This window comes from Chenopodium album, chromosome 24, assembly GCF_948465745.1.
Source record: "Chenopodium album chromosome 24, dcCheAlbu1.1, whole genome shotgun sequence".
NCBI lineage: Eukaryota > Viridiplantae > Streptophyta > Magnoliopsida > Caryophyllales > Amaranthaceae > Chenopodium > Chenopodium album.
The window spans coordinates 19,446,753-19,518,841 of record NC_137857.1 but is presented as its reverse complement, the minus strand read 5'-3'; positions in this window follow the sequence as shown (position 1 = coordinate 19,518,841).

The following is a 72,089-nucleotide window of genomic DNA, read 5'->3' as shown; positions in this document are numbered from 1 at the left end:
TTTTGAATCAAATGAAAGTCAATTGCATTCCACAATGCTAATTGAGTCAAATGAATGTCAAACACATTCAACAAAGCTAATTGGGTCAAATGAAAGTCAAAAACATTCAAACAAAGCTTTTTGAATCAAATAAAAGTCAAATGCATTCAACAAAGCTAATTGAGTCAAATGAAAGTCAAACACTTTAAACAAAGCTTTTAGAATTAAATTAAAGTCAAATACATTCAAACAAAGCTTTTTGAATCAAATGAAAGTCAATTGCATTCCACAATGGTAATTGAGTTGAATGAAAGTCAAACACATTCAAACAAAGCATTTTGAATCAAATGAAAGTCGAATGCATTCAATAAAGCAAATTGAGTTAAATGAAAGCCAAACACTCTCAACAAAGCTTTTAGAACCAAATGAAAGTCAAATACATTCAAACAAAGGTTTTTGAATCAAATGAAAGTCAAATGCATTCAACAAAGCTAATTGAGTCAAATGAAAGTCAAACATTTTTAACAAAGATTTGAGAATCAAATGAAAGTCAAATACATTCAAACAAAGCCTTTTGAATTAAATGAAAGTCAATTGCAATCCACAATGGTAAATGAGTCAAATGAAAGTCAAACATATTCAACAAAGCTAATTGAGTCAAATGAAAGTCAAACACATTCAAAAAAAGCTTTTTGAGTCAAATAAAAGTCAAATGCATTTAACAAAGCTAATTTAGTCAAATGAACGTCTAACACTTTCAACAAACCTTTTAGAATCAAATGGAAGTAAAATACATTCAAACAAAGCTTATTGAATCAAATGAAAGTCAATTGCATTCCACAATGCTAATTGAGTCAAATGACAGTTAAACACATTCAACAAAGCTAATTGAGTCAAATGAAAGTCAAACACATTCAAACAAAGCTCTTAGAATCAAATGAAAGTTAAATGCATTCAACAAAGCTAATTGAGTCAAATGAAAGTCTAACACTTTCAACAAAGCTTTTAGAATCAAATGAAATTCATATACATTCAAACAAAGCTTTTTGAATCAAATGAAAGTCAATTGCATTCAATAATGCTAATTGAGTCAAATGAAAGTCAAACACATTCAACAAAGCTAATTAAGTCAAATGAAAGTCAAACACATTCAAACAAAGCTTTTTGAATCAAATGAAAGTCAAATGCATTCAACAAAGCTAATTGAGTCAAATGAAAGTCAAACACTTTCAACAAAGCTTTTAAAAGCAAATGAAAGTCAAATACATTCAAACAAAGCTTTTTAAATCAAATGAAAGTCAATTGCATTCGACAATGCTAATTGAGTTAAATGAAAGTCAAACACATTCAACAAAGCTAATTGAGTCAAATGAAAGTCAATCGCATTCCACAATGTTAATTGAGTCAAATTAAAGTCAAACACATTCAACAAAGCTAATTAAGTCAAATGAAAGTCAAACACATTCAAACAATGCTTTTGGAATCTAATAAAAGTCAAACACATTCAACAAAGCTAATTGAGTCAAATAAAAGTTTAACACATTCAAACAAAGCTTTTTGAATCAATTGAAAGTCAAATGCATTCAACAAAGCTAATTGAGTCAAATGAAAGATAAACACTTTCAACAAAGCTTTTAGAATCAAATTAAAGTCAAATACATTCAAACAAAGCTTTTTGAATTAAATGAAAGTCAATTGCATTCCACAATGCTAATTGAGTCAAATGAAAGTCAAACACATTCAACAATGCTAATTGAGTCAAATGAAAGTCAAACACATTCAAACAAAGCTTTTTGAATCAAATGAAAGTCAAATGCATTCAACAAAGCTAATTGAGTCAAATGAAAGTCAAACACATTCAACAAAGCTTTTAGTATCAAATAAAAGTCAAATACATTCAAACAAAGGTTTTTGAATCAAATGAAAGTCAATTGCATTCCAAAATGCTAATTGAGTCAAATGAAAACCAAACACTCTCAACAAAGCTTTTAGGATCAAATGAAAGTCAAAGAAATTCAAACAAAGGTTTTTGAATCAAATGAAAGTCAAATGCATTCAACAAAGCTAATTGAGTCAAATGAAAGTCAAACTTTTTTAACAAAGATTTTAGAATCAAATGAAAGTCAAATACATTCAAACAAGGCTTTTTGAATTAAATGAAAGTCAATTGCATTCCACAAAGCTAAATGAGTCAAATGAAAGTCAAACACATTCAACAAAGCTAATTGAGTCAAATGAAAGTCAAACACATTCAAAAAAAGCTTTTTGAGTCAAATAAAAGTCAAATGCATTTAACAAAGCTAATTTAGTCAAATGAACGTCTAACACTTTCAACAAACCTTTTAGAATCAAATGGAAGTAAAATACATTCAAACAAAGCTTTTTGAATCAAATGAAAGTCAATTGCATTCCACAATGCTAATTGAGTTAAATGACAGTTAAACACATTCAACAAAGCTAATTGAGTCAAATGAAAGTCAAACACATTCAAACAAAGCTCTTAGAATCAAATGAAAGTTAAATGCATTCAATAAAGCTAATTGAGTCAAATGAAAGTCTAACACTTTCAACAAAGCTTTTAGAATCAAATGAAATTCATATACATTCAAACAAAGCTTTTTGAATTAAATAAAAGTCAATTGCATTCCACAATGCTAATTGAGTCAAATGAAAGTCAGACACATTAAACAAAGCTAATTGAGTCAAATGAAAGTCAAACAAATTCAAATAAAGCTTTTTGAATCAAATGAAAATCAAATGCATTCAATAAAGCTAATTGATTCAAATGAAAGTCAAACACTTTCAACAAAGCTTTTAGAATCAAATGAAAGTCAAATACATTCAAACAAAGCTTTTTGAATAAAATAAAAGTTAATTTGCATTCCACAATGCTAATTGATTCAAATGAAAGTCAGACACATTCAACAAAGCTAATTGAGTCAAATGAAAGTCAAACACATTCAAACAAAGCTTTTTGAATAAAATGAAAGTCAAATGCATTCAACAAAGCCAATTGAGTCAAATGAAAGTCAAACCCTTTCAACAAAGCTTTTAGAATCAAATGAAAGTCAAATACATTCAAACAAAGCTTTTTGATTCAAATGAAAGTCAATTGCATTCCACAATGCTAATTGAGTTAGATGAACGTCAAACACATTCAACAAAGCTAATTGAGTGAAATTACAGTCAAACACATTCAAACAAAGCTTTTTGAATCAAATGAAACTTAAATGCATTCAATAAAGCTAATTGAGTTAAATGAAAGCCAAACACTCTCAACAAAGCTTTTAGAACCAAATGAAGGTCAGACACATTCAACAAAGCTAATTGAGTCAAATGAAAGTCAAATACATTCAAACAAAGCTAATTGAGTCAAATGAAAGTCAAACACATTCAAACAATGCTTTTGGAATCTAATAAAAGTCAAACACATTCAACAAAGCTAATTGAGTCAAATAAAAGTTTAACACATTCAAACAAAGCTTTTTGAATCAATTGAAAGTCAAATGCATTCAACAAAGCTAATTGAGTCAAATGAAAGATAAACACTTTCAATAAAGCTTTTAGAATCAAATTAAAGTCAAATACATTCAAACAAAGCTTTTTGAATTAAATGAAAGTCAATTGCATTCCACAATGCTAATTGAGTCAAATGAAAGTCAAACACATTCAACAATGCTAATTGAGTCAAATGAAAGTCAAACACATTCAAACAAAGCTTTTTGAATCAAATGAAAGTCAAATGCATTCAACAAAGCTAATTGAGTCAAATGAAAGTCAAACACATTCAACAAAGCTTTTAGAATCAAATAAAAGTCAAATACATTCAAACAAAGGTTTTTGAATCAAATGAAAGTCAATTGCATTCCAAAATGCTAATTGAGTCAAATGAAAACCAAACACTCTCAACAAAGCTTTTAGAATCAAATGAAAGTCAAAGAAATTCAAACAAAGGTTTTTGAATCAAATGAAAGTCAAATGCATTCAACAAAGCTAATTGAGTCAAATGAAAGTCAAACTTTTTTAACAAAGATTTTAGAATCAAATGAAAGTCAAATACATTCAAACAAGGGTTTTTGAATTAAATGAAAGTCAATTGCATTCCACAAAGCTAAATGAGTCAAATGAAAGTCAAACACATTCAACAAAGCTAATTGAGTCAAATGAAAGTCAAACACATTCAAAAAAAGCTTTTTGAGTCAAATAAAAGTCAAATGCATTTAACAAAACTAATTTAGTCAAATGAACGTCTAACACTTTCAACAAACCTTTTAGAATCAAATGGAAGTAAAATACATTCAAACAAAGCTTTTTGAATCAAATGAAAGTCAATTGCATTCCACAATGCTAATTGAGTCAAATGACAGTTAAACACATTCAACAAAGCTAATTGAGTCAAATGAAAGTCAAACACATTCAAACAAAGCTCTTAGAATCAAATGAAAGTTAAATGCATTCAACAAAGCTAATTGAGTCAAATGAAAGTCTAACACTTTCAACAAAGCTTTTAGAATCAAATGAAATTCATATACATTCAAACAAAGCTTTTTGAATCAAATAAAAGTCAATTGCATTCCACAATGCTAATTGAGTCAAATGAAAGTCAGACACATTAAACAAAGCTAATTGAGTCAAATGAAAGTCAAACAAATTCAAATAAAGCTTTTTGAATCAAATGAAAATCAAATGCATTCAATAAAGCTAATGGATTCAAATGAAAGTCAAACACTTTCAACAAAGCTTTTAGAATCAAATGAAAGTCAAATACATTCAAACAAAGCTTTTTGAATAAAATGAAAGTTAATTTGCATTCCACAATACTAATTGATTCAAATGAAAGTCAGACACATTCAACAAAGCTAATTGAGTCAAATGAAAGTCAAACACATTCAAACAAAGCTTTTTGAATAAAATGAAAGTCAAATGTATTCAACAAAGCCAATTGAGTCAAATGAAAGTCAAACCCTTTCAACAAAGCTTTTAGAATCAAATGAAAGTCAAATACATTCAAACAAAGCTTTTAGATTCAAATGAAAGTCAATTGCATTCCACAATGCTAATTGAGTTAGATGAACGTCAAACACATTCAACAAAGCTAATTGAGTGAAATTACAGTCAAACACATTCAAACAAAGCTTTTTGAATCAAATGAAACTTAAATGCATTCAATAAAGCTAATTGAGTTAAATGAAAGCCAAACACTCTCAACAAAGCTTTTAGAACCAAATGAAGGTCAGACACATTCAACAAAGCTAATTGAGTCAAATGAAAGTCAAATACATTCAAACAAAGCTTTTTGAATCAAATGAAAGTCAAATGCATTCAACAAAGCTAATTGAGTCAAATGAAAGTCAAACTTTTTCAACAAAGATTTTAGAATAAAATGAATGTCAAATACATTCAAACAAAGCTTTTTGAATTAAATGAAAGTCAATTGCATTCCACAAAGCTAAATGAGTCAAATGAAAGTCAAACACATTCAACAAAGATAATTGAGTCAAATGAAAGTCAAACACATTCAAACAAAGCTTTTTGAATCAAATGAAAGTCAAATGCATTCAACAAAACTAATTGAGTCAAATGAAAATCAAACACTTTCAACAAAGCTTTTAGAATCAAATGAAAGTCAATTTCATTCCACAATGCTGATTGAGTCAAATGAAAGTCAAACACTTCAAACAAAGCTTTTTGAATCAAATGAAAGTCAAATGCATTCAACAAAGCTAATTGAGTCATATGAAAGTCAAACATTTTCAACAAAGCTTTAAAAATCAAATGAATGTGAAATACATTCAAACAAAGCTTTTTGAATCAAATGAAAGTAAATTTCATTCCACAATTTTAAATGAGTCAAATAAAAGTCAAACACATTCAATAAAGCTAATTGAGTCAAATGAAAGTCAAACACATTCAAACAAAGCTTTTTGAATCAAATGAAAGTCAAATGCATTAAACAAAGCTAATTGAGTCAAATGTAAGTCAAACACTTTCAACAAAGCTTTTAGAATCAAATGAAAGTCAAATACATTCAAAAAAGCTTTTTGAATCAAATGAAAGTCAATTTCATTCCACAATGCTAATTGAGTCAAACACATTCAACAAAGCAAATTGAGTCAACTGAAAGGTAAACACATTCAAACAACACTTTTTGAATCAAATGAAAGTCAAATGCATTCAACAAAGCTAATTGAGTCAAATGAAAGTCATGCACTTTCAACAAAGCTTTTAGAATCAAATGAAAGTCAAATACATTCAAACAAAGCTTTTAGAATCAAATGAAAGTCAATTGCATTCCACAATGGTAATTGAGTCAAATGAAAGTCAAACACATTCAACGAAGCTAATTGGGTCAAATGAAAGTCAAATACTTTCAACAAAGCTTTTAGAATCAAATGAAAGTCAAATATATTTTAACAAAGCTATTTGAATAAAATGATAGTCAATTGCATTCCACAATGCTGATAGAGTTAAATGAAAGACAAACACATTCAACAAAGCTAATTAAGTCAAATGAAAGTCAAATACATTCAAACAAAGCTTTTTGAATCAAATAAAAGTCAAATGAATTCAACAAAGCCAATTGAGACAAATGAAAGTCAAACAATTACAACAAAGCTTTTAGAATCAAATGAAAGTCAAATACATTCAAACAAAGCTTTTTGAATCATATGAAAGTTAATTGCATTCCACAATGCTAATTAAGTCAAATGAAAGTCAAACACATTCAACAAAGCAAATTGAGTGAAATGAAAGTCAAACCCATTTAAACAAAGCTTATTGAATCAAATGAAAATTAAATGCATTCAACAAAGTTAATTAAGACAAAAGAAAGTCAAACACTTTCAACAAAGCTTATAGAATCAAATGAAAGTCAAATACATTCAAACAAAGCTTTCTGAATCAAATAAAAGTCAATTGCTTTCCACACTGCTAAATGAGTCAAATGAAAGTCAAATACATTTAACAAAGCTAATTGAGTCCAATGAAAGTCAAACACATTTAAACAAAGCTTTTTGAATCAAAAAAAAGTCAAATACATTCAACAAAGCAAATTGAGCCAAATGAAAGTCAAACACTTTCAACAAAGCTTACAGAATCAAATGAAAATCAAATACATTCAAACAAAGCTTCTTGAATCAAATTAAAGTCAATTGCATTCCACAATGCTAATTGAGTCAAATGAACGTCAAACACATTTCAAAAAAGCTAATTGAATCAAATTAAAGTCAAACACATTCAAACAAACCTTTTTGAATCAAATGAAACTCAAATGCATTCAACAAAGCTAATTGAGTCAAATGAAAGTCAAACACTCTCAACAAAGCTTTTAGAATTAAATGAAAGTCAAATACATTCAAACAAAGGTTTTTTGAATCAAATGAAAGTCAATTGCATTCCACAATGCTAATTGAGTCAAATGAAAGTCAAACACATACAAACAAAGCTTTTTTAATCAAATGAAAGTCAATTGCATTCCACAATGCTAAATGAGTCAAATGAAAGTCAAACACATTCAACAAAGCTAATTGAGTCAACTGAAAGGTAAACACATTCAAACAAAGCTAATTGAGTCAAATGAAAGTCAAACACATTCAAACAAAGATTTTTGAATCAAATGAAAGTTAAATGCATTCATCAAAGCTAAATGAGTCAAATTAAAGTCAAACACTTTCAACAAAGTTTTTAGAATCAATTGAAAGTCAAATACATTCAAACAAAGCTTTTTGAATCAAATGAAAGTCAATTGCATTCCACAATGCTAATTGAGTCAAATGAAAGTCAAACACATTCAAACAAAGCTTTTTGAATCAAATGAAAGTAAAATGCATTCAACAAAGCTAATTGAGTAATATGAAAGTCAAACATTTTCAACAAAGCTTTAAGAATCAAATGAAAGTCAAATAAATTCAAACAAAGCTTTTTGAATTAAATGAAAGTCAATTACATTCCACAATAATAAATGAGTCAAGTTACAGTTAAACATATTCAACAAAGCTAATTAAGTCAGATGAAAGTCAAACACATTCAAACAAAGCTTTTTGAATCAAATGAAAGTCAATTGCTTTCAACAAAGCTATTTGAGTCAAATGAAAGTCGAACACTTTCAACGAAGCTTTTAGAATCTAATGAAAGTCAAATACATTCAAACAAAGCTTTTTGAATCAAATGAAAATCAAATGCATTCAACAAAGCTAATTGAGTCAAATGAAAGTCAAACACTTTCAACAAAGCTTTTAGAATTAAATGAAAGTCAAATAAATTCAAACAAAGCTTTTTGAACCAAATGAAAGTCAATTGCATTCCACTATGCTAATTGAGTCAAATGAAAGTCAAACACATTCAACAAAGCTAATTGAGTCAAATGAAAGTCAATCACATTCAAACAATGGTTTTTAAATCAAATGAAAGTCAAATGCATTCAACAAAGCTAATTGAGTCAAATGAAAGTCAAACACTTTCAACAAAGCTTTTAGAATCAAATGAAAGTCAAATACATTCCAACATAGCTTTTTGAATTAAATGAAAGTCAATTGCATTCAACAATGCTAATAGAGTCAAATGAAAGTCAAACACATTCAAACAAAGCTTTTTGAATCAAATAAAAGTCAATTGCATTCCACAGTGCTTATTGAGTCCAATGAAAGTCAAACACATTCAACAAAGCTTTTACAATCAAATGAAAGTCAAATACATTCAAACAAAGGTTTTTGAATCAAATGAAAGTCAATTGCATTCCACAATGCTAATTGAGTCAAATGAAAATCAAACACATTCAACAAAGCTAAATAGGTCAAAGGAAAGTCAAACACATTCAAACAAAGATTTTTGAATCAAATGAAAGTCAAATGCATTCAACAAAGCTAATTGAGTCAAATGAAAGTCAAACACTTTCAACAAAGTTTTTAGAATCAAATGAAAGTCAAACACATTCAAACAAAGCTTTTTGAATCAAATGAAAGTTAAATGCATTCAACAAAGCTAATTGAGTCAAATGAAAGTCAAACACATTCAAACAAAGCTTTTTGAACCAAATGAAAGTCGAATGCATTCAACAAAGCTAATTGAGTCAAATGAAAGTCAAACACATTCAAACAATTATTTTTTGAATCAAATGAAAGTCAAATGCATTCAACAATGCTAATTGAGTCAAATGAAAGTCAAACACTTTCAACAAAATTTTTAGAATCAAATGAAAGTCAAATACATTCAAACAAAGCTTTTTGAATCAAAAGAAAGTCAATTGCATTCCACAATGCTAATGAGTCAAATGAAAGTCAAACACATTCAAACAAAGCTTTTGAATCAAATGAAAGTAAAATACATTCAACAAAGCTAATTGAGTAATATGAAAGTCAAACATTTTCAACAAAGCTTTAAGAATCAAATGAAAGTCAAACAAATTCAAACAAAGGTTTTTGAATTAAATGAAAGTCAATTGCATTCCACAATAATAAATAAGTCAAATTACAGTCAAACATATTCAACAAAGCTAATTGAGTTAAATGAAAGTCAAACACATTCAAACATTGCTTTTTGAATCAAATGAAAGTTAATTGCTTTCAACAAAGCTATTTGAGTCAAATGACAGTCGAACACTTTCAACGAAGCTTTTAGAATCTAATGAAAGTCAAATACATTTAAACAAAGCTTTTTGAATAAAATGAAAGTCCAATGCGTTCAACAAAGCTAATTGAGTCAAATGAAAGTCAAACACTTTCAACAAAGCTTTTAGAATTATATGAAAGTCAAATACATTCAAACAAAGCTTTTTGAACCAAATGAAAGTCAATTGCATTCCACTTTGCTAATTGAGTCAAATCAAAGTCAAACACATTCAACAAAGCTAATTTAGTTAAATGAAAGTCAATCACATTCAAACAATTCTTTTTAAATCAAATGAAAGTCAAATGCATTCAACTAAGCTAATTGAGTCAAATGAAAGTCAAACACATTCAAACAAAGCTTTTTGAATCAAATGAAAGTCAAATGCATTCAACAATGCTAATTGAGTCAAATGAAAGTCAAACACATTCAAACAAAGCTTTTTGAATCAAATGAAAGTCAAATGCATTCATCAAAGCTAATTGAGCCAAATGAAAGTCAAACACTTTCAACAAAGCTTTTAGAATCAAATGAAAGTCAAATACATTCAAACAAATTTTTTTTAATCAAATGAAAGTCAATTGCATTCCACAATGCTAATTGAGTCAAATGAAAGTCAAACACATTCAACAAATCTAATTGATTTAAATGAAAGTCAATCACATTCAAACAATGCTTTTTAGATCAAATGAAAGTCAAATGCATTTAAAAAAGCTAATTGAGTCAAATGAAATTCAAACACTTTCAACAAAGCTTTTAGAATCAAAAGAAAGTCAAATACATTCAAACATAGCTTTTTGAATCAAATGAAAGTCAATTGCATTCAACAATACTAATTGAGTCAAATGAAAGTCAAACACATTCAAACAAAGCTAATTGAATTAAATGAAAGTCAAATACATTTAAACAAAGCTATTTGAATCCAACAAAAGTCAAACACTTTCAACAAAGCTATTAGAATCAAATGAAAGTCAAATACATTCAAATAAAGCTTTTTGAATCAAATAAAAGTCAATTGCATTCCACAATGCTAATTGAGTCAAATGAAAGTCAAACACATTCAACAAAGCTAATCGAGTCAAATGAAAGTCAAACACATTCAAACAAATCTTTTTGAATCAAAATAAATTCAAATGCATTCCACAAAGCTTATTGAATCAAATGAATGTCAAAATCTTTCAACAAAGCTTTTAGAATCAAATGAAAGTCAAATACATTCAAACAAAGCTTTTTGAATCAAATGAAAGTCAATTGCATTCCACAATGCTAATTGAGTCAAATGAATGTCAAACACATTCAACTAAGCTAATTGAGTCAAATGAAAGTCAAACACATTAAAAAAAAACTTTTTGAATCAAATGAAAGTCAAATGCATTTAACAAAGCTAATTGAGTCAAATGAAAGTCAAACACTTTCAACAAAGCTTTTAGAATCAAATGAAAATCAAATACATTCTAACAAAGCTTTTTGAATCTAATGAAAGTCAATTGCATTCCACAATGCTAATTGAGTCAAATGAAAGTCAAACACATTCAACTAAGCTAATTGAGTCAAATGAAAGTTAAACACAATAAAACAAAGCTTTTTGAATCAAATGAAAATCAATTGCATTCCACAAAGCTAATTTAGTCAAATGAAAATCAAACACTTTCAACAAAACTTGTAGAATCAAATGAAAGTCAAATACATTGAAACAAAGCTGTTTGAATCAAATGAAAGTCAAATGCATTCAACAAAGCTATTTGAGTCAAAGAAAATCAAACACTTTTAACAAAGCTTTTAGAATCAAATGGAAGTCTAATACATTCATACAAACCTTTTTGAATCAAATACATTCAACAAAGCTAATTGAGTTAAATGAAAGTCAAACACCTTCAACAAAGCTTTTAGAATCTAATGAAAGTCAAATACATTCAAACAACGCTTTTTGAATCAAATTAAAGTCTACTACATTCCACAATGCTAATTGAGTCAAAAGAAAGTCAAACACATTCAACAAAGCTAATAGAGTCAAATGAAAGTAAAACACATTCAAACAAAGCTTTTTGAATAAAATGAAAATCAATTGCATTCCACAATGCTAATTGAATCAAATGAAAGTCAAACACATTCAACAAAGCTATTTGAGTCAAATGAAAGTCAAACACATTCAAACAAAGCTTTTTGAATCAAATGAAAGTCAAATGCATTCAACAAAGCTAATTGAATCAAATGAAAGTCAAACACTTTGAACAAAGTTTTTAGAATCAAATGAAAGTCAAAGACATTCAAACAAAGCTTTTTGAATCAAATGAAAGTCAATTGCATTCCACAATGCTAATTGAGTCAAATGAAAGTCATACACCTTCAACAAAGCTAATTGAGTCAAATGAAAGTCAAACACATTCAAACAAACCTTTTTGAATCTAATGAAAGTCAATTGCATTCCACAATGCTAATTGACTCAAATGAAAGTCATACACCTTCAAACAAAGCTTTTTGAATCAAATGAAAGTCAAACACATTCAACAAAGCTAATTGAGTCTAATGAAAGTCAAACACATTCAAACAAAGCTTTTTGAATCAAATGAATGTCAAATGCATTCAAACAAGCTAATTGAGTCAAATGAAAGTCAAACACATTCAACAAAGCTTTTAGAATCAAATGAAAGTCAAATACATTCAATTAAAGCTATTTGAAGCCAACAAAAGTCAAACACTTTCAACAAAGCTATTAGAATCAAATGAAAGTCAAATACATTCAAATAAAGCTTTTTGAATCAAATGAAAGTCAATTGCATTCCACAATGCTAATTGAGTCAAATGAAAGTCAAACACATTCAACAAAGCTAATTGAGTCAAATGAAAGTCAAACACATTCAAACAAATCTTTTTGAATCAAAATAAATTCAAATGCATTCCACAAAGCTTATTGAATCAAATGAATGTCAAAATCTTTCAACAAAGCTTTTAGAATCAAATGAAAGTCAAATACATTCAAACAAAGCTTTTTGAATCAAATGAAAGTCAATTGCATTCCACAATGCTAATTGAGTCAAATGAATGTCAAACACATTCAACTAAGCTAATTGAGTCAAATGAAAGTAAAACACATTAAAAAATAACTTTTTGAATCAAATGAAAGTCAAATGCATTTAACAAAGCTAATTGAGTCAAATGAAAGTCATACACTTTCAACAAAGCTTTTAGAATCAAATGAAAGTCAAATACATTCTAACAAAGCTTTTTGAATCTAATGAAAGTCAATTGCATTCCACAATGCTAATTGCGTCAAATGAAAGTCAAACACATTCAACTAAGCTAATTGAGTCAAATGAAAGTTAAACACAATAAAACAAAGCTTTTTGAATCTAATGAAAATCAATTGCATTCCACAAAGCTAATTTAGTCAAATGAAAGTCAAACACTTTCAACAAAACTTGTAGAATCAAATGAAAGTCAAATACATTGAAACAAAGCTGTTTGAATCAAATGAAAGTCAAATGCATTCAACAAAGCTATTTGAGTCAAAGAAAATCAAACACTTTTAACAAAGCTTTTAGAATCAAATAAAAGTCTAATACATTCATACAAACCTTTTTGAATCAAATACATTCAACAAAGCTAATTGAGTTAAATGAAAGTCAAACACCTTCAACAAAGCTTTTAGAATCTAATGAAAGTCAAATACATTCAAACAAAGCTTTTTGAATCAAATTAAAGTCTACTACATTCCACAATGCTAATTGAGTCAAAAGAAAGTCAAACACATTCAACAAAGCTAATAGAGTCAAATGAAAGTAAAACACATTCAAACAAAGCTTTTTGAATAAAATGAAAATCAATTGCATTCCACAATGCTAATTGAATCAAATGAAAGTCAAACACTTTCAACAAAGCTATTAGAATCAAATGAAAGTCAAATACATTCAAATAAAGCTTTTTGAATCAAATAAAAGTCAATTGCATTCCACATTGCTAATTGAGTCAAATGAAAGTCAAACACATTCAACAAAGCTAATTGAGTCAAATGAAAGTCAAACACATTCAAACAAATCTTTTTGAATCAAAATAAATTCAAATGCATTCCACAAAGCTTATTGAATCAAATGAATGTCAAAATCTTTCAACAAAGCTTTTAGAATCAAATGAAAGTCAAATACATTCAAACAAAGCTTTTTGAATCAAATGAAAGTCAATTGCATTCTACAAAGCTTATTGAATCAAATGAATGTCAAAATCTTTCAACAAAGCTTTTAGAATCAAATGAAAGTCAAATACATTCAAACAAAGCTTTTTGAATCAAATGAAAGTCAATTGCATTCCACAATGCTAATTGAGTCAAATGAATGTCAAACACATTCAACTAAGCTAATTGAGTCAAATGAAAGTCAAACACATTAAAAAAAAACTTTTTGAATCAAATGAAAGTCAAATGCATTTAACAAAGCTAATTGAGTCAAATGAAAGTCAAACACATTCAAACAAAGCTTTTTGATTCAAATGAAAGTCAAATTCATTCAACAAAGCTAATTGAGTCAAATGAAAGTCAAACACATGCAAACAAAGCTTTTTGAGTAAAATGTATTCAACAAAGGTAATTGAGTCAAAAGAAAGTCAAACACTTTCATCAAAGCTAATTGAGTCAAATGAAAGTCAAATACATTCAAACAAAGCTTTTAGAATCAAATGAAAGTCAATCGCATTCAAAAAAGCTAATTGAGTCAAATGAAAGTCAAACACATTCAACAAAGCTAATCGAGTCAAATGAAAGTCAAACACATTCAAACAAATCTTTTTGAATCAAAATAAATTCAAATGCATTCCACAAAGCTTATTGAATCAAATGAATGTCAAAATCTTTCAACAAAGCTTTTAGAATCAAATGAAAGTCAAATACATTCAAACAAAGCTTTTTGAATCAAATGAAAGTCAATTGCATTCCACAATGCTAATTGAGTCAAATGAATGTCAAACACATTCAACTAAGCTAATTGAGTCAAATGAAAGTCAAACACATTAAAAAAAAACTTTTTGAATCAAATGAAAGTCAAATGCATTTAACAAAGCTAATTGAGTCAAATGAAAGTCAAACACTTTCAACAAAGCTAATTGAGTCAAATGAAAGTCAAACACATTCAAACAAAGCTTTTTGAATCAAATGAAATTCAATTGCATTCCACACTGGTAATTGAGTCAAATAAAAGTCAAAAACATTCAACAAATCTAATTGAGTCAAATGAAAGTCAAACACATTCAAACAAAGCTTTTTCAATCTAATGAAAGTCAATTATATTGCACAATGCTAATTGAGTCAAATGAAAGTCAAACACATTCAACAAAGCTAATTGAGTCAAATGATAGTCAAACACATTAAAATAAAGGTTTTTGAATCAAATGAAAGTCAAATGCATTCAACAAAGCTAATTGTGTCAAATGAAAGTGAAACAATATCAACAAACCTTTTCGAATCAAATGAAAGTCAAATACATTCAAACAAAGCTTTTTGAATCAAATGAAAGTCAATTGCATTCCACAATGCTAATTAAGTTAAATGAAAGTCAAACACATTCAACAAAGCTAATTGAGTCAAATGAAAGTCAAACACATTCAAACAAAGCTTTTTGATTCAAATGAAAGTCAAATTCATTCAACAAAGCTAATTGAGTCAAATGAAAGTCAAACACATGCAAACAAAGCTTTTTGAGTAAAATGTATTCAACAAAGGTAATTGAGTCAAAAGAAAGTCAAACACTTTCATCAAAGCTAATTGATTCAAATGAAAGTCAAATACATTCAAACAAAGCTTTTAGAATCAAATGAAAGTCAAATGCATTCAAAAAAGCTAATTGAGTCTAATGAAAGTCAAACACATTCAAACAAAGCTTTTTATATCAGATGAAAGTTAAATGCATTCAACAAAGCTAATTGAGTCAAATGAAAGTCAAAATCTTTCAATAAAGCTTTTAGAATCAAATGAAAGTCAAATACATTCAAACAAAGCTTTTAAAATCAAATGCAAGTCAATTGCATACCACAATGCTAATTGAGTCAAATAAAAGTCAATCACGTTCAACAAAGCTAATTGAGTCAAATGAAAGTCAAACAAATTCAAACAAAGCTTTTTGAATCTAATGAAAGTCAATTGCATTACACAATGCTAATTGAGTCAAATGAAATCAAACACATTCAACAAAGCTAATTGAGTCAAATGATAGTCAAACACATTAAAACAAAGGTTTTTGAATCAAATGAAAGTCAAATGCATTCAACAAAGCTAATTGAGACAAATGAAAGTCAAACACTTCCAACAAAGCTTTTCGAATCAAATGAAAGTCAAATACATTCAAACAAAGCTTTTTGAATCAAATGAAAGTCAATTGCATTCCACAATGCTAATTGATTCAAATGAAAGTCAAACACATTCATCAAAGCTAATTGAGTCAAATGAAAGTCAAACACATTCAAACAAAGCTTTTTGAATAAAATGAAATTCAATTGCATTCCACAATGCTAATTGAATCAAATAAAAGTCAAAAACATTCAACAAAGCTAATTGTGTCAAATGAAAGTCAAACACATTCAAACTAAGCTTTTTCAATCTAATGAAAGTCAATTGCATTCAAACAAAACTAATTGAGTCAAATGAAAGTCAAACACATTCAAACAAAGCTTTTTGATTCAAATGAAAGTCAAATGCATTCAACGAAGCTAATTGAGTCAAATGAAAGTCAAACACTTTCAACAAAGCTTTTCGAATCAAATGAAAGTCAAACACATTCAAACAAAGATTTTTGAATCAAAAAAAAGTCAAATGCATTCCACAAAAGCTAATTGAGTCAAATAAAAGTCAAAATCTTTCAACAATGCTAATTGAGTCAAATGAAAGTCAAACACATTCAAACAAAGCTTTTTGAATCTAATGAAAGTCAATTGCATTCCACAATGTTAATTGACTCATATAAAAGTCAAAAACATTCGACAAAGCTAATTGAGTCAAATGAAAGTCAAACACATTCAAACAAACCTTTTTCAATCTAATGAAAGTCAATTGCATTGCACAATGCTAATTGAGTCACATGAAAGTCAAACACATTCATAAGCTAATTGAGTCAAATGATAGTCAAACACATTAAAACAAAGGTTTTTGAATCAATTGAAAGTCAAATGGATTCAACAAAGCTAATTGAGTCAAATGAAAGTAAAACACTTTCAACAAAGCTTTTAGAATTAAATGAAAGTCAAATACATTCAAACAAAGCTTTTTGAATAATAATGAAAGTCAATTGCATTCCACAATGCTAATTGAGTCAAATGAAAGTCAAACACATTCAACAAAGCTAATTGAGTCAAATGAAAGTCAAACACATTCAAACAAAGCTTTTTGATTCAAATGAAAGTCAAATTCATTCAACAAAGCTTATTGAGTCAAATGAAAGTCAAACACATTCAAACAAAACTTTTTCAATCAAAGGAAAGACAAATGCATTCAACAAAGCTAATTGAGTCAAATGAAAGTCAAACACTTTCATCAAAGCTAATTGAGTCAGATGAAAGTCAAATACATTCAAACAAAGCTTTTTGAATCAAATTAAAGTCAATTGCATTCCACAATGGTAATTGAGTCAAATGAAAGTCAAACACTTTCAACAAAGCTAATTGAGTCTAATGAAAGTCAAACACATTTAAACAAAGCTTTTTGAATCAAATGAAAGTCAAATGCATTCAAAAAAGCTAATTGCGTCAAATGAAAGTCAAACACATTCAACAAAGCTTTAGAATCAAATGAAAGTCAAATCCTTTCAAATAAAGCTATTTGAATCCAACGAAAGTCAAATACTTTCAACAAAGCTTTTAGAATAAAATGAAAGTCAAATGGATTCAAACAAAGCTTTTTGAATCGAATTAAAGTCAATTGCATTCCACAATGTTAATTGAGTCAAATGAAAGTCAAACACATTCTACAAAGCTAATTGACTCAAATGAAAGTCAAACACATTCAAACAAAGATTTTTGAATAAAAAAAAAGTCAAATGCATTCAACAAAAGCTAATTGAGTCAAATAAAAGTCAAAATCTTTCAACAATGCTAATTGAGTCAAATGAAAGTCAAACACATTCAAACAAAGCTTTTTGAATCTAATGAAAGTCAATTGCATTCCACAATGTTAATTGACTCATATAAAAGTCAAAAACATTCGACAAAGCTTATTGAGTCAAATGAAAGTCAAACACATTTAAACAAACCTTTTTCAATCTAATGAAAGTCAATTGCATTGCACAATGCTAATTGAGTCACATGAAAGTCAAACACATTCATAAGCTAATTGAGTCAAATGATGGTCAAACACATTAAAACAAAGGTTTTTGAATCAATTGAAAGTCAAATGGATTCAACAAAGCTAATTGAGTCAAATGAAAGTAAAACACTTTCAACAAAGCTTTTAGAATTAAATGAAAGTCAAATACATTCAAACAAAGCTTTTTGAATAATAATGAAAGTCAATTGCATTCCACAATGCTAATTGAGTCAAATGAATGTCAAACACATTCAACAAAGCTAATTGAGTCAAATGAAAGTCAAATACATTCAAACAAAGCTTTTAGAATCAAATGAAAGTCAATCGCATTCAAAAAAGCTAATTGAGTCAAATGAAAGTCAAACACATTCAACAAAGCTAATCGAGTCAAATGAAAGTCAAACACATTCAAACAAATCTTTTTGAATCAAAATAAATTCAAATGCATTCCACAAAGCTTATTGAATCAAATGAATGTCAAAATCTTTCAACAAAGCTTTTAGAATCAAATGAAAGTCAAATACATTCAAACAAAGCTTTTTGAATCAAATGAAAGTCAATTGCATTCCACAATGCTAATTGAGTCAAATGAATGTCAAACACATTCAACTAAGCTAATTGAGTCAAATGAAAGTCAAACACATTAAAAAAAAACTTTTTGAATCAAATGAAAGTCAAATGCATTTAACAAAGCTAATTGAGTCAAATGAAAGTCAAACACTTTCAACAAAGCTAATTGAGTCAAATGAAAGTCAATTGCATTACACAATGCTAATTGAGTCAAATGAAATCAAACACATTCAACAAAGCTAATTGAGTCAAATGATAGTCAAACACATTAAAACAAAGGTTTTTGAATCAAATGAAAGTCAAATGCATTCAACAAAGCTAATTGAGACAAATGAAAGTCAAACACTTCCAACAAAGCTTTTCGAATCAAATGAAAGTCAAATACATTCAAACAAAGCTTTTTGAATCAAATGAAAGTCAATTGCATTCCACAATGCTAATTGATTCAAATGAAAGTCAAACACATTCATCAAAGCTAATTGAGTCAAATGAAAGTCAAACACATTCAAACAAAGCTTTTTGAATAAAATGAAATTCAATTGCATTCCACAATGCTAATTGAATCAAATAAAAGTCAAAAACATTCAACAAAGCTAATTGTGTCAAATGAAAGTCAAACACATTCAAACTAAGCTTTTTCAATCTAATGAAAGTCAATTGCATTCAAACAAAACTAATTGAGTCAAATGAAAGTCAAACACATTCAAACAAAGCTTTTTGATTCAAATGAAAGTCAAATGCATTCAACGAAGCCAATTGAGTCAAATGAAAGTCAAACACTTTCAACAAAGCTTTTCGAATCAAATGAAAGTCAAACACATTCAAACAAAGATTTTTGAATCAAAAAAAAGTCAAATGCATTCAACAAAAGCTAATTGAGTCAAATAAAAGTCAAAATCTTTCAACAATGCTAATTGAGTCAAATGAAAGTCAAACACATTCAAACAAAGCTTTTTGAATCTAATGAAAGTCAATTGCATTCCACAATGTTAATTGACTCATATAAAAGTCAAAAACATTCGACAAAGCTAATTGAGTCAAATGAAAGTCAAACACATTCAAACAAACCTTTTTCAATCTAATGAAAGTCAATTGCATTGCACAATGCTAATTGAGTCACATGAAAGTCAAACACATTCATAAGCTAATTGAGTCAAATGATAGTCAAACACATTAAAACAAAGGTTTTTGAATCAATTGAAAGTCAAATGGATTCAACAAAGCTAATTGAGTCAAATGAAAGTAAAACACTTTCAACAAAGCTTTTAGAATTAAATGAAAGTCAAATACATTCAAACAAAGCTTTTTGAATAATAATGAAAGTCAATTGCATTCCACAATGCTAATTGAGTCAAATGAAAGTCAAACACATTCAACAAAGCTAATTGAGTCAAATGAAAGTCAAACACATTCAAACAAAGCTTTTTGATTCAAATGAAAGTCAAATTCATTCAACAAAGCTTATTGAGTCAAATGAAAGTCAAACACATTCAAACAAAACTTTTTCAATCAAAGGAAAGACAAATGCATTCAACAAAGCTAATTGAGTCAAATGAAAGTCAAACACTTTCATCAAAGCTAATTGAGTCAGATGAAAGTCAAATACATTCAAACAAAGCTTTTTAAATCAAATTAAAGTCAATTGCGTTCCACAATGGTAATTGAGTCAAATGAAAGTCAAACACTTTCAACAAAGCTAATTGAGTCTAATGAAAGTCAAACACATTTAAACAAAGCTTTTTGAATCAAATGAAAGTCAAATGCATTCAAAAAAGCTAATTGCGTCAAATGAAAGTCAAACACATTCAACAAAGCTTTAGAATCAAATGAAAGTCAAATCCTTTCAAATAAAGCTATTTGAATCCAACGAAAGTCAAATACTTTCAACAAAGCTTTTAGAATAAAATGAAAGTCAAATGCATTAAAACAAAGCTTTTTGAATCGAATTAAAGTCAATTGCATTCCACAATGTTAATTGAGTCAAATGAAAGTCAAACACATTCTACAAAGCTAATTGAGTCAAATGAAAGTCAAACACATTCAAACAAAGATTTTTGAATAAAAAAAAGTCAAATGCATTCAACAAAAGCTAATTGAGTCAAATAAAAGTCAAAATCTATCAACAATGCTAATTGAGTCAAATGAAAGTCAAACACATTCAAACAAAGCTTTTTGAATCTAATGAAAGTCAATTGCATTCCACAATGTTAATTGACTCATAAAAGTCAAAAACATTCGACAAAGCTAATTGAGTCAAATGAAAGTCAAACACATTTAAACAAACCTTTTTCAATCTAATGAAAGTCAATTGCATTGCACAATGCTAATTGAGTCACATGAAAGTCAAACACATTCATAAGCTAATTGAGTCAAATGATAGTCAAACACATTAAAACAAAGGTTTTTGAATCAATTGAAAGTCAAATGGATTCAACAAAGCTAATTGAGTCAAATGAAAGTAAAACACTTTCAACAAAGCTTTTAGAATTAAATGAAAGTCAAATACATTCAAACAAAGCTTTTTGAATAATAATGAAAGTCAATTGCATTCCACAATGCTAATTGAGTCAAATGAAAGTCAAACACATTCAACAAAGCTAATTGAGTCAAATGAAAGTCAAACACATTCAAACAAAGCTTTTTGATTCAAATGAAAGTCAAATTCATTCAACAAACCTAATTGAGTCAAATGAAAGTCAAATACATTCAAACAAAGCTTTTTAAGTCAAATTAAAGTCAATTGCATTCCACAATGGTAATTGAGTCAAATGAAAGTCAAACACTTTCAACAAAGCTAATTGAGTCTAATGAAAGTCAAACACATTTAAACAAAGCTTTTTGAATCAAATGAAAGTCAAATGCATTCAAAAAAGCTAATTGCGTCAAATGAAAGTCAAACACATTCAACAAAGCTTTAGAATCAAATGAAAGTCAAATCCTTTCAAATAAAGCTATTTGAATCCAACGAAAGGCAAATACTTTCAACAAAGCTTTTAGAATAAAATGAAAGTCAAATGCATTCAAACAAAGCTTTTTGAATCGAATGAAAGTCAATTGCATTCCACAATGCTAATTGAGTCAAATGAAAGTCAAACACATTCTACAAAGCTAATTGAGTCAAATGAAAGTCAAACACATTCAAACAAAGATTTTTGAATCAAAAAAAAGTCAAATGCATTCAACAAAAGCTAATTGAGTCAAATAAAAGTCAAAATCTTTCAACAATGCTAATTGAGTCAAATGAAAGTCAAACACATTCAAACAAAGCTTTTTGAATCTAATGAAAGTCAATTGCATTCCACAATGTTAATTGACTCATATAAAAGTCAAAAACATTCGACAAAGCTAATTGAGTCAAATGAAAGTCAAACACATTCAAACAAACCTTTTTCAATCTAATGAAAGTCAATTGCATTGCACAATGCTAATTGAGTCACATGAAAGTCAAACACATTCATAAGCTAATTGAGTCAAATGATAGTCAAACACATTAAAACAAAGGTTTTTGAATCAAATGAAAGTCAAATGCATTCAACAAAGCTAATTGAGTCAAATGAAAGTAAAACACTTTCAACAAAGCTTTTAGAATTAAATGAAAGTCAAATACATTCAAACAAAGCTTTTTGAATAATAATGAAAGTCAATTGCATTCCACAATGCTAATTGAGTCAAATGAATGTCAAACACATTCAACAAAGCTAATTGAGTCAAATGAAAGTCAAACACATTCAAACAAAGCTTTTTGATTCAAATGAAAGTTAAATTCATTCAACAAAGCTAATTGAGTCAAATGAAAGTCAAACACATTCAAACAAAACTTTTTCAATCAAAGGAAAGACAAATGCATTCAACAAAGCTAATTGAGTCAAATGAAAGTCAAACACTTTCATCAAAGCTAATTGAGTCAGATGAAAGTCAAATACATTCAAACAAAGCTTTTTGAATCAAATTAAAGTCAATTGCATTCCACAATGGTAATTGAGTCAAATGAAAGTCAAACACTTTCAACAAAGCTAATTGAGTCTAATAAAAGTCAAACACATTTAAACAAAGCTTTTTGAATCAAATGAAAGTCAAATGCATTCAAAAAAGCTAATTGCGTCAAATGAAAGTCAAACACATTCAACAAAGCTTTAGAATCAAATGAAAGTCAAATCCTTTCAAATAAAGCTATTTGAATCCAACGAAAGTCAAATACTTTCAACAAAGCTTTTAGAATAAAATGAAAGTCAAACGCATTCAAACAAAGCTTTTTGAATCGAATGAAAGTCAATTGCATTCCACAATGCTAATTGAGTCAAATGAAAGTCAAACACATTCTACAAAGCTAATTGAGTCAAATGAAAGTCAAACACATTCAAACAAAGATTTTTGAATCAAAAAAAAGTCAAATGCATTCAACAAAAGCTAATTGAGTCAAATAATAGTCAAAATCTTTCAACAATGCTAATTGAGTCAAATGAAAGTCAAACACATTCAAACAAAGCTTTTTGAATCTAATGAAAGTCAATTGCATTCCACAATGTTAATTGACTCATATAAAAGTCAAAAACATTCGACAAAGCTAATTGAGTCAAATGAAAGTCAAACACATTCAAACAAACCTTTTTCAATCTAATGAAAGTCAATTGCATTGCACAATGCTAATTGAGTCACATGAAAGTCAAACACATTCATAAGCTAATTGAGTCAAATGATAGTCAAACACATTAAAACAAAGGTTTTTGAATCAAATGAAAGTCAAATGCATTCAACAAAGCTAATTGAGTCAAATGAAAGTCAAACACTTTCAACAAAGCTTTTAGAATTAAATGAAAGTCAAATACATTCAAACAAAGCTTTTTGAATAATAATGAAAGTCAATTGCATTCCACAATGCTAATTGAGTCAAATGAATGTCAAACACATTCAACAAAGCTAATTGAGTCAAATGAAAGTCAAACACATTCAAACAAAGCTTTTTGATTCAAATGAAAGTTAAATTCATTCAACAAAGCTAATTGAGTCAAATGAAAGTCAAACACATTCAAACAAAACTTTTTCAATCAAAGGAAAGACAAATGCATTCAACAAAGCTAATTGAGTTAAATGAAAGTCAAACACTTTCATCAAAGCTAATTGAGTCAGATGAAAGTCAAATACATTCAAACAAAGCTTTTTGAATCAAATTAAAGTCAATTGCATTCCACAATGGTAATTGAGTCAAATGAAAGTCAAACACTTTCAACAAAGCTAATTGAGTCTAATGAAAGTCAAACACATTTAAACAAAGCTTTTTGAATCAAATGAAAGTCAAATGCATTCAAAAAAGCTAATTGCGTCAAATGAAAGTCAAACACATTCAACAAAGCTTTAGAATCAAATGAAAGTCAAATCCTTTCAAATAAAGCTATTTGAATCCAACGAAAGTCAAATACTTTCAACAAAGCTTTTAGAATAAAATGAAAGTCAAATGCATTCAAACAAAGCTTTTTGAATCGAATGAAAGTCAATTGCATTCCACAATGCTAATTGAGTCAAATGAAAGTCAAACACATTCTACAAAGCTAATTGAGTCAAATGAAAGTCAAACACATTCAAACAAAGATTTTTGAATCAAAAAAAAGTCAAATGCATTCAACAAAAGCTAATTGAGTCAAATAAAAGTCAAAATCTTTCAACAATGCTAATTGAGTCAAATGAAAGTCAAACACATTCAAACAAAGCTTTTTGAATCTAATGAAAGTCAATTGCATTCCACAATGTTAATTGACTCATATAAAAGTCAAAAACATTCGACAAAGCTAATTGAGTCAAATGAAAGTCAAACACATTCAAACAAACCTTTTTCAATCTAATGAAAGTCAATTGCATTGCACAATGCTAATTGAGTCACATGAAAGTCAAACACATTCATAAGCTAATTGAGTCAAATGATAGTCAAACACATTAAAACAAAGGTTTTTTAATCAAATGAAAGTCAAATGCATTCAACAAAGCTAATTGAGTCAAATGAAAGTCAAACACTTTCAACAAAGCTTTTAGAATTAAATGAAAGTCAAATACATTCAAACAAAGCTTTTTGAATAATAATGAAAGTCAATTGCATTCCACAATGCTAATTGAGTCAAATGAATGTCAAACACATTCAACAAAGCTAATTGAGTCAAATGAAAGTCAAACACATTCAAACAAAGCTTTTTGATTCAAATGAAAGTTAAATTCATTCAACAAAGCTAATTGAGTCAAATGAAAGTCAAACACATTCAAACAAAACTTTTTCAATCAAAGGAAAGACAAATGCATTCAACAAAGCTAATTGAGTTAAATGAAAGTCAAACACTTTCATCAAAGCTAATTGAGTCAGATGAAAGTCAAATACATTCAAACAAAGCTTTTTGAATCAAATTAAAGTCAATTGCATTCCACAATGGTAATTGAGTCAAATGAAAGTCAAACACTTTCAACAAAGCTAATTGAGTCTAATGAAAGTCAAACACATTTAAACAAAGCTTTTTGAATCAAATGAAAGTCAAATGCATTCAAAAAAGCTAATTGCGTCAAATGAAAGTCAAACACATTCAACAAAGCTTTAGAATCAAATGAAAGTCAAATCCTTTCAAATAAAGCTATTTGAATCCAACGAAAGTCAAATACTTTCAACAAAGCTTTTAGAATAAAATGAAAGTCAAATGCATTCAAACAAAGCTTTTTGAATCGAATGAAAGTCAATTGCATACCACAATGCTAATTGAGTCAAATGAAAGTCAAACACATTCTACAAAGCTAATTGAGTCAAATGAAAGTCAAACACATTCAAACAAAGATTTTTGAATCAAAAAAAAGTCAAATGCATTCAACAAAAGCTAATTGAGTCAAATAAAAGTCAAAATCTTTCAACAATGCTAATTGAGTCAAATGAAAGTCAAACACATTCAAACAAAGCTTTTTGAATCTAATGAAAGTCAATTGCATTCCACAATGTTAATTGACTCATATAAAAGTCAAAAACATTCGACAAAGCTAATTGAGTCAAATGAAAGTCAAACACATTCAAACAAACCTTTTTCAATCTAATGAAAGTCAATTGCATTGCACAATGCTAATTGAGTCACATGAAAGTCAAACACATTCATAAGCTAATTGAGTCAAATGATAGTCAAACACATTAAAACAAAGGTTTTTGAATCAAATGAAAGTCAAATGCATTCAACAAAGCTAATTGAGTCAAATGAAAGTAAAACACTTTCAACAAAGCTTTTAGAATTAAATGAAAGTCAAATACATTCAAACAAAGCTTTTTGAATAATAATGAAAGTCAATTGCATTCCACAATGCTAATTGAGTCAAATGAATGTCAAACACATTCAACAAAGCTAATTGAGTCAAATGAAAGTCAAACACATTCAAACAAAGCTTTTTGATTCAAATGAAAGTTAAATTCATTCAACAAAGCTAATTGAGTCAAATGAAAGTCAAACACATTCAAACAAAACTTTTTCAATCAAAGGAAAGACAAATGCATTCAACAAAGCTAATTGAGTCAAATGAAAGTCAAACACTTTCATCAAAGCTAATTGAGTCAGATGAAAGTCAAATACATTCAAACAAAGCTTTTTGAATCAAATTAAAGTCAATTGCATTCCACAATGGTAATTGAGTCAAATGAAAGTCAAACACTTTCAACAAAGCTAATTGAGTCTAATGAAAGTCAAACACATTTAAACAAAGCTTTTTGAATCAAATGAAAGTCAAATGCATTCAAAAAAGCTAATTGCGTCAAATGAAAGTCAAACACATTCAACAAAGCTTTAGAATCAAATGAAAGTCAAATCCTTTCAAATAAAGCTATTTGAATCCAACGAAAGTCAAATACTTTCAACAAAGCTTTTAGAATAAAATGAAAGTCAAATGCATTCAAACAAAGCTTTTTGAATCGAATGAAAGTCAATTGCATTCCACAATGCTAATTGAGTCAAATGAAAGTCAAACACATTCTACAAAGCTAATTGAGTCAAATGAAAGTCAAACACATTCAAACAAAGATTTTTGAATCAAAAAAAAGTCAAATGCATTCAACAAAAGCTAATTGAGTCAAATAAAAGTCAAAATCTTTCAACAATGCTAATTGAGTCAAATGAAAGTCAAACACATTCAAACAAAGCTTTTTGAATCTAATGAAAGTCAATTGCATTCCACAATGTTAATTGACTCATATAAAAGTCAAAAACATTCGACAAAGCTAATTGAGTCAAATGAAAGTCAAACACATTCAAACAAACCTTTTTCAATCTAATGAAAGTCAATTGCATTGCACAATGCTAATTGAGTCACATGAAAGTCAAACACATTCATAAGCTAATTGAGTCAAATGATAGTCAAACACATTAAAACAAAGGTTTTTGAATCAAATGAAAGTCAAATGCATTCAACAAAGCTAATTGAGTCAAATGAAAGTAAAACACTTTCAACAAAGCTTTTAGAATTAAATGAAAGTCAAATACATTCAAACAAAGCTTTTTGAATAATAATGAAAGTCAATTGCATTCCACAATGCTAATTGAGTCAAATGAATGTCAAACACATTCAACAAAGCTAATTGAGTCAAATGAAAGTCAAACACATTCAAACAAAGCTTTTTGATTCAAATGAAAGTTAAATTCATTCAACAAAGCTAATTGAGTCAAATGAAAGTCAAACACATTCAAACAAAACTTTTTCAATCAAAGGAAAGACAAATGCATTCAACAAAGCTAATTGAGTCAAATGAAAGTCAAACACTTTTATCAAAGCTAATTGAGTCAGATGAAAGTCAAATACATTCAAACAAAGCTTTTTGAATCAAATTAAAGTCAATTGCATTCCACAATGGTAATTGAGTCAAATGAAAGTCAAACACTTTCAACAAAGCTAATTGAGTCTAATGAAAGTCAAACACATTTAAACAAAGCTTTTTGAATCAAATGAAAGTCAAATGCATTCAAAAAAGCTAATTGCGTCAAATGAAAGTCAAACACATTCAACAAAGCTTTAGAATCAATTGAAAGTCAAATCCTTTCAAATAAAGCTATTTGAATCCAACGAAAGTCAAATACTTTCAACAAAGCTTTTAGAATAAAATGAAAGTCAAATGGATTCAAACAAAGCTTTTTGAATCGAGTGAAAGTCAATTGCATTCCACAATGCTAATTGAGTCAAATGAAAGTCAAACACATTCTACAAAGCTAATTGAGTCAAATGAAAGTCAAACACATTCAAACAAAGATTTTTGAATCAAAAAAAAGTCAAATGCATTCAACAAAAGCTAATTGAGTCAAATAAAAGTCAAAATCTTTCAACAATGCTAATTGAGTCAAATGAAAGTCAAACACATTCAAACAAAGCTTTTTGAATCTAATGAAAGTCAATTGCATTCCACAATGTTAATTGACTCATATAAAAGTCAAAAACATTCGACAAAGCTAATTGAGTCAAATGAAAGTCAAACACATTCAAACAAACCTTTTTCAATCTAATGAAAGTCAATTGCATTGCACAATGCTAATTGAGTCACATGAAAGTCAAACACATTCATAAGCTAATTGAGTCAAATGATAGTCAAACACATTAAAACAAAGGTTTTTGAATCAAATGAAAGTCAAATGCATTTAACAAAGCTAATTGAGTCAAATGAAAGTAAAACACTTTCAACAAAGCTTTTAGAATTAAATGAAAGTCAAATACATTCAAACAAAGCTTTTTGAATAATAATGAAAGTCAATTGCATTCCACAATGCTAATTGAGTCAAATGAATGTCAAACACATTCAACAAAGCTAATTGAGTCAAATGAAAGTCAAACACATTCAAACAAAGCTTTTTGATTCAAATGAAAGTTAAATTCATTCAACAAAGCTAATTGATTCAAATGAAAGTCAAACACATTCAAAAAAAACTTTTTCAATCAAAGGAAAGACAAATGCATTCAACAAAGCTAATTGAGTCAAATGAAAGTCAAACACTTTCATCAAAGCTAATTGAGTCAGATGAAAGTCAAATACATTCAAACAAAGCTTTTTGAATCAAATTAAAGTCAATTGCATTCCACAATGGTAATTGAGTCAAATGAAAGTCAAACACTTTCAACAAAGCTAATTGAGTCTAATGAAAGTCAAACACATTTAAACAAAGCTTTTTGAATCAAATGAAAGTCAAATGCATTCAAAAAAGCTAATTGCGTCAAATGAAAGTCAAACACATTCAACAAAGCTTTAGAATCAATTGAAAGTCAAATCCTTTCAAATAAAGCTATTTGAATCCAACGAAAGTCAAATACTTTCAACAAAGCTTTTAGAATAAAATGAAAGTCAAATGGATTCAAACAAAGCTTTTTGAATCGAGTGAAAGTCAATTGCATTCCACAATGCTAATTGAGTCAAATGAAAGTCAAACACATTCTACAAAGCTAATTGAGTCAAATGAAAGTCAAACACATTCAAACAAAGATTTTTGAATCAAAAAAAAGTCAAATGCATTCAACAAAAGCTAATTGAGTCAAATAAAAGTCAAAATCTTTCAACAATGCTAATTGAGTCAAATGAAAGTCAAACACATTCAAACAAAGCTTTTTGAATCTAATGAAAGTCAATTGCATTCCACAATGTTAATTGACTCATATAAAAGTCAAAAACATTCGACAAAGCTAATTGAGTCAAATGAAAGTCAAACACATTCAAACAAACCTTTTTCAATCTAATGAAAGTCAATTGCATTGCACAATGCTAATTGAGTCACATGAAAGTCAAACACATTCATAAGCTAATTGAGTCAAATGATAGTCAAACACATTAAAACAAAGGTTTTTGAATCAAATGAAAGTCAAATGCATTCAACAAAGCTAATTGAGTCAAATGAAAGTCAAACACTTTCAACAAAGCTTTTAGAATTAAATGAAAGTCAAATACATTCAAACAAAGCTTTTTGAATAATAATGAAAGTCAATTGCATTCCACAATGCTAATTGAGTCAAATGAATGTCAAACACATTCAACAAAGCTAATTGAGTCAAATGAAAGTCAAACACATTCAAACAAAGCTTTTTGATTCAAATGAAAGTTAAATTCATTCAACAAAGCTAATTGAGTCAAATGAAAGTCAAACACATTCAAACAAAACTTTTTCAATCAAAGGAAAGACAAATGCATTCAACAAAGCTAATTGAGTCAAATGAAAGTCAAACACTTTCATCAAAGCTAATTGAGTCAGATGAAAGTCAAATACATTCAAACAAAGCTTTTTGAATCAAATTAAAGTCAATTGCATTCCACAATGGTAATTGAGTCAAATGAAAGTCAAACACTTTCAACAAAGCTAATTGAGTCTAATGAAAGTCAAACACATTTAAACAAAGCTTTTTGAATCAAATGAAAGTCAAATGCATTCAAAAAAGCTAATTGCGTCAAATGAAAGTCAAACACATTCAACAAAGCTTTAGAATCAAATGAAAGTCAAATCCTTTCAAATAAAGCTATTTGAATCCAACGAAAGTCAAATAATTTCAACAAAGCTTTTAGAATAAAATGAAAGTCAAATGCATTCAAACAAAGCTTTTTGAATCGAATGAAAGTCAATTGCATTCCACAATGCTAATTGAGTCAAATGAAAGTCAAACACATTCTACAAAGCTAATTGAGTCAAATGAAAGTCAAACACATTCAAACAAAGATTTTTGAATCAAAAAAAAGTCAAATGCATTCAACAAAAGCTAATTGAGTCAAATAAAAGTCAAAATCTTTCAACAATGCTAATTGAGTCAAATGAAAGTCAAACACATTCAAACAAAGCTTTTTGAATCTAATGAAAGTCAATTGCATTCCACAATGTTAATTGACTCATATAAAAGTCAAAAACATTCGACAAAGCTAATTGAGTCAAATGAAAGTCAAACACATTCAAACAAACCTTTTTCAATCTAATGAAAGTCAATTGCATTGCACAATGCTAATTGAGTCACATGAAAGTCAAACACATTCATAAGCTAATTGAGTCAAATGATAGTCAAACACATTAAAACAAAGGTTTTTGAATCAAATGAAAGTCAAATGCATTCAACAAAGCTAATTGAGTCAAATGAAAGTCAAACACTTTCAACAAAGCTTTTAGAATTAAATGAAAGTCAAATACATTCAAACAAAGCTTTTGGAATAATAATGAAAGTCAATTGCATTCCACAATGCTAATTGAGTCAAATGAATGTCAAACACATTCAACAAAGCTAATTGAGTCAAATGAAAGTCAAACACATTCAAACAAAGCTTTTTGATTCAAATGAAAGTTAAATTCATTCAACAAAGCTAATTGAGTCAAATGAAAGTCAAACACATTCAAACAAAACTTTTTCAATCAAAGGAAAGACAAATGCATTCAACAAAGCTAATTGAGTCAAATTAAAGTCAAACACTTTCATCAAAGCTAATTGAGTCAGATGAAAGTCAAATACATTCAAACAAAGCTTTTTGAATCAAATTAAAGTCAATTGCATTCCACAATGGTAATTGAGTCAAATGAAAGTCAAACACTTTCAACAAAGCTAATTGAGTCTAATGAAAGTCAAACACATTTAAACAAAGCTTTTTGAATCAAATGAAAGTCAAATGCATTCAAAAAAGCTAATTGCGTCAAATGAAAGTCAAACACATTCAACAAAGCTTTAGAATCAAATGAAAGTCAAATCCTTTCAAATAAAGCTATTTGAATCCAACGAAAGTCAAATACTTTCAACAAAGCTTTTAGAATAAAATGAAAGTCAAATGCATTCAAACAAAGCTTTTTGAATCGAATGAAAGTCAATTGCTTTCCACAATGCTAATTGAGTCAAATGAAAGTCAAACACATTCTACAAAGCTAATTGAGTCAAATGAAAGTCAAACACATTCAAACAAAGATTTTTGAATCAAAAAAAAGTCAAATGCATTCAACAAAAGCTAATTGAGTCAAATAAAAGTCAAAATCTTTCAACAATGCTAATTGAGTCAAATGAAAGTCAAACACATTCAAACAAAGCTTTTTGAATCTAATGAAAGTCAATTGCATTCCACAATGTTAATTGACTCATATAAAAGTCAAAAACATTCGACAAAGCTAATTGAGTCAAATGAAAGTCAAACACATTCAAACAAACCTTTTTCAATCTAATGAAAGTCAATTGCATTGCACAATGCTAATTGAGTCACATGAAAGTCAAACACATTCATAAGCTAATTGAGTCAAATGATAGTCAAACACATTAAAACAAAGGTTTTTGAATCAAATGAAAGTCAAATGCATTCAACAAAGCTAATTGAGTCAAATGAAAGTAAAACACTTTCAACAAAGCTTTTAGAATTAAATGAAAGTCAAATACATTCAAACAAAGCTTTTTGAATAATAATGAAAGTCAATTGCATTCCACAATGCTAATTGAGTCAAATGAATGTCAAACACATTCAACAAAGCTAATTGAGTCAAATGAAAGTCAAACACATTCAAACAAAGCTTTTTGATTCAAATGAAAGTTAAATTCATTCAACAAAGCTAATTGAGTCAAATGAAAGTCAAACACATTCAAACAAAACTTTTTCAATCAAAGGAAAGATAAATGCATTCAACAAAGCTAATTGAGTCAAATGAAAGTCAAACACTTTCATCAAAGCTAATTGAGTCAGATGAAAGTCAAATACATTCAAACAAAGCTTTTTGAATCAAATTAAAGTCAATTGCATTCCACAATGGTAATTGAGTCAAATGAAAGTCAAACACTTTCAACAAAGCTAATTGAGTCTAATGAAAGTCAAACACATTTAAACAAAGCTTTTTGAATCAAGTGAAAGTCAAATGCATTCAAAAAAGCTAATTGCGTCAAATGAAAGTTAAACACATTCAACAAAGCTTTAGAATCAAATGAAAGTCAAATCCTTTCAAATAAAGCTATTTGAATCCAACGAAAGTCAAATACTTTCAACAAAGCTTTTAGACTAAAATGAAAGTCAAATGCATTCAAACAAAGCTTTTTGAATCGAATGAAAGTCAATTGCATTCCACAATGCTAATTGAGTCAAATGAAAGTCAAACACATTCTACAAAGCTAATTGAGTCAAATGAAAGTCAAACACATTCAAACAAAGATTTTTGAATCAAAAAAAAGTCAAATGCATTCAACAAAAGCTAATTGAGTCAAATAAAAGTCAAAATCTTTCAACAATGCTAATTGAGTCAAATGAAAGTCAAACACATTCAAACAAAACTTTTTCAATCAAAGGAAAGACAAATGCATTCAACAAAGCTAATTGAGTCAAATTAAAGTCAAACACTTTCATCAAAGCTAATTGAGTCAGATGAAAGTCAAATACATTCAAACAAAGCTTTTTGAATCAAATTAAAGTCAATTGCATTCCACAATGGTAATTGAGTCAAATGAAAGTCAAACACTTTCAACAAAGCTAATTGAGTCTAATGAAAGTCAAACACATTTAAACAAAGCTTTTTGAATCAAATGAAAGTCAAATGCATTCAAAAAAGCTAATTGCGTCAAATGAAAGTCAAACACATTCAACAAAGCTTTAGAATCAATTGAAAGTCAAATCCTTTCAAATAAAGCTATTTGAATCCAACGAAAGTCAAATACTTTCAACAAAGCTTTTAGAATAAAATGAAAGTCAAATGGATTCAAACAAAGCTTTTTGAATCGAGTGAAAGTCAATTGCATTCCACAATGCTAATTGAGTCAAATGAAAGTCAAACACATTCTACAAAGCTAATTGAGTCAAATGAAAGTCAAACACATTCAAACAAAGATTTTTGAATCAAAAAAAAGTCAAATGCATTCAACAAAAGCTAATTGAGTCAAATAAAAGTCAAAATCTTTCAACAATGCTAATTGAGTCAAATGAAAGTCAAACACATTCAAACAAAGCTTTTTGAATCTAATGAAAGTCAATTGCATTCCACAATGTTAATTGACTCATATAAAAGTCAAAAACATTCGACAAAGCTAATTGAGTCAAATGAAAGTCAAACACATTCAAACAAACCTTTTTCAATCTAATGAAAGTCAATTGCATTGCACAATGCTAATTGAGTCACATGAAAGTCAAACACATTCATAAGCTAATTGAGTCAAATGATAGTCAAACACATTAAAACAAAGGTTTTTGAATCAAATGAAAGTCAAATGCATTCAACAAAGCTAATTGAGTCAAATGAAAGTCAAACACTTTCAACAAAGCTTTTAGAATTAAATGAAAGTCAAATACATTCAAACAAAGCTTTTTGAATAATAATGAAAGTCAATTGCATTCCACAATGCTAATTGAGTCAAATGAATGTCAAACACATTCAACAAAGCTAATTGAGTCAAATGAAAGTCAAACACATTCAAACAAAGCTTTTTGATTCAAATGAAAGTCAAATTCATTCAACAAAGCTAATTGAGTCAAATGAAAGTCAAACACATTCAAACAAAACTTTTTCAATCATAGGAAAGACAAATGCATTCACCAAAGCTAATTGAGTCAAATGAAAGTCAAACACTTTCATCAAAGCTAATTGAGTCAGATGAAAGTCAAATACATTCAAACAAAGCTTTTTGAATCAAATTAAAGTCAATTGCATTCCACAATGGTAATTGAGTCAAATGAAAGTCAAACACTTTCAACAAAGCTAATTGAGTCTAATGAAAGTCAAACACATTTAAACAAAGCTTTTTGAATCAAGTGAAAGTCAAATGCATTCAAAAAAGCTAATTGCGTCAAATGAAAGTTAAACACATTCAACAAAGCTTTAGAATCAAATGAAAGTCAAATCCTTTCAAATAAAGCTATTTGAATCCAACGAAAGTCAAATACTTTCAACAAAGCTTTTAGACTAAAATGAAAGTCAAATGCATTCAAACAAAGCTTTTTGAATCGAATGAAAGTCAATTGCATTCCACAATGCTAATTGAGTCAAATGAAAGTCAAACACATTCTACAAAGCTAATTGAGTCAAATGAAAGTCAAACACATTCAAACAAAGATTTTTGAATCAAAAAAAAGTCAAATGCATTCAACAAAAGCTAATTGAGTCAAATAAAAGTCAAAATCTTTCAACAATGCTAATTGAGTCAAATGAAAGTCAAACACATTCAAACAAAGCTTTTTGAATCTAATGAAAGTCAATTGCATTCCACAATGTTAATTGACTCATATAAAAGTCAAAAACATTCGACAAAGCTAATTGAGTCAAATGAAAGTCAAACACATTCAAACAAACCTTTTTCAATCTAATGAAAGTCAATTGCATTGCACAATGCTAATTGAGTCACATGAAAGTCAAACACATTCATAAGCTAATTGAGTCAAATGATAGTCAAACACATTAAAACAAAGGTTTTTGAATCAAATGAAAGTCAAATGCATTCAACAAAGCTAATTGAGTCAAATGAAAGTCAAACACTTTCAACAAAGCTTTTAGAATTAAATGAAAGTCAAATACATTCAAACAAAGCTTTTTGAATAATAATGAAAGTCAATTGCATTCCACAATGCTAATTGAGTCAAATGAATGTCAAACACATTCAACAAAGCTAATTGAGTCAAATGAAAGTCAAACACATTCAAACAAAGCTTTTTGATTCAAATGAAAGTCAAATTCATTCAACAAAGCTAATTGAGTCAAATGAAAGTCAAACACATTCAAACAAAACTTTTTCAATCATAGGAAAGACAAATGCATTCACCAAAGCTAATTGAGTCAAATGAAAGTCAAACACTTTCATCAAAGCTAATTGAGTTAGATGAAAGTCAAATACATTCAAACAAAGCTTTTTGAATCAAATTAAAGTCAATTGCATTCCACAATGGTAATTGAGTCAAATGAAAGTCAAACACTTTCAACAAAGCTAATTGAGTCTAATGAAAGTCAAACACATTTAAACAAAGCTTTTTGAATCAAATGAAAGTCAAATGCATTCAAAAAAGCTAATTGCGTCAAATGAAAGTCAAACACATTCAACAAAGCTTTAGAATCAAATGAAAGTCAAATCCTTTCAAATAAAGCTATTTGAATCCAACGAAAGTCAAATACTTTCAACAAAGCTTTTAGACTAAAATGAAAGTCAAATGCATTCAAACAAAGCTTTTTGAATCGAATGAAAGTCAATTGCATTCCACAATGCTAATTGAGTCAAATGAAAGTCAAACACATTCTACAAAGCTAATTGAGTCAAATGAAAGTCAAACACATTCAAACAAAGATTTTTGAATCAAAAAAAAGTCAAATGCATTCAACAAAAGCTAATTGAGTCAAATAAAAGTCAAAATCTTTCAACAATGCTAATTGAGTCAAATGAAAGTCAAACACATTCAAACAAAGCTTTTTGAATCTAATGAAAGTCAATTGCATTCCACAATGTTAATTGACTCATATAAAAGTCAAAAACATTCGACAAAGCTAATTGAGTCAAATGAAAGTCAAACACATTCAAACAAACCTTTTTCAATCTAATGAAAGTCAATTGCATTGCACAATGCTAATTGAGTCACATGAAAGTCAAACACATTCATAAGCTAATTGAGTCAAATGATAGTCAAACACATTAAAACAAAGGTTTTTGAATCAAATGAAAGTCAAATGCATTCAACAAAGCTAATTGAGTCAAATGAAAGTCAAACACTTTCAACAAAGCTTTTAGAATTAAATGAAAGTCAAATACATTCAAACAAAGCTTTTTGAATAATAATGAAAGTCAATTGCATTCCACAATGCTAATTGAGTCAAATGAATGTCAAACACATTCAACAAAGCTAATTGAGTCAAATGAAAGTCAAACACATTCAAACAAAGCTTTTTGATTCAAATAAAAGTCAAATTCATTCAACAAAGCTAATTGAGTCAAATGAAAGTCAAACACATTCAAACAAAACTTTTTCAATCATAGGAAAGACAAATGCATTCACCAAAGCTAATTGAGTCAAATGAAAGTCAAACACTTTCATCAAAGCTAATTGAGTCAGATGAAAGTCAAATACATTCAAACAAAGCTTTTTGAATCAAATTAAAGTCAATTGCATTCCACAATGGTAATTGAGTCAAATGAAAGTCAAACACTTTCAACAAAGCTAATTGAGTCTAATGAAAGTCAAACACATTTAAACAAAGCTTTTTGAATCAAATGAAAGTCAAATGCATTCAAAAAAGCTAATTGCGTCAAATGAAAGTCAAACACATTCAACAAAGCTTTAGAATCAAATGAAAGTCAAATCCTTTCAAATAAAGCTATTTGAATCCAACGAAAGTCAAATACTTTCAACAAAGCTTTTAGACTAAAATGAAAGTCAAATGCATTCAAACAAAGCTTTTTGAATCGAATGAAAGTCAATTGCATTCCACAATGCTAATTGAGTCAAATGAAAGTCAAACACATTCTACAAAGCTAATTGAGTCAAATGAAAGTCAAACACATTCAAACAAAGATTTTTGAATCAAAAAAAAGTCAAATGCATTCAACAAAAGCTAATTGAGTCAAATAAAAGTCAAAATCTTTCAACAATGCTAATTGAGTCAAATGAAAGTCAAACACATTCAAACAAAGCTTTTTGAATCTAATGAAAGTCAATTGCATTCCACAATGTTAATTGACTCATATAAAAGTCAAAAACATTCGACAAAGCTAATTGAGTCAAATGAAAGTCAAACACATTCAAACAAACCTTTTTCAATCTAATGAAAGTCAATTGCATTGCACAATGCTAATTGAGTCACATGAAAGTCAGACACATTCATAAGCTAATTGAGTCAAATGATAGTCAAACACATTAAAACAAAGGTTTTTGAATCAAATGAAAGTCAAATGCATTCAACAAAGCTAATTGAGTCAAATGAAAGTAAAACACTTTCAACAAAGCTTTTAGAATTAAATGAAAGTCAAATACATTCAAACAAAGCTTTTTGAATAATAATGAAAGTCAATTGCATTCCACAATGCTAATTGAGTCAAATGAATGTCAAACACATTCAACAAAGCTAATTGAGTCAAATGAAAGTCAAACACATTCAAACAAAGCTTTTTGATTCAAATGAAAGTTAAATTCATTCAACAAAGCTAATTGAGTCAAATGAAAGTCAAACACATTCAAACAAAACTTTTTCAATCAAAGGAAAGACAAATGCATTCAACAAAGCTAATTGAGTCAAATTAAAGTCAAACACTTTCATCAAAGCTAATTGAGTCAGATGAAAGTCAAATACATTCAAACAAAGCTTTTTGAATCAAATTAAAGTCAATTGCATTCCACAATGGTAATTGAGTCAAATGAAAGTCAAACACTTTCAACAAAGCTAATTGAGTCTAATGAAAGTCAAACACATTTAAACAAAGCTTTTTGAATCAAATGAAAGTCAAATGCATTCAAAAAAGCTAATTGCGTCAAATGAAAGTCAAACACATTCAACAAAGCTTTAGAATCAATTGAAAGTCAAATCCTTTCAAATAAAGCTATTTGAATCCAACGAAAGTCAAATACTTTCAACAAAGCTTTTAGAATAAAATGAAAGTCAAATGGATTCAAACAAAGCTTTTTGAATCGAGTGAAAGTCAATTGCATTCCACAATGCTAATTGAGTCAAATGAAAGTCAAACACATTCTACAAAGCTAATTGAGTCAAATGAAAGTCAAACACATTCAAACAAAGATTTTTGAATCAAAAAAAAGTCAAATGCATTCAACAAAAGCTAATTGAGTCAAATAAAAGTCAAAATCTTTCAACAATGCTAATTGAGTCAAATGAAAGTCAAACACATTCAAACAAAGCTTTTTGAATCTAATGAAAGTCAATTGCATTCCACAATGTTAATTGACTCATATAAAAGTCAAAAACATTCGACAAAGCTAATTGAGTCAAATGAAAGTCAAACACATTCAAACAAACCTTTTTCAATCTAATGAAAGTCAATTGCATTGCACAATGCTAATTGAGTCACATGAAAGTCAAACACATTCATAAGCTAATTGAGTCAAATGATAGTCAAACACATTAAAACAAAGGTTTTTGAATCAAATGAAAGTCAAATGCATTCAACAAAGCTAATTGAGTCAAATGAAAGTCAAACACTTTCAACAAAGCTTTTAGAATTAAATGAAAGTCAAATACATTCAAACAAAGCTTTTTGAATAATAATGAAAGTCAATTGCATTCCACAATGCTAATTGAGTCAAATGAATGTCAAACACATTCAACAAAGCTAATTGAGTCAAATGAAAGTCAAACACATTCAAACAAAGCTTTTTGATTCAAATGAAAGTTAAATTCATTCAACAAAGCTAATTGAGTCAAATGAAAGTCAAACACATTCAAACAAAACTTTTTCAATCAAAGGAAAGACAAATGCATTCAACAAAGCTAATTGAGTCAAATGAAAGTCAAACACTTTCATCAAAGCTAATTGAGTCAGATGAAAGTCAAATACATTCAAACAAAGCTTTTTGAATCAAATTAAAGTCAATTGCATTCCACAATGGTAATTGAGTCAAATGAAAGTCAAACACTTTCAACAAAGCTAATTGAGTCTAATGAAAGTCAAACACATTTAAACAAAGCTTTTTGAATCAAATGAAAGTCAAATGCATTCAAAAAAGCTAATTGCGTCAAATGAAAGTCAAACACATTCAACAAAGCTTTAGAATCAAATGAAAGTCAAATCCTTTCAAATAAAGCTATTTGAATCCAACGAAAGTCAAATACTTTCAACAAAGCTTTTAGAATAAAATGAAAGTCAAATGCATTCAAACAAAGCTTTTTGAATCGAATGAAAGTCAATTGCATTCCACAATGCTAATTGAGTCAAATGAAAGTCAAACACATTCTACAAAGCTAATTGAGTCAAATGAAAGTCAAACACATTCAAACAAAGATTTTTGAATCAAAAAAAAGTCAAATGCATTCAACAAAAGCTAATTGAGTCAAATAAAAGTCAAAATCTTTCAACAATGCTAATTGAGTCAAATGAAAGTCAAACACATTCAAACAAAGCTTTTTGAATCTAATGAAAGTCAATTGCATTCCACAATGTTAATTGACTCATATAAAAGTCAAAAACATTCGACAAAGCTAATTGAGTCAAATGAAAGTCAAACACATTCAAACAAACCTTTTTCAATCTAATGAAAGTCAATTGCATTGCACAATGCTAATTGAGTCACATGAAAGTCAAACACATTCATAAGCTAATTGAGTCAAATGATAGTCAAACACATTAAAACAAAGGTTTTTGAATCAAATGAAAGTCAAATGCATTCAACAAAGCTAATTGAGTCAAATGAAAGTCAAACACTTTCAACAAAGATTTTAGAATTAAATGAAAGTCAAATACATTCAAACAAAGCTTTTTGAATAATAATGAAAGTCAATTGCATTCCACAATGCTAATTGAGTCAAATGAATGTCAAACACATTCAACAAAGCTAATTGAGTCAAATGAAAGTCAAACACATTCAAACAAAGCTTTTTATATCAAATGAAAGTCAATTGCATACCACAATGCTAATTGACTCCAATGAAAGTCAAACACATTCAACAAAGCTAATTGAGTCAAATGAAAGTCTAACACAATCAAACAAAGCTTTTTAAATCAATTGAAAGTCAAATGCATTGAGCAAAGCTAATTGAGTCAAATGAAAGTCAAACACTTTCAACAAAACTTTTAGAATCAAATTAAAGTCAAAGACGTTCTAACAAAGCTTTTTGAATCAAATGAAAGTAAATTGCATTCCACAATGCTAATTGAGTCAAATGAAAATCAATCCAATTTAACAAACCTAATTGAGTCAAATGAAAGTCAAACACATTCAAACATAGCTTTTTGAATCAAAAGAAAATCAAATGCATTCAACAAAGCTAATTGAGTCAAATGAAAGTCAAACACATTCAACAAAGCTGTTAGAATCAAATGAAAGTCAAATATATTCAAATAAAGCTTTTTGAATGATATGAAAGTCAATTGCATTCCACAATGCTAATTGAGTCAAATGAAAGTCAAACACATTCAACAAAGCTAATTGAGTCAAAAAAAGTCAAACACATTCAAACATAGCTTTTTGAATGAAAAGAAGGTCAAATGCATTCAACAAACCTAATTGAGTCAAATGAAAGTTAAATACATTCAAACAAAGCTTTTTGAATCAAATGAAAGTCAAATGCATTCAACAAAGCTAATTGAGTCAAATGAAAGTCAAACACTTTCAACAAAGCTATTAGAATCAAATGTAAGTCAAATATATTCAAACAAAGCTTTTTGAATGAATTGAAAGTCAATTGCATTCCACATTGCTAATTGAGTCAAATGAAAGTCAAACACACTCAACAAAGCTAATTGAGTCAAATGAAAGTCAAACATATTCAAACAAAGCTTTTTGAATCAAATGAAAGTCAAATGCATTCAACAAAGCTAATTAAGTCAAAGAAAGTCAAACACTTTCAACAAAGCTATTAGAATCAAATGAAAGTCAAATACATTCAAACAAAGCTTTTTAATGAAATGAAAGTCAATTGCATTCCACAATGCTAATTGAGTCAAATGAAAGTCAAACACATTCAACAAAGCTAATTGAGTCAAATGAAAGTCAAATACATTCAAACAAAGCTTTTTGAATCAAATGAAAGTCAAATGCATTCAACAAAGCTAATTGAGTCAAATGAAAGTCAAACACTTTCAACAAAGCTTTAAGAATCTAATGAAAGTCAAATCCATTCAAACAAAACTTTTTGAATCAAATGAAAGTCAATTGCATTCCATAATGCTAATTGAGTCAAATAAAAGTCAAATAAATTCAACAAAACTAATTGAGTCAAATGAAAGTCAAACACATTCAAACAAAGCTTTTTAAATCAATTGAAAGTCAAATGCATTGAACAAAGCTAATTGAGTCAAATGAAAGTTAAACACATTCAAACAAAGCTTTTTGAATGAAATGAAAGTCAATTGCATTCCACATTGCTAATTGAGTCAAATGAAAGTCAAACACATTCAACAAAGCAAATTGAGTCAAATGAAAGTCAAATACATTCAAACAAAGCTTTTTGAATCTAATGAAAGTCAAATGCATTCAACAAAGCTAATTGAGTCAAATGAAAGTCAAAATCTTTCAACAAAGCTTTTAGAATCAAATGAAAGTCAAATACATTCAAACAAAGCTTTTTGAATTAAATGAAAGTCAATTGCATACCACAATTCTAATTGACTCAAATGAAAGTCAAACACATTCAACAAAGATAATTGAGTCAATTGAAAGTCAAACACATTCAACAAAGATAATTCAGTCAATTGAAAGTCAAACACATTGAAACAAAGCTTTTTGATTCAAATGAAAATCAAATGCATTCAACAAAGCTAATTAAGTCAAATGAAAGTCAAACTCTTTCAACAAAGCTTTTAGAATCAAATGAAAGTCAAATCCATTCAAACAAAACTATTTGAATCAAATGAAAGTCAATTGCATTCCATAATGCTAATTGAGTCAAATGAAAGTCAAACACATTCAACAAAGCTAATTGAGTCAAATGAAAGTCAAACACATTCAAACAAAGTTTTTTGAATCAAATGAAAGTCAAATGCATTGAACAAAACTAATTGAATCAAACGAAAGTCAAACACTTTCAACAAAACTTTTAGAATCAAATGAAAGTCAAATACGTTCAAACAAATCTTTTTGAATCAAATGAAAGTCAATTGCATTCCACAATGCTAATTGAATCAAATGAAAGTCATACACATTCAACAAAGCTAATTGAGTCAAATGAAAGTCAAACACATTCAAACATAGCTTTTTGAATCAAAAGAAAGTCAAATGCATTCAACAAAGCTAATTGAGTCAAATGAAAGTCAAAATCTTTCAACAGAGCTTTTAGAATCAAATGAAAGTCAAACACATTCAACAAAGCTAATTGAGTCAAATGAAAGTCTAACACAATCAAACAAAGCTTTTTAAATCAATTGAAAGTCAAATGCATTGAACAATGCTAATTGAGTCAAATGAAAGTCAATCCAATTCAACAAACCTAATTGAGTCAAATGAAAGTCAAACACATTCAAACATAGCTTTTTGAATCAAAAGAAAATCAAATGCATTCAACAAAGCTAATTGAGTCAAATGAAAGTCAAACACATTCAACAAAGCTGTTAGAATCAAATGAAAGTCAAATATATTCAAACAAAGCTTTTTGAATGAAATGAAAGTCAATTGCATTCCACAATACTAATTGAGTCAAATGAAAGTCAAACACATTCAACAAAGCTAATTGAGTCAAAAAAAGTCAAACACATTCAAACATAGCTTTTTGAATCAAAAGAAGGTCAAATGCATTCAACAAACCTAATTGAGTCAAATGAAAGTTAAATACATTCAAACAAAGCTTTTTGAATCAAATGAAAGTCAAATGCATTCAACAAAGCTAATTGAGTCAAATGAAAGTCAAACACTTTCAACAAAGCTATTAGAATCAAATGTAAGTCAAATATATTCAAACAAAGCTTTTTGAATGAAATGAAAGTCAATTGCATTCCACATTGCTAATTGAGTCAAATGAAAGTCAAACACACTCAACAAAGCTAATTGAGTCAAATGAAAGTCAAACACATTCAAACAAAGGTTTTTGAATCAAATGAAAGTCAAATGCATTCAACAAAGCTAATTGAGTCAAAGGAAAGTCAAACACTTTCAACAAAGCTATTAGAATCAAATGAAAGTCAAATACATTCAAATAAAGCTTTTTGAATGAAATGAAAGTCAATTGCAATCCACAATGCTAATTGAGTCAAATGAAAGTCAAACACATTCAACAACGCTAATTGAGTCAAATAAAAGTCAAACACATTCAAACAAAACTTTTTGAATCAAATGAAAGTCAAATGCATTCAACAAAGCTAATTGAGTCAAATGAAAGTCAAACACATTCAAACAAAGGTTTTTGAATCAAATGAAAGTCAAATGCATTCAACAAAGCTAATTGAGTCAAATGAAAGTCAAAATCTTTCAACAAAGCTTTTAGAATCAAATGAAAGTCAAATACATTCAAACAAAGATTTTTGAATCAAATGAAAGTCAATTGCATTCCACAACGCTAATTGAGTCAAATGAAAGTCAAACACATTCAACAATGCTAATTGAGTCAAATAAAAGTCAAACACATTCAAACAAAGCTTTTTGAATCAAATGAAAGTCAAATACATTAAAACAAAGCTAATTAAGTCAAATGAAAGTCAAATGCATTCCACAATGGTAATTGAGTAAAATCAAAGTCAAACACATTCAACAAAGCTAATTGAGCAAAATATAAGTCAAACACATCCAAAAAAAGCTTTTTGAACAAATGAAAGTCAAATGCATTCAATAAAGCTAATTGAGTAAAATGAAAGTCAAACACTTTCAACAAAGCTATTATAATTAAATGAAAGTCAAATACATTCAAACAAAGCTTTTTGAATGAAATGAAAGTCAATTGATTCCGCAACGCTAATTGAGTCAAATGAAAGTCAAACACATTCAACAAAGCTAATTTAGTCAAATGAAAGTCAAGCACATTCAACAAAGCTAATTGAGTCAAATGAAAGTCAAACACCTTCAAACAAAGCTTTTTGAATCAAATAAAAATCAATTGCATTCCACAATGCTAATTGAGTCAAATGAAAGTCAAACACATTCAACAAAGCTAATTGAGTCAAATGAAAGTCAAACACATTCAAACATAGCTTTTTGAATCAAAAGAAAGTCAAATGCATTCAACAAAACTATTTGAGTCAAATGAAAGTCAAACACTTTCAACAAAGCTATTAAAATGAAATGAAAGTCAAATATATTCAAACAAAGCTTTTTGAATGAAATGAAAGTCAATTGCATTCCACAATGCTAATTGATTCAAATGAAAGTCAAACACACTCAACAAAGCTAATTGAATCAAATGAAAGTCAAACACATTCAAACATAGCTTTTTGAATCAAAAGAAAGTCAAATGCATTCAACAAAACTATTTGAGTCAAATGAAAGTCAAACACTTTCAAAAAAGCTATTAGAATCAAATGAAAGTCATATATTCAAACAAAGCTTTTTGAATGAAATGAAAGTCAATTTTATTCCACAATGCTAATTGAGTCAAATGAAAGTCAAACACATTCAACAAAGCTAATTGAGTCAAATTAAAGTCAAACACATACAAACAAAGCTTTTTGAATCAAATGAAAGTCAAATGCATTCAACTAAGCTAATTGAGTCAAATTAAAGTCAAAATCTTTCAACAAAGCTTTTAGAATCAAATGAAAGTCAAATACATTCAAACAAAGCTTTTTAAATCAAATGAAAGTCAATTGTATGCCACAATGCTAATTGAGTCAAATGAAAGTCAAACACATTCAACTTAGCTAATGAAAGTTAAACACATTTAAACAAAGCTTTTTGAATCAAATGAAAGTCAAATGCATTCAACAAAGCTAATTGAGTCAAATGAAAGTCAAACACATTCAAACAAAGGTTTTTGAATAAAATGAAAGTCAAATGCATTCAACAAAGCTAATTGAATCAAATGAAAGTTAAAATCTTTCAACAAAGCTTTTAGAATCAAATGAAAGTCAAATTCATTCAAACAAAGATTTTTGAATCAAATGAAAGTCAATTGCATTCCACAACGCTAATTGAGTCAAATAAAAGTCAAACACATTCAACAATGCTAATCGAGTCAAATAAAAGTCAAACACATTGAAACAAAGCTTTTTGAATCAAATGAAAGTCAAATACATTAAAACAAAGCTAATTAAGTCAAATGAAAGTCAAATGTATTCCACAATGGTAATTGAGTAAAATCAAAGTCAAACACATTCAACAAAGCTAATTGAGTCAAAAAAAGTCAAACACATTCAAACATAGCTTTTTGAATCAAAAGAAGGTCAAATGCATTCAACAAACCTAATTGAGTCAAATGAAAGTTAAATACATTCAAACAAAGCTTTTTGAATCAAATGAAAGTCAAATGCATTCAACAAAGCTAATTGAGTCAAATGAAAGTCAAACACTTTCAACAAAGCTATTAGAATCAAATGTAAGTCAAATATATTCAAACAAAGCTTTTTGAATGAAATGAAAGTCAATTGCATTCCACATTGCTAATTGAGTCAAATGAAAGTCAAACACACTCAACAAAGCTAATTGAGTCAAATGAAAGTCAAACACATTCAAACAAAGGTTTTTGAATCAAATGAAAGTCAAATGCATTCAACAAAGCTAATTGAGTCAAAGGAAAGTCAAACACTTTCAACAAAGCTATTAGAATCAAATGAAAGTCAAATACATTCAAATAAAGCTTTTTGAATGAAATGAAAGTCAATTGCAATCCACAATGCTAATTGAGTCAAATGAAAGTCAAACACATTCAACAACGCTAATTGAGTCAAATAAAAGTCAAACACATTCAAACAAAACTTTTTGAATCAAATGAAAGTCAAATGCATTCAATAAAGCTAATTGAGTAAAATGAAAGTCAAACACTTTCAACAAAGTTATTATAATTAAATGAAAGTCAAATACATTCAAACAAAGCTTTTTGAATGAAATGAAAGTCAATTGCATTCCACAACGCTAATTGAGTCAAATGAAAGTCAAACACATTCAACAAAGCTAATTTAGTCAAATGAAAGTCAAGCACATTCAACAAAGCTAATTGAGTCAAATGAAAGTCAAACACCTTCAAACAAAGCTTTTTGAATCAAATAAAAATCAATTGCATTCCACAATGCTAGTTGAGTCAAATGAAAGTCAAACACATTCAACAAAGCTAATTGAGTCAAATGAAAGTCAAACACATTCAAACATAGCTTTTTGAATCAAAAGAAAGTCAAATGCATTCAACAAAACTATTTGAGTCAAATGAAAGTCAAACACTTTCAACAAAGCTATTAGAATGAAATGAAAGTCAAATATATTCAAACAAAGCTTTTTGAATGAAATGAAAGTCAATTGCATTCCACAATGCTAATTGAGTCAAATGAAAGTCAAACACATTCAACAAAGCTAAGTGAGTCAAAAAAAGTCAAACGCATTCAAACATAGCTTTTTGAATCAAAAGAAGGTCAAATGCATTCAACAAAGCTAATTGAGTCAAATGAAAGTCGAACACTTTCAACAAAGCTATTAGAATCAAATGAAAGTCAAATAAATTCAAACAAAGCTTTTTGAATGAAATGAAAGTCAATTGCATTCCACAGTGCTAATTGAGTCAAATGAAAGTCAAACACATTCAACAAAGCTAATTGAGTCAAAAAAAGTCAAACACATTCAAACATAGCTTTTAGAATCAAAAGAAGGTCAAATGCATTCAACAAAGGTAATTAAGTCAAATGAAAGTCAAATACATTCAAACAAAGCTTTTTGAATCAAATGAAAGTCAAATGCATTCAAGAAAGCTAATTGAGTCAAATGAAAGTCAAACACTTTCAACAAAGCTATTAGAATCAAATGAAAGTCAAATACATTCAAACAAAGCTTTTTGAATGAAATGAAAGTCAATTGCATTCCACAATGCTGATTGAGTCAAATGAAAGTCAAACACATTCAACAAAGCTAATTGAGTCAAATGAAAGTCAAATACAATCAAACAAAGCTTTTTGAATCTAATGAAAGTCAAATGCATTCAACAAAGCTAATTGAGTTAAATGAAAGTCAAAATCTTTCAACAGAGCTTTTAGAATCAAATGAAAGTCAAATACATTCAAACAAAGCTTTTTAAAGCAAATGAAAGTCAATTGCATACCACAATGCTAATTGACTCAAATGAAAGTCAAACACATTCAACAAAGCTAATTGAGTCAATTGAAAGTCAAACACATTCAAACAAAGCTTTTTAAATCAAATGAACAAAGCTAATTGAGTCAAATGAAAGTCAAACACTTTCTACAAAGCTTTTAGAATCAAATGAAAGTCAACTCCATTCAAACAAAGCTTTTTGAATCAAATGAAAGTTAATTGCATTCCATAATGCTAATTGAGTCAAATGAAAGTCAAACACATTCAACAAAGCTAATTGAGTCAAATGAAAGTCTAACACATTGAAACAAAGCTTTTTAAATCAATTGAAAGTCAAATGCATTGAGCAAAGCTAATTGAGTCAAATGAAAGTCAAACACTTTCAACAAACTTTTAAAATCAAATTAAAGTCAAAGACGTTTAAACAAAGCTTTTTGAATCAAATGAAAGTAAATTGCATTCCACAATGCTAATTGAGTCAAATGAAAGTCAATCAAATTCAACAAAGCTAATTGAGTCAAATGAAAGTCAAACACATTCAAACATAGCTTTTTGAATCAAAAGAAAGTCAAATGCATTCAACAAAGCTAATTGAGTCAAATGAAATTCAAACACTTTCAATAAAGCTTTTATAATCAAATGAAAGTCAAATATATTCAAACAAAGCTTTTTGAATGAAATGAAAGTCAATTGCATTCCACAATGCTAATTGAGTCAAATGAAAGTCAAACACATTCAACAAAGCTAAGTGAGTCAAAAAAAGTCAAACGCATTCAAACATAGCTTTTTGAATCAAAAGAAGGTCAAATGCATTCAACAAAGCTAATTGAGTCAAATGAAAGTCAAATACATTCAAACAAAGCTATTTGAATCAAATGAAAGTCAAATGCATTCAACAAAGCTAATTGAGTCAAATGAAAGTCAAACACTTTCAACAAAGCTATTAGAATGAAATGAAAGTCAAATATATTCAAACAATGCTTTTTGAATGAAATGAAAGTCAATTGCATTCCACAATGCTAATTGAGTCAAATGACAGTCAAACACACTCAACAAAGCTAGTTGAGTCAAATGAATTCAAACACATTCAAACAAAGCTTTTTGAATCAAATGAAAGTCAAATGCATTCCACAAAGCTAATTGAGTCAAAGGAAAGTCAAACACTTTCAACAAAGCTACTAGAATCAAATGAAAGTCAAATACATTCAAATAGAGCTTTTTGAATGAAATGAAAGTCAATTGCAATCCACAATGCTAATTGAGTTAAATGAAAGCCAAACACATTCAACAATGCTAATTGAGTCAAATGAAAGTTAAATACATTCAAACAAAGCTTTTTGAATCAAATGAAAGTCAAATGCATTCAACAAAGCTAAATGAGTCAAATGAAAGTCAAACACTTTCAACAAAGCATTTAAAATCAAATGAAAGTCAAATACATTCAAACAAAACTTTTTGAATCAAATGAAAGTCAAATGCATTCAACATAGCTAATTGAGTCAAATGAAAGTCAAACACATTCAACAAAGCTAATTGAGTCAAATAAAAGTCAAACACATTCAAACATAGCTTTTTGAATCAAAAGAAAGTCAAATGCATTTAACAAAGCTAATTGAGTCAAATGAAAGTCAAACACTTTCAACAAAGCTATTAGAATCAAATGAAAGTCAAATACATTCAAACAAAGCTTTTTGAATCAAATGAAAGTCAAATGCATTCAACAAAGCTAATTGAGTAAAATGAAAGTCAAACACTTTCAACAAAGCTTTTATAATCAAATGAAAGTCAAATCCATTCAAACAAAACTTTTTGAATCAAATGAAAGTCAATTGCATTCCATAATGCTAATTGAGTCAAATGAAAGTCAAACACATTCAACAAAGCTAATTTTGTCAAATGAAAGTCAAACACATTCGAACAAAGCTTTTTAAATCAATTGAAAGTTAAATGCATTGAAAAAAGGTAATTGAGTCAAATGAAAGTCAAACACATTCAAACAAAGCTTTTTGAATCAAATGAAAGTCAAATGCATTTAACCAAGTTAATTGAGTCAAATGAAAGTTAAACACTTTCAACAAAGCTATTAGAATCAAATGAAAGTCAAATACATTCAAATAGAGCTTTTTGAATGAAATGAAAGTCAATTGCATTCCACAATGCTAATTGAGTCAAATGAAAGTCAAACAAACTCAACAAAGCTAGTTAAGTCAAATGAATTCAAACAAATTCAAACAAAGCTTTTTGAATCAAATGAAAGTCAAATGCATTCAACAAAGCTAATTGAGTCAAAGGAAAGTCAAACACTTTCAACAAAGCTACTAGAATCAAATGAAAGTCAAATACATTCAAATAGAGCTTTTTGAATGAAATGAAAGACAATTGCAATCCACAATGCTAATTGAGTCAAATGAAAGTCAAACACATTCAACAATGCTAATTGAGTCAAATGAAAGTTAAATACATTCAAACAAAGCTTTTTGAATCAAATGAAAGTCAAATGCATTCAACAAAGCTAATTGAGTCAAATGAAAGTCAAACACTTTCAACAAAGCTTTTAGAATCAAATGAAAGTCAAATACATTCAAACAAAACTTTTTGAATCAAATGAAAGTCAAATGCATTCAACAAAGCTAATTGAGTCAAATGAAAGTCAAACACATTCAACAAAGCTAATTGAGTCAAATAAAAGTCAAACACATTCAAACATAGCTTTTTGAATCAAAAGAAAGTCAAATGCATTCAACAAAGCTAATTGAGTCAAATGAAAGGCAAACACTTTCAACAAAGCTATTAGAATCAAATGAAAGTCAAATACATTCAAACAAAGCTTTTTGAATCAAATGAAAGTCAAATGTATTCAACAAAGCTAATTGAGTAAAATGAAAGTCAAACACTTTCAACAAAGCTTTTATAATCAAATGAAAGTCAAATCCATTCAAACAAAACTTTTTGAATCAAATGAAAGTCAATTGCATTCCATAATGCTAATTGAGTCAAATGAAAGTCAAACACATTCAACAAAGCTAATTTTGTCAAATGAAAGTCAAACACATTCAAACAAAGCTTTTTAAATCAATTGAAAGTCAAATGCATTGAAAAAAGCTAATTGAGTCAAATGAAAGTCAAACACATTCAAACAAAGCTTTTTGAATCAAATGAAAGTCAAATGCATTTAACCAAGTTAATTGAGTCAAATGAAAGTTAAACACTTTCAACAAAGCTATTAGAATCAGATGAAAGTCAAATACATTCAAATAGAACTTTTTGAATGAAATGAAAGTCAATTGCATTCCACAATGCTAATTGAGTCAAATGAAAGTCAAACACATTCAACAAAGCTAATTGAGTCAAAAAAAGTCAAACACATTCATACATAGCTTTTAGAATCAAAAGAAGGTCAAATGCATACAACAAAGGTAATTGAGTCAAATGAAAGTCAAACACATTCAACATTGCTAATTGAGTCAAATGAAAGTTAAATACATTCAAACAAAGCTTTTTGAATCAAATGAAAGTCAAATGCATTCAACAAAGCTAATTGAGTCAAATGAAAGTCAAACACTTTCAACAAAGCTTTTAGAATCAAATGAAAGTCAAATACATTCAAACAAAGCTTTTTGAATCAAATGAAAGTCAAATGCATTCAACAAAGCTAATTGACTAAAAAGAAAGTCTAACACTTTCAACAAAACTTTTATAATCAAATGAAAGTCAAATCCATTCAAACAAAACTTTTTGAATCAAATGAAAGTCAATTGCATTCCATAATGCTAATTGAGTCAAATGAAAGTCAAACACATTCAACAAAGCTAATTTTGTCAAATGAAAGTCAAACACATTCAAACAAAGCTTTTTAAATCAATTGAAAGTCAAATGCATTGAAAAAGCTAATTGAGTCAAATGAAAGTCAAACACATTCAAACAAAGCTTTTTGAATCAAATGAAAGTCAAATGCATTTAACCAAGTTAATTGAGTCAAATGAAAGTTAAACACTTTCAAAAAAGCTATTAGAATCAGATGAAAGTCAAATACATTCAAATAGAGCTTTTTGAATGAAATGAAAGTCAATTGCATTCCACAATGCTAATTGAGTCAAATGAAAGTCAAACACACTCAACAAAGCTAGTTGAGTCAAATGAATTCAAACACATTCAAACAAAGCTTTTTGAATCAAATGAAAGTCAAATGCATTCAACAAAGCTAATTGAGTCAAAGGAAAGTCAAACACTTTCAACAAAGCTATTAGAACCAAATGAAAATCAAATACATTCAAATAGAGCTTTTTGAATGAAATGAAAGTCAATTGCAATCCACAATGCTAATTGAGTCAAATGAAAGTCAAACACATTCAACAATGCTAATTGAGTCAAATGAAAGTTAAATACATTCAAACAAAGCTTTTTGAATCAAATGAAAGTCAAATGCATTCAACAAAGCTAATTGAGTCAAATGAAAGTCAAACACTTTCAACAAAGCTGTTAGAATCAAATGAAAGTCAAATCCATTCAAACAAAACTTTTTGAATCAAATGAAAGTCAATTGCATTCCATAATGCTAATTGAGTCAAATGAAAGTCAAACACATTCAGCAAAGCTAATTGAGTCAAATGAAAGTTAAACACATTCAAAAAAGCTTTTTAAATCAATTGAAAGTCAAATGCATTGAACAAAGCTAATTGAGTCAAATGAAAGTTAAACACATTCAAACAAAGCTTTTTGAATCAAATGAAAGTCAAATGCATTGAAAAAAGCTAATTGAGTCAAATGAATTCAAACACATTCAAACAAAGCTTTTTGAATCAAATGAAAGTCAAATGCATTTAACCAAGTTAATTGAGTCAAATGAAAGTTAAACACTTCCAACAAAGCTATTAGAATCAAATGAAAGTCATATACATTCAAATAGAGCTTTTTAAGTGAAATGAAAGTCAATTGCATTTCACAATGCTAATTGAGTCAAATGAAAGTCAAACACACTCAACAAAGCTAGTTGAGTCAAATGAACTCAAACACATTCAAACAAAGCTTTTTGAATCAAATGAAAGTCAAATGCATTCAACAAAGCTAATTGAGTCAAAGGAAAGTCAAACACTTTCAACAAAGCTATTAGAATCAAATAAAGTCAAATACATTCAAATAGATCTTTTTGAATGAAATGAAAGTCAATTGCAATCCACAATGCTAATTGAGTCAAATGAAAGTCAAACACACTCAACAAAGCTAATTGAGTCAAATGAAAGTCAAACACATTCAAACAAAGCTTTTTGAATCAAATCAAAGTCAAATGCATTTAACCAAGTTAATTGAGTCAAATGAAAGTTAAACACTTTCAACAAAGCTATTAGAATCAAATGAAAGTCAAATACATCCAAATAGAGCTTTTTGAATGAAATGAAAGTCAATTGCATTCCACAATGCTAATTGAGTCAAATGAAAGTCAAACACACTCAACAAAGCTAGTTGAGTCAAATGAATTCAAACACATTCAAACAAAGCTTTTTGAATCAAATGAAAGTCAAATGCATTCAACAAAACTAATTGAGTCAAAGGAAAGTCAAACACTTTCAACAAAGCTATTAGAATCAAATGAAAGTCAAATACATTCAAATAGAGATTTTTGAATGAAATGAAAGTCAATTGCAATCCACAATGCTAATTGAGTCAAATGAAAGTCAAACACATTCAACAAAGCTAATTGAGTCAAATGAAAGTTAAATACATTCAAACAAAGCTTTTTGAATCAAATGAAAGTCAAATGCATTCAACAAAGCTAATTGAGTCAAATGAAAGTCAAACACATTCAACAAAGCTAATTGAGTCAAATGAAAGTCAAACACATTCAAACAAAGCTTTTTGAATCAAATGAAAGTCAAACACTTTAAACAAAACTTTTAGAATCAAATGAAAGTCAAATAGGTTCAAAGAAAGCTTTTTGAATCAAATTAAAATCAATTGCATTCCACAATGCTAATTGAGTCAAATGAAAGCCAAACACATTCAACAAAGCTAATTGAGTCAAATGAAAGTCAAACACATTCAAACATAGCTTTTTGAATCAAAAGAAAGTTAAATGCATTCAACATAGCTAATTGAGTTAAATGAAAGTCAAATACATTCAAACAAATCTTTTTGAATCAAATGAAAGTCAAATGCATTCAACAAAGCTAATTCAGTAAAATGAAAGTCTAATACTTTCAACAAAGCTTTTAGAATCAAATGAAAGTCAAATCCATTCAAACAAAACTTTTTGAATCAAATGAAAGTCAATTGCATTCCATAATGCTAATTGAGTCAAATGAAAGTCAAACACATTCAACAAAGCTAATTTTGTCAAATGAAAGTCAAACACATTCAAACAAAGCTTTTTAAATCAATTGAAAGTCAAATGCATTGAAAAAAGCTAATTGAGTCAAATAAAAGGCAAACACATTCAAACATAGCTTTTTGAATCAAAAGAAAGTCAAATGCATTCAACAAAGCTAATTGAGTCAAATGAAAGTCAAACACTTTCAACAAAGCTATTAGAATCAAATGAAAGTCAAATACATTCAAACAAAGCTTTTTGAATCAAATGAAAGTCAAATGCATTCAACAAAGCTAATTGAGTAAAATGAAAGTCAAACACTTTCAACAAAGCTTTTATAATCAAATGAAAGTCAAATCCATTCAAACAAAACTTTTTGAATCAAATGAAAGTCAATTGCATTCCATAATGCTAATTGAGTCAAATGACAGTCAAACACATTCAACAAAGCTAATTTTGTCAAATGAAAGTCAAACACATTCAAACAAAGCTTTTTAAATCAATTGAAAGTCAAATGCATTGAAAAAAGCTAATTGAGTCAAATGAAAGTCAAACACATTCAAACAAAGCTTTTTGAATCAAATGAAAGTCAAATGCATTTAACCAAGTTAATTGAGTCAAATGAAAGTTAAACACTTTCAACAAAGCTATTAGAATCAGATGAAAGTCAAATACATTCAAATAGAGCTTTTTGAATGAAATGAAAGTCATTTGCATTCCACAATGCTAATTGAGTCAAATGAAAGTCAAACACATTCAACAAAGCTAATTGAGTCAAAAAAAGTCAAATACATTCATACATAGCTTTTAGAATCAAAAGAAAGTCAAATGCATACAACAAAGGTAATTGAGTCAAATGAAAGTCAAACACATTCAACAATGCTAATTGAGTCAAATGAAAGTTAAATACATTCAAACAAAGCTTTTTGAATCAAATGAAAGTCAAATGCATTCAACAAAGCTAATTGAGTCAAATGAAAGTCAAACACTTTCAACAAAGCTTTTAGAATCAAATGAAAGTCAAATACATTCAAACAAAGCTTTTTGAATCAAATGAAAGTCAAATGCATTCAACAAAGCTAATTGACTAAAAAGAAAGTCTAACACTTTCAACAAAGCTTTTATAATCAAATGAAAGTCAAATCCATTCAAACAAAACTTTTTGAATCAAATGAAAGTCAATTGCATTCCATAATGCTAATTGAGTCAAATGAAAGTCAAACACATTCAACAAAGCTAATTTTGTCAAATGAAAGTCAAACACATTCAAATAAAGCTTTTTAAATCAATTGAAAGTCAAATGCATTGAAAAAAGCTAACTGAGTCAAATGAAAGTCAAACACATTCAAACAAAGCTTTTTGAATCAAATGAAAGTCAAATGCATTTAACCAAGTTAATTGAGTCAAATGAAAGTTAAACACTTTCAACAAAGCTATTAGAATTAAATGAAAGTCACATACATTCGAATAGAGCTTTTTGAATGAAATGAAAGTCAATTGCATTACACAATGCTAATTGAGTCAAATGAAAGTCAAACACACTCAACAAAGCTAATTGAGTCAAATGAAATTCAAACACATTCAAACAAAGCTTTTTGAATCAAATGAAAGTCAAATGCATTGAACAAAGCTAATTGAGTCAAATGAAAGTCAAACACTTTCAACAAAACTTTTAGAATCAAATGAAAGTCAAATACGTTCAAACAAAGCTTTTTGAATGAAATGAAAGTCAATTGCATTACATAATGCTAATTGAGTCAAATGAAAGTCAAACACATTCAACAAAGCTAATTGAGTCAAATAAAAGTCAAACACATTCAAACAAAGCTTTTTGAATCAAATGAATGTCAAATGCATTCAACGAAGCTAATTAAGTCAAATGAAAGTCAAACACATTCAACAAAGCTATTAGAATGAAATGAAAGTCAAATATATTCAAACAAAGCTTTTTGAATGAAATGAAAGTCAATTGCATTCCACAATGCTAATTGAGTCAAATGAAAGTCAAACACATTCAACAAAGCTAAGTGAGTCAAAAAAAGTCAAACGCATTCAAACATAGCTTTTTGAATCAAAAGAAGGTCAAATGCATTCAACAAAGCTAATTGAGTCAAATGAAAGTCGAACACTTTCAACAAAGCTATTAGAATCAAATGAAAGTCAAATAAATTCAAACAAAGCTTTTTGAATGAAATGAAAGTCAATTGCATTCCACAATGCTAATTGAGTCAAATGAAAGTCAAACACATTCAACAAAGCTAATTGAGTCAAAAAAAGTCAAACACATTCAAACATAGCTTTTAGAATCAAAAGAAGGTCAAATGCATTCAACAAAGGTAATTAAGTCAAATGAAAGTCAAATACATTCAAACAAAGCTTTTTGAATCAAATGAAAGTCAAATGCATTCAAGAAAGCTAATTGAGTCAAATGAAAGTCAAACACTTTCAACAAAGCTATTAGAATCAAATGAAAGTCAAATACATTCAAACAAAGCTTTTTGAATGAAATGAAAGTCAATTGCATTCCACAATGCTGATTGAGTCAAATGAAAGTCAAACACATTCAACAAAGCTAATTGAGTCAAATGAAAGTCAAATACAATCAAACAAAGCTTTTTGAATCTAATGAAAGTCAAATGCATTCAACAAAGCTAATTGAGTTAAATGAAAGTCAAAATCTTTCAACAGAGCTTTTAGAATCAAATGAAAGTCAAATACATTCAAACAAAGCTTTTTAAAGCAAATGAAAGTCAATTGCATACCACAATGCTAATTGACTCAAATGAAAGTCAAACACATTCAACAAAGCTAATTGAGTCAATTGAAAGTCAAACACATTCAAACAAAGCTTTTTAAATCAAATGAAAGCCAAATGCATTCAACAAAGCTAATTGAGTCAAATGAAAGTCAAACACTTTCTACAAAGCTTTTAGAATCAAATGAAAGTCAACTCCATTCAAACAAAGCTTTTTGAATCAAATGAAAGTTAATTGCATTCCATAATGCTAATTGAGTCAAATGAAAGTCAAACACATTCAACAAAGCTAATTGAGTCAAATGAAAGTCTAACACATTGAAACAAAGCTTTTTAAATCAATTGAAAGTCAAATGCATTGAGCAAAGCTAATTGAGTCAAATGAAAGTCAAACACTTTCAACAAACTTTTAAAATCAAATTAAAGTCAAAGACGTTTAAACAAAGCTTTTTAAATCAAATGAAAGTAAATTGCATTCCACAATGCTAATTGAGTCAAATGAAAGTCAATCAAATTCAACAAAGCTAATTGAGTCAAATGAAAGTCAAACACATTCAAACATAGCTTTTTGAATCAAAAGAAAGTCAAATGCATTCAACAAAGCTAATTGAGTCAAATGAAATTCAAACACTTTCAACAAAGCTTTTATAATCAAATGAAAGTCAAATATATTCAAACAAAGCTTTTTGAATGAAATGAAAGTCAATTGCATTCCACAATGCTAATTGAGTCAAATGAAAGTCAAACACATTCAACAAAGCTAAGTGAGTCAAAAAAAGTCAAACGCATTCAAACATAGCTTTTTGAATCAAAAGAAGGTCAAATGCATTCAACAAAGCTAATTGAGTCAAATGAAAGTCAAATACATTCAAACAAAGCTATTTGAATCAAATGAAAGTCAAATGCATTCAACAAAGCTAATTGAGTCAAATGAAAGTCAAACACTTTCAACAAAGCTATTAGAATGAAATGAAAGTCAAATATATTCAAACAATGCTTTTTGAATGAAATGAAAGTCAATTGCATTCCACAATGCTAATTGAGTCAAATGACAGTCAAACACACTCAACAAAGCTAGTTGAGTCAAATGAATTCAAACACATTCAAACAAAGCTTTTTGAATCAAATGAAAGTCAAATGCATTCCACAAAGCTAATTGAGTCAAAGGAAAGTCAAACACTTTCAACAAAGCTACTAGAATCAAATGAAAGTCAAATACATTCAAATAGAGCTTTTTGAATGAAATGAAAGTCAATTGCAATCCACAATGCTAATTGAGTTAAATGAAAGCCAAACACATTCAACAATGCTAATTGAGTCAAATGAAAGTTAAATACATTCAAACAAAGCTTTTTGAATCAAATGAAAGTCAAATGCATTCAACAAAGCTAAATGAGTCAAATGAAAGTCAAACACTTTCAACAAAGCATTTAAAATCAAATGAAAGTCAAATACATTCAAACAAAACTTTTTGAATCAAATGAAAGTCAAATGCATTCAACATAGCTAATTGAGTCAAATGAAAGTCAAACACATTCAACAAAGCTAATTGAGTCAAATAAAAGTCAAACACATTCAAACATAGCTTTTTGAATCAAAAGAAAGTCAAATGCATTCAACAAAGCTAATTGAGTCAAATGAAAGTCAAACACTTTCAACAAAGCTATTAGAATCAAATGAAAGTCAAATACATTCAAACAAAGCTTTTTGAATCAAATGAAAGTCAAATGCATTCAACAAAGCTAATTGAGTAAAATGAAAGTCAAACACTTTCAACAAAGCTTTTATAATCAAATGAAAGTCAAATCCATTCAAACAAAACTTTTTGAATCAAATGAAAGTCAATTGCATTCTATAATGCTAATTGAGTCAAATGAAAGTCAAACACATTCAACAAAGCTAATTTTGTCAAATGAAAGTCAAACACATTCGAACAAAGCTTTTTAAATCAATTGAAAGTTAAATGCATTGAAAAAATGTAATTGAGTCAAATGAAAGTCAAACACATTCAACAAAGCTAATTGAGTCAAATAAAAGTCAAACACATTCAAACATAGCTTTTTGAATCAAAAGAAAGTCAAATGCATTCAACAAAGCTAATTGAGTCAAATGAAAGTCAAACACTTTCAACAAAGCTATTAGAATCAAATGAAAGTCAAATACATTCAAACAAAGCTTTTTGAATCAAATGAAAGTCAAATGCATTCAACAAAGCTAATTGAGTAAAATGAAAGTCAAACACTTTCAACAAAGCTTTTATAATCAAATGAAAGTCAAATCCATTCAAACAAAACTTTTTGAATCAAATGAAAGTCAATTGCATTCCATAATGCTAATTGAGTCAAATGAAAGTCAAACACATTCAACAAAGCTAATTTTGTCAAATGAAAGTCAAACACATTCGAACAAAGCTTTTTAAATCAATTGAAAGTTAAATGCATTGAAAAAAGGTAATTGAGTCAAATGAAAGTCAAACACATTCAAACAAAGCTTTTTGAATCAAATGAAAGTCAAATGCATTTAACCAAGTTAATTGAGTCAAATGAAAGTTAAACACTTTCAACAAAGCTATTAGAATCAAATGAAAGTCAAATACATTCAAATAGAGCTTTTTGAATGAAATGAAAGTCAATTGCATTCCACAATGCTAATTGAGTCAAATGAAAGTCAAACAAACTCAACAAAGCTAGTTAAGTCAAATGAATTCAAACACATTCAAACAAAGCTTTTTGAATCAAATGAAAGTCAAATGCATTCAACAAAGCTAATTGAGTCAAAGGAAAGTCAAACACTTTCAACAAAGCTACTAGAATCAAATGAAAGTCAAATACATTCAAATAGAGCTTTTTGAATGAAATGAAAGACAATTGCAATCCACAATGCTAATTGAGTCAAATGAAAGTCAAACACATTCAACAATGCTAATTGAGTCAAATGAAAGTTAAATACATTCAAACAAAGCTTTTTGAATCAAATGAAAGTCAAATGCATTCAACAAAGCTAATTGACTAAAAAGAAAGTCTAACACTTTCAACAAAGCTTTTATAATCAAATGAAAGTCAAATCCATTCAAACAAAACTTTTTGAATCAAATGAAAGTCAATTGCATTCCATAATGCTAATTGAGTCAAATGAAAGTCAAACACATTCAACAAAGCTAATTTTGTCAAATGAAAGTCAAACACATTCAAATAAAGCTTTTTAAATCAATTGAAAGTCAAATGCATTGAAAAAAGCTAACTGAGTCAAATGAAAGTCAAACACATTCAAACAAAGCTTTTTGAATCAAATGAAAGTCAAATGCATTTAACCAAGTTAATTGAGTCAAATGAAAGTTAAACACTTTCAACAAAGCTATTAGAATTAAATGAAAGTCACATACATTCGAATAGAGCTTTTTGAATGAAATGAAAGTCAATTGCATTACACAATGCTAATTGAGTCAAATGAAAGTCAAACACACTCAACAAAGCTAATTGAGTCAAATGAAATTCAAACACATTCAAACAAAGCTTTTTGAATCAAATGAAAGTCAAATGCATTGAACAAAGCTAATTGAGTCAAATGAAAGTCAAACACTTTCAACAAAACTTTTAGAATCAAATGAAAGTCAAATACGTTCAAACAAAGCTTTTTGAATGAAATAAAAGTCAATTGCATTACATAATGCTAATTGAGTCAAATGAAAGTCAAACACATTCAACAAAGCTAATTGAGTCAAATAAAAGTCAAACACATTCAAACAAAGCTTTTTGAATCAAATGAATGTCAAATGCATTCAACGAAGCTAATTAAGTCAAATGAAAGTCAAACACATTCAACAAAGCTATTAGAATGAAATGAAAGTCAAATATATTCAAACAAAGCTTTTTGAATGAAATGAAAGTCAATTGCATTCCACAATGCTAATTGAGTCAAATGAAAGTCAAACACATTCAACAAAGCTAAGTGAGTCAAAAAAAGTCAAACGCATTCAAACATAGCTTTTTGAATCAAAAGAAGGTCAAATGCATTCAACAAAGCTAATTGAGTCAAATGAAAGTCGAACACTTTCAACAAAGCTATTAGAATCAAATGAAAGTCAAATAAATTCAAACAAAGCTTTTTGAATGAAATGAAAGTCAATTGCATTCCACAATGCTAATTGAGTCAAATGAAAGTCAAACACATTCAACAAAGCTAATTGAGTCAAAAAAAGTCAAACACATTCAAACATAGCTTTTAGAATCAAAAGAAGGTCAAATGCATTCAACAAAGGTAATTAAGTCAAATGAAAGTCAAATACATTCAAACAAAGCTTTTTGAATCAAATGAAAGTCAAATGCATTCAAGAAAGCTAATTGAGTCAAATGAAAGTCAAACACTTTCAACAAAGCTATTAGAATCAAATGAATGTCAAATACATTCAAACAAAGCTTTTTGAATGAAATGAAAGTCAATTGCATTCCACAATGCTGATTGAGTCAAATGAAAGTCAAACACATTCAACAAAGCTAATTGAGTCAAATGAAAGTCAAATACAATCAAACAAAGCTTTTTGAATCTAATGAAAGTCAAATGCATTCAACAAAGCTAATTGAGTTAAATGAAAGTCAAAATCTTTCAACAGAGCTTTTAGAATCAAATGAAAGTCAAATACATTCAAACAAAGCTTTTTAAAGCAAATGAAAGTCAATTGCATACCACAATGCTAATTGACTCAAATGAAAGTCAAACACATTCAACAAAGCTAATTGAGTCAATTGAAAGTCAAACACATTCAAACAAAGCTTTTTAAATCAAATGAAAGCCAAATGCATTCAACAAAGCTAATTGAGTCAAATGAAAGTCAAACACTTTCTACAAAGCTTTTAGAATCAAATGAAAGTCAACTCCATTCAAACAAAGCTTTTTGAATCAAATGAAAGTTAATTGCATTCCATAATGCTAATTGAGTCAAATGAAAGTCAAACACATTCAACAAAGCTAATTGAGTCAAATGAAAGTCTAACACATTGAAACAAAGCTTTTTAAATCAATTGAAAGTCAAATGCATTGAGCAAAGCTAATTGAGTCAAATGAAAGTCAAACACTTTCAACAAACTTTTAAAATCAAATAAAAGTCAAAGACGTTTAAACAAAGCTTTTTGAATCAAATGAAAGTAAATTGCATTCCACAATGCTAATTGAGTCAAATGAAAGTCAATCAAATTCAACAAAGCTAATTGAGTCAAATGAAAGTCAAACACATTCAAACATAGCTTTTTGAATCAAAAGAAAGTCAAATGCATTCAACAAAGCTAATTGAGTCAAATGAAATTCAAACACTTTCAACAAAGCTTTTATAATCAAATGAAAGTCAAATATATTCAAACAAAGCTTTTTGAATGAAATGAAAGTCAATTGCATTCCACAATGCTAATTGAGTCAAATGAAAGTCAAACACATTCAACAAAGCTAAGTGAGTCAAAAAAAGTCAAACGCATTCAAACATAGCTTTTTGAATCAAAAGAAGGTCAAATGCATTCAACAAAGCTAATTGAGTCAAATGAAAGTCAAATACATTCAAACAAAGCTATTTGAATCAAATGAAAGTCAAATGCATTCAACAAAGCTAATTGAGTCAAATGAAAGTCAAACACTTTCAACAAAGCTATTAGAATGAAATGAAAGTCAAATATATTCAAACAATGCTTTTTGAATGAAATGAAAGTCAATTGCATTCCACAATGCTAATTGAGTCAAATGACAGTCAAACACTTTCAACAAAGCTACTAGAATCAAATGAAAGTCAAATACATTCAAATAGAGCTTTTTGAATGAAATGAAAGTCAATTGCAATCCACAATGCTAATTGAGTTAAATGAAAGCCAAACACATTCAACAATGCTAATTGAGTCAAATGAAAGTTAAATACATTCAAACAAAGCTTTTTGAATCAAATGAAAGTCAAATGCATTCAACAAAGCTAAATGAGTCAAATGAAAGTCAAACACTTTCAACAAAGCATTTAAAATCAAATGAAAGTCAAATACATTCAAACAAAACTTTTTGAATCAAATGAAAGTCAAATGCATTCAACATAGCTAATTGAGTCAAATGAAAGTCAAACACATTCAACAAAGCTAATTGAGTCAAATAAAAGTCAAACACATTCAAACATAGCTTTTTGAATCAAAAGAAAGTCAAATGCATTCAACAAAGCTAATTGAGTCAAATGAAAGTCAAACACTTTCAACAAAGCTATTAGAATCAAATGAAAGTCAAATACATTCAAACAAAGCTTTTTGAATCAAATGAAAGTCAAATGCATTCAACAAAGCTAATTGAGTAAAATGAAAGTCAAACACTTTCAACAAAGCTTTTATAATCAAATGAAAGTCAAATCCATTCAAACAAAACTTTTTGAATCAAATGAAAGTCAATTGCATTCCATAATGCTAATTGAGTCAAATGAAAGTCAAACACATTCAACAAAGCTAATTTTGTCAAATGAAAGTCAAACACATTCGAACAAAGCTTTTTAAATCAATTGAAAGTTAAATGCATTGAAAAAAGGTAATTGAGTCAAATGAAAGTCAAACACATTCAAACAAAGCTTTTTGAATCAAATGAAAGTCAAATGCATTTAACCAAGTTAATTGAGTCAAATGAAAGTTAAACACTTTCAACAAAGCTATTAGAATCAAATGAAAGTCAAATACATTCAAATAGAGCTTTTTGAATGAAATGAAAGTCAATTGCATTCCACAATGCTAATTGAGTCAAATGAAAGTCAAACAAACTCAACAAAGCTAGTTAAGTCAAATGAATTCAAACACATTCAAACAAAGCTTTTTGAATCAAATGAAAGTCAAATGCATTCAACAAAGCTAATTGAGTCAAAGGAAAGTCAAACACTTTCAACAAAGCTACTAGAATCAAATGAAAGTCAAATACATTCAAATAGAGCTTTTTGAATGAAATGAAAGACAATTGCAATCCACAATGCTAATTGAGTCAAATGAAAGTCAAACACATTCAACAATGCTAATTGAGTCAAATGAAAGTTAAATACATTCAAACAAAGCTTTTTGAATCAAATGAAAGTCAAATGCATTCAACAAAGCTAATTGAGTCAAATGAAAGTCAAACACTTTCAACAAAGCTTTTAGAATCAAATGAAAGTCAAATACATTCAAACAAAACTTTTTGAATCAAATGAAAGTCAAATGCATTCAACAAAGCTAATTGAGTCAAATGAAAGTCAAACACATTCAACAAAGCTAATTGAGTCAAATAAAAGTCAAACACATTCAAACATAGCTTTTTGAATCAAAAGAAAGTCAAATGCATTCAACAAAGCTAATTGAGTCAAATGAAAGTCAAACACTTTCAACAAAGCTATTAGAATCAAATGAAAGTCAAATACATTCAAACAAAGCTTTTTGAATCAAATGAAAGTCAAATGTATTCAACAAAGCTAATTGAGTAAAATGAAAGTCAAACACTTTCAACAAAGCTTTTATAATCAAATGAAAGTCAAATCCATTCAAACAAAACTTTTTGAATCAAATGAAAGTCAATTGCATTCCATAATGCTAATTGAGTCAAATGAAAGTCAAACACATTCAACAAAGCTAATTTTGTCAAATGAAAGTCAAACACATTCAAACAAAGCTTTTTAAATCAATTGAAAGTCAAATGCATTGAAAAAAGCTAATTGAGTCAAATGAAAGTCAAACACATTCAAACAAAGCTTTTTGAATCAAATGAAAGTCAAATGCATTTAACCAAGTTAATTGAGTCAAATGAAAGTTAAACACTTTCAACAAAGCTATTAGAATCAGATGAAAGTCAAATACATTCAAATAGAGCTTTTTGAATGAAATGAAAGTCAATTGCATTCCACAATGCTAATTGAGTCAAATGAAAGTCAAACACACTCAACAAAGCTAGTTGAGTCAAATGAATTCAAACACATTCAAACAAAGCTTTTTCAATCAAATGAAAGTCAAATGCATTCAACAAAGCTAATTGAGTCAAAGGAAAGTCAAACACTTTCAACAAAGCTATTAGAACCAAATGAAAATCAAATACATTCAAATAGAGCTTTTTGAATGAAATGAAAGTCAATTGCAATCCACAATGCTAATTGAGTCAAATGAAAGTCAAACACATTCAACAATGCTAATTGAGTCAAATGAAAGTTAAATACATTCAAACAAAGCTTTTTGAATCAAATGAAAGTCAAATGCATTCAACAAAGCTAATTGAGTCAAATGAAAGTCAAACACTTTCAACAAAGCTTTTAGAATCAAATGAAAGTCAAATCCATTCAAACAAAACTTTTTGAATCAAATGAAAGTCAATTGCATTCCATAATGCTAATTGAGTCAAATGAAAGTCAAACACATTCAGCAAAGCTAATTGAGTCAAATGAAAGTTAAACACATTCAAAAAAGCTTTTTAAATCAATTGAAAGTCAAATGCATTGAACAAAGCTAATTGAGTCAAATGAAAGTTAAACACATTCAAACAAAGCTTTTTGAATCAAATGAAAGTCAAATGCATTGAAAAAAGCTAATTGAGTCAAATGAATTCAAACACATTCAAACAAAGCTTTTTGAATCAAATGAAAGTCAAATGCATTTAACCAAGTTAATTGAGTCAAATGAAAGTTAAACACTTCCAACAAAGCTATTAGAATCAAATGAAAGTCATATACATTCAAATAGAGCTTTTTAAGTGAAATGAAAGTCAATTGCATTGCACAATGCTAATTGAGTCAAATGAAAGTCAAACACACTCAACAAAGCTAGTTGAGTCAAATGAACTCAAACACATTCAAACAAAGCTTTTTGAATCAAATGAAAGTCAAATGCATTCAACAAAGCTAATTGAGTCAAAGGAAAGTCAAACACTTTCAACAAAGCTATTAGAATCAAATAAAGTCAAATACATTCAAATAGATCTTTTTGAATGAAATGAAAGTCAATTGCAATCCACAATGCTAATTGAGTCAAATGAAAGTCAAACACACTCAACAAAGCTAATTGAGTCAAATGAAAGTCAAACACATTCAAACAAAGCTTTTTGAATCAAATCAAAGTCAAATGCATTTAACCAAGTTAATTGAGTCAAATGAAAGTTAAACACTTTCAACAAAGCTATTAGAATCAAATGAAAGTCAAATACATCCAAATAGAGCTTTTTGAATGAAATGAAAGTCAATTGCATTCCACAATGCTAATTGAGTCAAATGAAAGTCAAACACACTCAACAAAGCTAGTTGAGTCAAATGAATTCAAACACATTCAAACAAAGCTTTTTGAATCAAATGAAAGTCAAATGCATTCAACAAAACTAATTGAGTCAAAGGAAAGTCAAACACTTTCAACAAAGCTATTAGAATCAAATGAAAGTCAAATACATTCAAATAGAGATTTTTGAATGAAATGAAAGTCAATTGCAATCCACAATGCTAATTGAGTCAAATGAAAGTCAAACACATTCAACAATGCTAATTGAGTCAAATGAAAGTTAAATACATTCAAACAAAACTTTTTGAATCAAATGAAAGTCAAATGCATTCAACAAAGCTAATTGAGTCAAATGAAAGTCAAACACATTCAACAAAGCTAATTGAGTCAAATGAAAGTCAAACACATTCAAACAAAGCTTTTTGAATCAAATGAAAGTCAAACACTTTAAACAAAACTTTTAGAATTAAATGAAAGTCAAATACGTTCAAAGAAAGCTTTTTGAATCAAATTAAAATCAATTGCATTCCACAATGCTAATTGAGTCAAATGAAAGCCAAACACATTCAACAAAGCTAATTGAGTCAAATGAAAGTCAAACACATTCAAACATAGCTTTTTGAATCAAAAGAAAGTTAAATGCATTCAACAAAGCTAATTGAGTTAAATGAAAGTCAAATACATTCAAACAAAGCTTTTTGAATCAAATGAAAGTCAAATGCATTCAACAAAGCTAATTCAGTAAAATGAAAGTCTAATACTTTCAACAAAGCTTTTAGAATCAAATGAAAGTCAAATCTATTCAAACAAAACTTTTTGAATCAAATGAAAGTCAATTGCATTCCATAATGCTAATTGAGTCAAATGAAAGTCAAACACATTCAACAAAGCTAATTTTGTCAAATGAAAGTCAAACACATTCAAACAAAGCTTTTTAAATCAATTGAAAGTCAAATGCATTGAAAAAAGCTAATTGAGTCAAATAAAAGTCAAACACATTCAAACATAGCTTTTTGAATCAAAAGAAAGTCAAATGCGTTCAACAAAGCTAATTGAGTCAAATGAAAGTCAAACACTTTCAACAAAGCTATTAGAATCAAATGAAAGTCAAATACATTCAAACAAAGCTTTTTGAATCAAATGAAAGTCAAATGCATTCAACAAAGCTAATTGAGTAAAATGAAAGTCAAACACTTTCAACAAAGCTTTTATAATCAAATGAAAGTCAAATCCATTCAAACAAAACTTTTTGAATCAAATGAAAGTCAATTGCATTCCATAATGCTAATTGAGTCAAATGAAAGTCAAACACATTCAACAAAGCTAATTGAGTCAAATGAAAGTCAAACACATTCAAAAAAGCTTTTTAAATCAATTGAAAGTCAAATGCATTGAACAAAGCTAATTGAGTCAAATGAAAGTTAAACACATTCAAACAAAGCTTTTTGAATCAAATGAAAGTCAAATGCATTGAAAAAAGCTAATTGAGTCAAATGAAAGTCAAACACTTTAAACAAAACTTTTAGAATCAAATGAAAGTCAAATACGTTCAAACAAAGCTTTTTGAATCAAATGAAAGTCAATTGCATTCCACAATGCTAATTGAGTCAAATGAAAGTCAAACACATTCAACAAAGCTAATTGAGTCAAATGAAAGTCAAACACATTCAAACATAGCTTTTTGAATCAAAAGAAAGTTAAATGCATTCAACAAAGCTAATTGAGTCAAATGAAAGTCAAATACATTCAAACAAAGCTTTTTGAATCAAATGAAAGTCAAATGCATTCAACAAAGCTAATTGAGTAAAATGAAAGTCTAACACTTTCAACAAAGCTTTTATAATCAAATGAAAGTCAAATCCATTCAAACAAAACTTTTTGAATCAAATGAAAATCAATTGCATTCCATAATGCTAATTGAGTCAAATGAAAGTAAAACACATTCAACAAAGCTAATTTTGTCAAATGAAAGTCAAACACATTCAAACAAAGCTTTTTAAATCAATTGAAAGTCAAATGCATTGAAAAAAGCTAATTGAGTCAAATGAATGTCAAACACATTCAAACAAAGCTTTTTGAATGAAATGAAAGTCAAATACATTCAAACAAAGCTTTTTGAATCAAATGAAAGTCAAATGCATTCAACAAAGCTAATTGAGTAAAATGAAAGTCTAACACTTTCAACAAAGCTAATGAAAGTCAAACACATTTAAACAAAGCTTTTTGAATCAAATGAATGTCAAATGCATTCAACAAAGCTAATTGAGTCAAATGAAAGTCAAACACATTCAAACAAAGGTTTTTGAATCAAATGAAAGTCAAATGCATTCAACAAAGCTAATTGAGTCAAATGAAAGTCAAAATCTTTTAACAAAGCTTTTAGAATCAAATGAAAGTCAAATACATTCAAACAAAGATTTTTGAATCAAATGAAAGTCAATTGCTTTCCACAATGCTAATTGAGTGAAATGAAAGTCAAACACATTCAACAAAGCTAATTGAGTCAAATGAAAGTCAAACACTTTCAACAAAACTTTTAGAATCAAAAGAAAGTCAAATACGTTCAAACAAAGCTTTTTGAATCAAATGAAAGTCCATTCCACAATGCTAATTGAGTCAAAGGAAAGTCAAACACATTCAACAAAGCTAATTGAGGTAAATGAAAGTCAAACACATCCAAAGAAAGCATTTTGAATCAAATGAAATTCAGATGCATTCAATAAAGCTAATTGAGTCAAATGAAAGTCAAACACTTTTAACAAAGCTATTAGAATTAAATGAAATTCAAATACATTCAAACAAAGCTTATTGAATGAAATGAAAGTCAATTGCATTCCACAACGCTAATTGAGTCAAATGAAAGTCAAACACATTCAACAAAGCTAATTTAGTCAAATAAAAGTCCAACACATTCAAACAAAGCTTTTTGAATCAAATGAAATTCAAATGCATTGAACAAAGCTAATTGAGTCCAATGAAAGTCAAACACTTTCAACAAAACTTTTAGAATCAAATGAAAGTCAAATACGTTCAAACAAAGCTTTTTGAATCAAATGAAAGTCAATTGCATTCCACATTGCTAATTGAGTCAAATGAAAGTCAAACACATTCAACAAAGCAAATTGAGTCAAATGAAAGTCAAATACATTCAAAGAAAGCATTTTGAATCAAATGAAAGTCAAATGCATTCAATAAAGCTAATTGAGTCAAATGAAAGTCAAACACTTTTAACAAAGCTATTAGAATTAAATGAAAGTCAAATACATTCAAACAAAGATTTTTGAATGAAATGAAAGTCAATTGCATTCCACAACGCTAATTGACTCAAATGAAAGTCAAACACATTCAACAAAGCTAATTTAGTCAAATGAAAGTCAAACACATTCAAAATAAGCTTTTTGAATCAAATGAAAGTCAAATGCATTGAAAAAAGCTAATTGAGTCAAATGAAAGTCAAACACTTTAAACAAAACTTTTAGAATCAAATGAAAGTCAAATACGTTCAAACAAAGCTTTTTGAATCAAATGAAAGTCAATTGCATTCCACAACGCTAATTGAGTCAAATGAAAGTCAAACACATTCAACAAAGCTAATTGAGTCAAATGAAAGTCAAACACATTCAAACATAGCTTTTTGAATCAAAAGAAAGTTAAATGCATTCAACAAAGCTAATTGAGTCAAATGAAAGTCAAATACATTCAAACAAAGCTTTTTGAATCAAATGAAAGTCAAATGCATTCAACAAAGCTAATTGAGTAAAATGAAAGTCTAACACTTTCAACAAAGCTTTTATAATCAAATGAAAGTCAAATCCATTCAAACAAAACTTTTTGAATCAAATGAAAATCAATTGCATTCCATAATGCTAATTGAGTCAAATGAAAGTAAAACACATTCAACAAAGCTAATTTTGTCAAATGAAAGTCAAACACATTCAAACAAAGCTTTTTAAATCAATTGAAAGTCAAATGCATTGAAAAAAGCTAATTGAATAAAATGAATGTCAAACACATTCAAACAAAGCTTTTTGAATGAAATGAAAGTCAAATACATTCAAACAAAGCTTTTTGAATCAAATGAAAGTCAAATGCATTCAACAAAGCTAATTGAGTAAAATGAAAGTCTAACACTTTCAACAAAGCTAATGAAAGTCAAACACATTTAAACAAAGCTTTTTGAATCAAATGAATGTCAAATGCATTCAACAAAGCTAATTGAGTCAAATGAAAGTCAAACACATTCAAACAAAGGTTTTTGAATCAAATGAAAGTCAAATGCATTCAACAAAGCTAATTGAGTCAAATGAAAGTCAAAATCTTTTAACAAAGCTTTTAGAATCAAATGAAAGTCAAATACATTCAAACAAAGATTTTTGAATCAAATGAAAGTCAATTGCTTTCCACAATGCTAATTGAGTGAAATTAAATTTCAAACACATTCAACAAAGCTAATTGAGTCAAATGAAAGTCAAACACTTTCAACAAAACTTTTAGAATCAAAAGAAAGTCAAATACGTTCAAACAAAGCTTTTTGAATCAAATGAAAGTCCATTCCACAATGCTAATTGAGTCAAAGGAAAGTCAAACACATTCAACAAAGCTAATTGAGGTAAATGAAAGTCAAACACATCCAAAGAAAGCATTTTGAATCAAATGAAATTCAGATGCATTCAATAAAGCTAATTGAGTCAAATGAAAGTCAAACACTTTTAACAAAGCTATTAGAATTAAATGAAATTCAAATACATTCAAACAAAGCTTATTGAATGAAATGAAAGTCAATTGCATTCCACAACGCTAATTGAGTCAAATGAAAGTCAAACACATTCAACAAAGCTAATTTAGTCAAATAAAAGTCCAACACATTCAAACAAAGCTTTTTGAATCAAATGAAATTCAAATGCATTGAACAAAGCTAATTGAGTCCAATGAAAGTCAAACACTTTCAACAAAACTTTTAGAATCAAATGAAAGTCAAATACGTTCAAACAAAGCTTTTTGAATCAAATGAAAGTCAATTGCATTCCACATTGCTAATTGAGTCAAATGAAAGTCAAACACATTCAACAAAGCAAATTGAGTCAAATGAAAGTCAAATACATTCAAAGAAAGCATTTTGAATCAAATGAAAGTCAAATGCATTCAATAAAGCTAATTGAGTCAAATGAAAGTCAAACACTTTTAACAAAGCTATTAGAATTAAATGAAAGTCAAATACATTCAAACAAAGATTTTTGAATGAAATGAAAGTAAATTGCATTCCACAACGCTAATTGACTCAAATGAAAGTCAAACACATTCAACAAAGCTAATTTAGTCAAATGAAAGTCAAACACATTCAAACTAAGCTTTTTGAATCAAATGAAAGTAAAATGCATTGAAAAAAGCTAATTGAGTCAAATGAAAGTCAAACACTTTAAACAAAACTTTTAGAATCAAATGAAAGTCAAATACGTTCAAACAAAGCTTTTTGAATCAAATGAAAGTCAATTGCATTCCACAATGCTAATTGAGTCAAATGAAAGTCAAACACATTCAACAAAGCTAATTGAGTCAAATGAAAGTCAAACACATTCAAACATAGCTTTTTGAATCAAAAGAAAGTTAAATGCATTCAACAAAGCTAATTGAGTCAAATGAAAGTCAAATACATTCAAACAAAGCTTTTTGAATCAAATGAAAGTCAAATGCATTCAACAAAGCTAATTGAGTAAAATGAAAGTCTAACACTTTCAACAAAGCTTTTATAATCAAATGAAAGTCAAATCCATTCAAACAAAACTTTTTGAATCAAATGAAAATCAATTGCATTCCATAATGCTAATTGAGTCAAATGAAAGTAAAACACATTCAACAAAGCTAATTTTGTCAAATGAAAGTCAAACACATTCAAACAAAGCTTTTTAAATCAATTGAAAGTCAAATGCATTGAAAAAAGCTAATTGAATAAAATGAATGTCAAACACATTCAAACAAAGCTTTTTGAATGAAATGAAAGTCAAATACATTCAAACAAAGCTTTTTGAATCAAATGAAAGTCAAATGCATTCAACAAAGCTAATTGAGTAAAATGAAAGTCTAACACTTTCAACAAAGCTAATGAAAGTTAAACACATTTAAACAAAGCTTTTTGAATCAAATGAATGTCAAATGCATTCAACAAAGCTAATTGAGTCAAATGAAAGTCAAACACATTCAAACAAAGGTTTTTGAATCAAATGAAAGTCAAATGCATTCAACAAAGCTAATTGAGTCAAATGAAAGTCAAAATCTTTTAACAAAGCTTTTAGAATCAAATGAAAGTCAAATACATTCAAACAATGATTTTTGAATCAAATGAAAGTCAATTGCTTTCCACAATGCTAATTGAGTGAAATTAAATTTCAAACACATTCAACAAAGCTAATTGAGTCAAATGAAAGTCAAACACTTTCAACAAAACTTTTAGAATCAAAAGAAAGTCAAATACGTTCAAACAAAGCTTTTTGAATCAAATGAAAGTCCATTCCACAATGCTAATTGAGTCAAAGGAAAGTCAAACACATTCAACAAAGCTAATTGAGGTAAATGAAAGTCAAACACATCCAAAGAAAGCATTTTGAATCAAATGAAATTCAGATGCA